The sequence below is a fragment of the Salvia miltiorrhiza genome, chromosome 8 (genome assembly GCF_028751815.1).
Source record: "Salvia miltiorrhiza cultivar Shanhuang (shh) chromosome 8, IMPLAD_Smil_shh, whole genome shotgun sequence".
NCBI lineage: Eukaryota > Viridiplantae > Streptophyta > Magnoliopsida > Lamiales > Lamiaceae > Salvia > Salvia miltiorrhiza.
This window is the reverse complement of record NC_080394.1, coordinates 7,492,936-7,564,281: the sequence shown is the minus strand read 5'-3', so window position 1 is coordinate 7,564,281 and position 71,346 is coordinate 7,492,936. Positions and strand designations below refer to the sequence as shown.

The 71,346-nt window shown below is 33.1% G+C and overlaps 6 protein-coding genes and 1 long non-coding RNA gene across 16 annotated transcripts; all 7 read right to left on the bottom strand.

Moving 5' to 3' along the window:
* Positions 1–257: 257 nt before the first annotated feature.
* On the bottom strand, positions 258–1,662 carry LOC131000635 (uncharacterized). Its single transcript, XR_009093763.1, has 2 exons — positions 1,304–1,662; positions 258–707 (listed from the first exon to the last, which is right to left on the bottom strand). It is a non-coding gene; the product is annotated as an uncharacterized LOC131000635 (long non-coding RNA).
* Positions 1,663–2,222: 560 nt separating this feature from the next.
* LOC131000573 (uncharacterized) lies at positions 2,223–7,874 on the bottom strand. Of its 2 annotated transcripts, XM_057926572.1 has the most exons (15): positions 7,651–7,786; positions 7,213–7,247; positions 6,679–6,935; positions 6,471–6,587; positions 5,755–5,859; positions 5,232–5,315; positions 5,033–5,148; positions 4,596–4,697; positions 4,401–4,514; positions 4,264–4,320; positions 3,976–4,042; positions 3,762–3,815; positions 3,400–3,474; positions 2,845–2,880; positions 2,223–2,580 (listed from the first exon to the last, which is right to left on the bottom strand). In XM_057926572.1, the coding sequence occupies exons 3-15, from the start codon at positions 6,805–6,807 to the stop codon at positions 2,488–2,490; spliced, it is 1,149 nt and encodes a 382-aa protein (XP_057782555.1). In that variant the 5' UTR covers positions 6,808–6,935; positions 7,213–7,247; positions 7,651–7,786; the 3' UTR covers positions 2,223–2,487. The 2 variants fall into 2 exon arrangements, with proteins under 2 accessions (XP_057782555.1, XP_057782554.1); XM_057926571.1 differs by having other exon boundaries at positions 7,213–7,874.
* A 12,869-nt stretch (positions 7,875–20,743) lies between these two features.
* Positions 20,744–25,021, bottom strand: LOC131000527 (uncharacterized). Of its 3 annotated transcripts, none has more exons than XM_057926487.1 (4): positions 24,787–25,021; positions 22,824–23,939; positions 22,057–22,745; positions 20,744–21,977 (listed from the first exon to the last, which is right to left on the bottom strand). In XM_057926487.1, exons 2-4 carry the CDS (start codon positions 23,918–23,920, stop codon positions 20,959–20,961), a joined length of 2,805 nt encoding a protein of 934 aa, XP_057782470.1. In that variant the 5' UTR covers positions 23,921–23,939; positions 24,787–25,021; the 3' UTR covers positions 20,744–20,958. The 3 variants fall into 3 exon arrangements, with proteins under 3 accessions (XP_057782470.1, XP_057782468.1, XP_057782469.1); XM_057926485.1 differs by lacking the exon at positions 24,787–25,021 and adding an exon at positions 24,547–24,778; XM_057926486.1 differs by lacking the exon at positions 24,787–25,021 and having other exon boundaries at positions 22,824–24,274.
* Positions 25,022–33,322: 8,301 nt separating this feature from the next.
* Positions 33,323–36,855, bottom strand: LOC131000544 (protein CNGC15b-like). The gene is made up of 8 exons (XM_057926518.1): positions 36,611–36,855; positions 36,447–36,518; positions 35,885–36,012; positions 35,266–35,797; positions 34,972–35,184; positions 34,603–34,895; positions 34,419–34,530; positions 33,323–34,340 (listed from the first exon to the last, which is right to left on the bottom strand). The coding sequence occupies exons 3-8, from the start codon at positions 35,911–35,913 to the stop codon at positions 33,426–33,428; spliced, it is 2,094 nt and encodes a 697-aa protein (XP_057782501.1). The 5' UTR covers positions 35,914–36,012; positions 36,447–36,518; positions 36,611–36,855; the 3' UTR covers positions 33,323–33,425.
* A 2,553-nt stretch (positions 36,856–39,408) lies between these two features.
* On the bottom strand, positions 39,409–42,861 carry LOC131000603 (exosome complex component RRP41-like). The gene is made up of 7 exons (XM_057926613.1): positions 42,633–42,861; positions 41,662–41,740; positions 40,916–41,018; positions 40,689–40,809; positions 40,318–40,406; positions 39,957–40,106; positions 39,409–39,751 (listed from the first exon to the last, which is right to left on the bottom strand). The coding sequence occupies exons 1-7, from the start codon at positions 42,769–42,771 to the stop codon at positions 39,662–39,664; spliced, it is 771 nt and encodes a 256-aa protein (XP_057782596.1). The 5' UTR covers positions 42,772–42,861; the 3' UTR covers positions 39,409–39,661.
* A 643-nt stretch (positions 42,862–43,504) lies between these two features.
* Positions 43,505–50,368, bottom strand: LOC131000553 (receptor-like serine/threonine-protein kinase NCRK). Of its 5 annotated transcripts, none has more exons than XM_057926533.1 (11): positions 49,898–50,368; positions 47,581–47,682; positions 47,223–47,314; positions 46,890–47,006; positions 46,318–46,434; positions 45,776–46,048; positions 45,393–45,634; positions 45,005–45,301; positions 44,625–44,861; positions 44,293–44,520; positions 43,505–44,202 (listed from the first exon to the last, which is right to left on the bottom strand). In XM_057926533.1, the coding sequence occupies exons 3-11, from the start codon at positions 47,290–47,292 to the stop codon at positions 43,912–43,914; spliced, it is 1,872 nt and encodes a 623-aa protein (XP_057782516.1). In that variant the 5' UTR covers positions 47,293–47,314; positions 47,581–47,682; positions 49,898–50,368; the 3' UTR covers positions 43,505–43,911. The 5 variants fall into 5 exon arrangements, with proteins under 5 accessions (XP_057782516.1, XP_057782517.1, XP_057782519.1 ...); XM_057926534.1 differs by lacking the exon at positions 49,898–50,368 and adding an exon at positions 48,716–48,987; XM_057926536.1 differs by lacking the exon at positions 49,898–50,368 and adding an exon at positions 48,305–48,699.
* Positions 50,369–52,256: 1,888 nt separating this feature from the next.
* On the bottom strand, positions 52,257–57,397 carry LOC131000537 (E3 ubiquitin-protein ligase WAV3-like). Of its 3 annotated transcripts, none has more exons than XM_057926507.1 (2): positions 56,789–57,397; positions 52,257–54,536 (listed from the first exon to the last, which is right to left on the bottom strand). In XM_057926507.1, exons 1-2 carry the CDS (start codon positions 57,029–57,031, stop codon positions 52,599–52,601), a joined length of 2,181 nt encoding a protein of 726 aa, XP_057782490.1. In that variant the 5' UTR covers positions 57,032–57,397; the 3' UTR covers positions 52,257–52,598. The 3 variants fall into 3 exon arrangements, with proteins under 3 accessions (XP_057782490.1, XP_057782492.1, XP_057782491.1); XM_057926509.1 differs by having other exon boundaries at positions 55,729–57,300; XM_057926508.1 differs by having other exon boundaries at positions 52,257–54,533; positions 56,789–57,300.
* Positions 57,398–71,346: the final 13,949 nt, after the last annotated feature.

Below are 71,346 nucleotides of genomic sequence, written 5' to 3'. Positions count from 1 at the left end.
AAGCTACTCCAATATTTTTCCTTGGCACTATTTTTGACATCAATTTTGGGTCAAAACTCATTATAAATATATTGGTATTTGATTGTTTTTGGGTTCAGTTCTCGACAACTACTTAAATGAAGCACAACAAATTATATAAGAGTAAATGGGCTCAATTAGCCTATCCCACATAACAAAAGGAAAAATTGTCCACCAAAAACAAAATATGGAAATAGTAGCCTTTATGACTTTTCTACCCTTATTTAAATTTTCTGGAATTTAGAAAAACTGAAAAGTTTTATTTAATATATTTGAATTAAAATACAAAAATACTTTACATAAAATTACTTCAAATAAAATTACTACACAAAATTTACTACATCTAAATTTCAAAAAACTCAATCCCTAGAATTCAGCCGCCATTTTCACACCTCCGCCACCGGGCCGCCGCCATCACCGTCTCAGACCGAATGCGCCGCTGCCTTCACCCGCGCCGGAAGCCCCCCCGAACATAGATCCAGCCAAGTCAAACCCTAGAATTTTGCCGTTGTCTTCACGCCTCCGCCCCACCGCGCCGCTGCCGCCACCTTCTCTGACCTAGGCGCCGCCGTCACCGCCTCAGACCGCACCGCTGCTTTCACCCGCATCGGAAGCCCATATAGATTTTCAGACGCCGCTGACTTCACCCGCGCCGCTGACTTCACCGCCTCAGACCGCGCCGCTCTCCTCTGCAATTTTCATTATTACACACATTTTTTGGCCGATAATGTGTGTAATAAAGCATTTTGTACTGTTACACACAATTTCAACGATAATGTGTGTAACAATGAAGTTTGAACCATTACACACAATTGTGGTCGATAATGTGTGTAACAGTAAGCAATTTCCATTATTACGCACATTTTTGATCGATAATGTGTATAATAAAGCATTTCGTACTGTTACACACAAATTCGGACGATAATGTGTGTAATGGTTAATTTCTTACTGTTACACACAATTGATGACGATAAAGTGTGTAACAGTGTTACACACATTATTTTCTGAAATTGTGTGTAACCATCGTTTTTGTGTGTAACCATCAGTTTTGTGTGTAACCAAAAACACATTGCGAAAAAATCGAATCAAAAACCAAGAACTTCATAAATATTCACTAATAATATAACAAATCAAACATATCTCGTGGTTTTGAACATCATTACAAAGAGGATTAACACATTTTTCTATTATCAACATTTTCCCAACAAATTTTTCGAAATTCTACTTTTTCAAAAACCTCACAACAAATTCAAAAGATACATGAAATTAGAAGGAAGTAACTTACCGGAAACGAGATGAAGAGGAGTAAGAAGGCCGTGGAGACCGCCTTGCGAAACCGCCGGAATGAGGTCGCCGGAAAAGGTCGTTGGATATGAAGGTGACTTGGGGAAGAAGATGGTAACTCTATTTTTTTTTTACCCAAATATGATTTCACCCAAAATCTAGGTTTTGTTTTTACTATTTCTCTTTTTAATATTTTGATATATTTTCGAAAATTGTAAAATATTAATTAATCAAAATATATTAGTAAGGATAACTTAGTCATTTCAACACTAAAAAGGCTATATTTTCCACATTTTTATCTTCATGGACATTTTTTCCTACAACTAAAAGGTTTTGGCTAGAGTAGGGGTTTCACTCAATTATATAATATCATGCCATACAAGGCTCCCCCTTTTCCTCTTACATTTACTTAATTTAATTGATGCATTTCATTTTCCAAAAATCATGTCTCATACCACATTACTGGATTACGACATTATATATTTCGGATAGTTCCATTAGCCCAGCCACCAACAATGCCAAATAAGATACGCTAGAATACACGTGGGAGCAATCCAACAACAGAAACTGAGATGAATACAATTTTGGAATATAAACGTTTTATAATTTCTACTTCCATGTTGCATTAATAGTTCGTAGGTACCAATTTTAGCGTCTTGAGTTTTCAGTCTTGTGAATGCCACAAGCATGAGATCAGATGCACGTGGACGCACGCGCTGAATGCAACGAAAGCCATGTATTCGAAAAAAAATAGGAAAGGGAGTACAGTTGAATATGTGAGGGTCCAGAATTTGGCTGATTACTTACAAGACAAACGCAAGAACCAGAAATGACAAAGGTATCAATAAACAGAAAATCGCTTTGCTACATTCATTGCATATGTAAGTATAAGATAACAAGAAGCTCTGTAAAACTAAGTATTTACTCAAGGACCAAAAAAACAACTATATAGTGATGTCCTTTAGTGTACACCAAACTGATACAACCTACTTCTACTTCTGCACAAACAATTAAAGTTTTCTTTCTAAGAATCTAATCATGTCAATGCTACTCATTATACAGGATATCCTACACTATAGATGGATGTAACTCGCATGAAACAATCGGGCCACCAAAACCATTCCCAGGGAATGTGAGGACAAACGAAGAAATAAACAAAGCAATTTACATGATATCTGCTCTTAGTCAAGGGCGCTGGGTTTGTGAAAAATATGACTTGTCTGCATTTGCAAGGCGATCCTGAAAGAGCGCCCACTCACTTTTGCATCTATCTCGTACCTAGAGTAAAAGAAAATATCAGCAAAGCCATATCAGGAAACAATACTTTTTAAGCATCTAAAATAAGTGCTTGATACTAATGCATAGCAGAAAGAGTAGATCATAAACAGAATCCTCCATGGCAACTGAAATCCACAAAGTTTCCCAGGTTTGAGTCTGCTGAACAAGGGCTAGCAACAGCTAACGTATTTCAGTCATTTCAAAATACGGAGGATTGACAACTATATATATGGCTATATCAAGGTTGGTTATGGATATACATACCCCCTGCCATGGAGCTTTTCCATTATCAGATTCGCCCTGCATAATCATCATTAAAGATTGAATTTAGAGAACAAGTAGAAATCTGACCCCATGAGAACAAGAAGGAATGTGAATGACAAAGAGGAAGTAAATAGATCATCCACAAAAATGCTTGCTAAATCTTATTCAACAAGAGGTGAAAGCATAGAGAATAGCCATATTTAAGAAGATGAGTTCTTCACCATATCCTCAACCAGCCTTGGTTACCATCAAATAGATATATTTGTGTTATCATTTTGCATGATAAAACAACCATAAATTTTCACACTAAAGACAAAGCCCTTAATAAATTTTCTTCATCCAAAATAAAACAACTGCAAGACAACCATGGAAACTTTTTTATCTTATGGAATAAAGCATGTGTGTCGCCCTACACAGAGCAAATCCGGTTCGTACACGTACCCACACGCACAAAGATCATATCTAAGAAACTGTTTTGACAGTACAGCTAAATGCATGTAACAAAAATATAAGAAAGAGATTATGCCAAAAGTGAGCTAGTTATTGCTGTCTGACCTGACTTCCAAGTGATGGAATCACTTGATGCACAATCCATTGGGAATCGACAACACCAATCTTTTCATGCGCAGGCTGCAGAAGGGCAAGAGAAGTTATTAATGTTAACAAAGGACTCTCATGTCCTCCAAGAAGCCAATGAAACATATGCCAAAAGCTGGGAGGAGGCACCTCCTTTTCCTATGACATCTCCTTTACAATCTCCCCTAAATTTGGGTATTATCGTTTTGCTTACCATTAAGTATTCTTTTTCTGTTTTTTTTTTGTTTTTGGGGGGTGGTGAGGGTGATGATGACGATGCAGATCAGGTGGTTTGTCAGTATCAAAGAGAAGGGGGAGGGAGAAACAAGCAAGTCACTTACATCCACACATCTTCTTAATGCAAAATCCAAACCCCATCCATGAACCAGGTCATTCTGCAAATATGCAATACAATTAGATGCACTGCTATGGAACAGTTGTCTGAAACAGATTAATACTAAAAAAATTAAGTGTGAAAAGTTAGAAAGAGAAACTTTAATTCAAGAAAAGAAAAGTAGGATGGACAGTTTGTATGCACCAAGTTGTGTCAGCTACCTGAATCATATGCCAAACGCATCTCCAAGCTTCACGAGAAAAGACTGGAGCCATAATTTCCACAAAGCTGTACAGAAACAGAATCAGAAACAAAGATCATCATAGCACATCAACAAAATCTACAGAAAATCTGTTGGATATCATTCGATCGGACTAGATTCATTATTTGTTATTACATGTGCCTGTATGTTATAAGTATACGCTAAAAATAAATATGATCTGCTATGTATGAAACAATTTTTAATTTAAATTAATGAAAGAAGTAAAATCTAACATAGGAACACATACGCTGCACACGGAGGTAAATGAGGATCGCTGCACCAGCCAGGTTTCTCCTGGGTATCCCTGTTATCCATTCATCTCTGGATTACAAATGTGGACATAGTGAGGAAAACAGATCGGGGGTTCTAAATTAGTTCACTTACTTGTGGACTTCTTTGTCACCTAGCCTTTTAGTCATTTGCCATGTTAGTCCATTGTTTGGTTCAAGACCAGGTTGGGAAATCTCCAAACCATGTTTCTTTACCAGAGCAATATACCTAGCATGTAGAGGAAGACTGACATCAGTTGAAAAGTAGAAAATTTGAAAGTGTAAAACATCAAGCATTAGGGCAGATTACCTCTCAGCATTAAAGTGTTCAACTCCAAGATCTTCGTCCCAAATGAAAATGTAGTCATAAGCAGCTATGACATCCGGATGGAGAAATCTCTTAGCATACCACCTAAAAAAACAATGGATCAGTACAAGTCATCAATAGATTTTAGTACTAAAAACTAACATTATTGGAACTCATTGTTCAATTTAGACTCCACACCATCCAAATAACGATAACTTTAGAAAAGTTTTTAATTTTTTATTACCAAGCTAGGATATTGACAAGAGTTTCAAATATTACAAAATATATAAAAGTTTGCTTTCAAAATCATTAATTTACATTAATCCAAGTAACAAAAGTTCCCATCCATTTAAAGTACACTTCATAGGCGCTACTCAATTAGATAATGTATTAACTAATCAAGGATCACAAAGAACTGCCAAAGACCAGTAGACTATTACCATTTTGTTTGTTTTCTAGCACTCACATGAATGGCCCGCTGTGACCACTCAAATTGATCCCATTCAGTTGTCTTTCCGTCATAATGGAAAAGCAATATTTGAAAATCATCAGAAAACTGCAACAAAATTAAACATTAGTCTTAGCGCATTTTAAAAGAGAAATCAACCAAATGATTAAAAAATTTCTCAACTGCCTTACCTTCTTCACAGCTTGATTAATAACGTTCCTTTGATTCAAACCAACTGTAAATGTTACCAGGTACTTAGGCTTCTTTTTCAGATCCTGAAATTCCAGATTATAGCACTAAGCATACTCCCAATTCCAATACAATCTTCTCATAATTCATGTCAAGCGCATGAGATGAGGCTAATAGAATATAAGCTGAGTATTCACCTATCCACCTTGTGCCACCTAAGCTAACAAACTGCAGTGACTATTAAAGCAAGCACTACCTCAAGGCAAAACACAATGAATGCAAACAATCCATTCATAACCTAGAACTTTAATGCATTTTACAAGCATAAACAACTACAAAGAACAAGTGCCGGAGATGATATAAATTATACTGATTAGAGTTAACACTAAACATACAGTTTCAAAAAATTGATCTCTCTATATTATCACCAACGGGAGTCAGCATCAACAAAGAAAAGAAAGTTTAAAAGAGACAAGAATAACTTATGGCAGGCACCATGGAAGTAATTACAGATATCAACATTACCTCACTAGGGTCACCCCATAATCTTCTCAGATAAAAATCTGTTTCTGAGACAACAATTCCTGGTGGTAAAGCCTCTGCACCACGAGGGTTCGTAGGAACATATATCTGAAGAGCAAAGATATGACTAAATATTAATTGTTAGCTAACATCAAAACTAAATAGAACAGATGGAGCAAGACACTGAAAGCACAAATATATGTTCATAAAATAACTAAGAGAAATCTACCAAGGGATTAAAAATTTTCTCAACTGCCTTACCTTCTTCACAGCTTGATTAATAACATTCATTTGATTCAAATAAACTGTAAATGTTTTAAACTGAAAGATATCCCATTGACTACAATGGACGTCACATCAAATTAACTTATGATTTCACTGAGGAATTACTTTCTTTCTGTTCTTCAAAGTATTCAAGGAATATGAAAATGACATGAAACCAATAATAAATAACTAAAAAAGAGGGTGAGAAACAAGGCTTAGCAAAATGGCAAAAAAAGAAACAAAGAGTAAACAAAACACTAAATCTAACTGCAGGATAGCCACATTAATTGTACCATAAATAACACCAGTTGACAAACTAAGATGCTTCCTAACTTGATAGGACTTAGACAGATTCCAAGCAAAAATGATGGCTTAAAAAAAATGAGTAACAGCTTCAAAATTTTAATGAGAACAGAATGTAGTACTCAATGAACACGTGTGAGAGAAAGAACTACCTTGGGTGTTACAGGTGTACTACCCGAGCCAAGATTTTCAGGAAAGCTACGAGTAGCACGACGATCGTCATTAAAGGCCATATCAAAGGATGATACTAGACTTGTAGGTAGAGCAATCTGAAAATTATTCCAAGGAGTTAAAAAGAAATGCTGTTATCCAAACGTCTGCTAAACATCCTCATTAAGCATGTGATAATCTGGGTCATACCTTACTCAAAGAAACAGAAGGGAATGAAACACCAATAAAATATCCGAACACCATCCCCATGATGGTTGTTACAATAAGCCGCACATCATTGGACTTCCTAAAAGCCCCACCGCGAAGTGAGGTTCCCATTATGATAGAAAAGCTGGTCGACTTAAAGCCCACGCTAGGATGAATCCAATCTTGTGAGAAACTGCCGAGAAATAAACCGCATATGCCACTTTTACAAATCTTAATTCCACCTCGACAAATTGACAACCCTGTGACATAGATTCAATGGCAAATCAAGTTAATAGCAGGCGGAGGTCCGCTAATCGTTATATGGAGTTCTCATTACTCAAATCAATCATCTTCTGGATTAATTCCTTCGAATTAGCAAAAGCGGTAACTGAAGCATTCTAATGCCAATCGCCTGCCAATTTCAAAATAGTGTAGCCGCGGAAAATGAAACTAAGACTAAATCAATCTAGGGTTCCGCTATTTATCAAATACCAAAAAAAAAAAAAAGAGAGAGAGAAAGAAGACAACAAAACTTACTGTAAACTTTGTTATGCGAGGCACAAGTACAGCTCCTGAAGCACATGCAGATGCAACCAACAGCATTATCAGAAAACATTCAATGATCCATGACTCAATAATAATTAAACCACAATTTGTTTTTTTACTCATCTAAAATTTAAAGTAAATTAGCAACTCAAGTGACAAGTCCAACACTCGGACAAATTACGAAAACCACCAACGCATCTCTTAAAAAAATTGAATGTCAATCTCAATCATATTTTAACCAACAGAATTCCACATATCCGAATCTCGCTTCCTACTATAAGATCCATCGTCCTACTCTCAAGCATAAGACGAAAAACCGAAGACAAACAGTTGAAACGTAGAGTTGAGAAAATCATAGCAACAGATATAATTCAAATGTTAAAATCCATGTAGGGTAGAAAGGTCGAATCCAGGGTTTGAGAGGCTTACGAACTTCGCCTCCGAATAGGTTCTGTGTGTGTGTGAGTGAGAGAGAGAGGAGAGAGAGAGAGGGGAAACCGGGGTGCTTGGTATGACTCAGAGATCGCAGGGTATATTGCGGGCGACACCAAATAACTGAAAATAAGCTTTTTTATTTTCACACCATTTTCTGGATTTACATTTTTACCCTCGTGTGAAAATTAGTACTCCTACTTGCGATCTCAGTTGCATTCAGGTTGGAACGACTAAAATACAAACAAACATTATAGATTGGGATAGTTGTATTAAATCGCCATAATTAATTGTTAGGACCTACTCCCCACTTTACAATCCAATAGGTGTTAAGAAATTTATTCGGTTTTGAAATATCATAGTTTTAATAAAAATATACAAGTCAAGTTTTTAATACGTCAATGTTTATTATTTGAGTAGTGCTATTAGGACAAAATTTGTCCGGACAAAAATAAGGTTAAAATTTTTTAAAAATTAATTTATTTATAAAATTTGATTCAAGTTTAAAATAATTTAGTTAATTTTATTGTTTTCTCCATATTGTAATTTTTTCGTATTTTTTAAATAATTTTTTCTATTTTTGTTATTTTATTTATAGTTTGTGTACTTTAAAAATAATAGTAATTAAAAAAGGTTATTAAAGTTAAATCCTATTTTATTTTGAACCAAAATTTTTAAATAAATTTATTTTATAAAATATTTAACTATATTTTGTCCGGACAAATTTTGTCCAAATAGCATTATTGTTATTATTTAATGTTAAATTAAAATTGAAGTAAGACAAATAATTAATAGAATAATATTAATAAATGAATGAAAAATATTACTCCATCCGTCTCATCATTAGTGAGACAGTTCTTTTGGGCGCGGAATTTAAGTTGTTGTTGTTTTTGGTGTATTAAATATATTAAATTATATGCGTAATTAATGATTTAAAAAAAATAATTTAAAAATTAATTTAAAAAATAAAGGATGAGTATTAATTAGGGTGATTAAGAAAAATAAGAATGTAACTAATTTTATTAATAGAATCTTAAATTTCTTATTTTTTTATCGAAAAAGGAAACGACTTATTTTTGGTGGAATGATTAAAAAAGAATACGATTCATTTTCTGTGAACAGAGGGAATATATTTTATAAAATTAAATTTATATATTTAGGACATTTAGAAAAGGAGAATAGCATATATCCCCGGTTTGAAACTTGAATGATGTTTTTTCTTTTTTTTTGAAAGATCGGTTTGAATGATGTTTTAGTGACCATCTTCTCTCTCCATTTGACCATTGTCGTTTCTTCTTTCTACTTTTTTGTAGAAAAGAAAATTGATTTGCGGTTCAAGAATTGTTAAGTGGTCAATTTAGGATCCCAATGAATGAAATTTAATAAATCTAAATCTAAATAAATTATGTGATTCAATTTATTTATTTGAGTAATGCTAAACAGCCACATTGTGGCTGCCCACAATTTACTTAAGTAGAAAATAATTTAATTTATTTAACTTATTTTTTAAAATAAAAATAAGATTTAGTCATTTTATCATATTCTCTACATTATAGTAATTTTTTTGCAATTTTTTGGTAACTTTTTTATTTTTATTTAAAAATAAATTAAAAATAAAAAATGCAAAAAAAAATTTAAAAAATAAGTACAATATAGAGAATATAATAAAATAATTAAATCCTATTTTTATTTAAAAAAATAAATAAAATAAATCAAGATTCTCCTTATTATATTAGTGTGTGGGCAGCCACATTGTGGCTGCATAGATTTATTGTATTTTTTACTACATTCGATATTATGTATTGTCATTGTTCCTTTTAAGTGTAAAGTGGTCTATTAATAAAAAAAAATATTTGTCCCAATGTCTCGTTTTAGAATTTGAGGTCAAAATAATGATAAAGTTCTTATTTTATTCTTTTCTTTAACACTATTAGACTTTAGAAATAATAAATATAATTATAAATGTAATATTTCATTTTTTTAGTATGTGTATTTTTTTTAATAGAACACTTAATAAACGGAGGAAGTGAAATAGATATTTAATGAGGATGAAGGATCTTTTATTTACAATCATTAACAAAATCAAAACAAGGGTTTTTGAGTCTTAGATGATAGTTTTAATTTTTCGTGTCCTCAGTTTCTAAATAATTTCGATTTTTCAAATTTTAGATCATTAACTAATCCATCTTTTAGAGATTCTCAATTGATATAAGAAAAAGATTATTTATTTTTGATTCTTTTACTCTTAATGCTCATCCAATACGACAAAAGGTTAACTTGCTGAACTCGTATGTAGGCGATATCTAAATATTTGAAGCTGTTGAATAATCATCTACTGTCTTTTAGGGAAGTTGAATAATTATGAATTAAAGATAAAAGGTTAGGTTTTCTTTCAAAAAAAGAAAAAAAATAAAGATAAAAGGATAGCTCTACTTGTTTACCTAATATCCTCGACAGATGGGCTTGAGTGATTTGTAAATGGGTGCACGCATTGTTTTTATTTACTTGTTTGCTTTCAGTCTGTCCTTCAATTATTGATGCGGCTAAAGTTAGAATTCCACGATTCCCATCCCACTAATTCAAAATGCAAATCAATGAAAAGATGATATCTAACTTTAATTTAGAAAAAAATGTATACTACTATTGTTTAAATTCATGATTTTCCCCAAATATAAAATATCAGCTTTTACAAGAGAAAAACATTAACTATATAGTTCATTATAATTGCTTTATAATTGAATATTTGTATTCTCGTTACTAAGATTTTCTCAATCACACTATTTTAATAAGATATCAATCAAGCAAAAATAGTTCAAATCATATAACTTATCAAGAGTTTTGGAACTCCCCAAAGTTTCAACCCATATTAATAACAATGGATTAACTTGTAACTATTTTCATATATAGAGGCTAATCATCAAAATTAAATGATCTTTAAATAGTAGTATTATATTTTTTTTTTGAGATAAATAGTAGTATTATAATAGGTTAGAATAAAACTTTGCTTAATATTTTTTGGGTGAGTGTTTACTTTCTAGGATTAACATCGAGATAAAAATAGTAAAATAAATATAGTACTATTATTTATTAAGATGGATTGAATTTTGAAATATTTCAAGACACTTGATAAGTTATATTTTGAGCTAATTTTGATTGATTTATAATTTATTGAATGGATGAGATTGAAAATATTCGAATAATGAGAATAAAAATATTTAATTATACATATTATCAATCATGAAAATAAACTCTCTTAATTGATAAAACTTTATGGGTTAATGATTCTTTTTACCCATTCTCAAATACAAAAAATAAAAATTACCCACTATAAAAGAAAACTATAAAAACTACTCATTTTAAGTTTGAAAGGACAAAGCTACCCTTACTTAATTCATAAAAAATGCTGAAATCGCGAACTTTGCTCGACGTGTACATGCTCGACTAATACACGTCGAGCATGTCGAGCATCAATGGTAAATACATTAATGCTCGACATGCATTAGTCGAGTATTGCATATGTGTGATAAATATATTAATGCTCGACTTCTGCGAGTCGAGCAATAGTGATAAATACTTCAATGCTCGACATGCTCAAACATTGCGAGTCGAGCAATTGAGCATTCTTAGAAAATGCACTAATGCTCGACTTTTATCGTTTACAAGTCGAGCATCAGTGCAAAATACATTAATGTTCGATATAAGGGCAAAAATGTCCTAAATAGATATATTTATATATTTTATAAAAGATGGATATTTTTTATATTTTATCTTTCAAAATGGGTATATATCATTTTGCCCCAAACTTTATCATATAAATACAAACTTTATCATAGAATATATATTTGGATTCTATCGACTATCATATGAGAATTGAGATAGCATATATGTAATTCTATTGATTTTTGTTGTGTTTGGATTGGGATATCTGTTTGATGGATCTTGATCCATCATGAGGGGACTCGAGATTTCCTCTTATATTGAACAAGTGTGTATTTCATCCATTTTATATTAAAAAAATTAAAATTTTAATTTAAAATTGAGCGATAATTTTAAAGTTTTAATAAAATTGAGGGTTTTATTTATAAACTATGTTTTCATATTCTTTTTATTTATCTTCTTATTTTTTTTATTTTATTTCTTTTTAAATTTGTGAAATTTGACTAATTATAAACTTCTCCTCCGTCCAAGAAAGAATTTCATACTTTTCCTTTTTGAGACATTCACAAAAGAACTTCCTACTTATTTTTTTACTATGTCCCGCCACTTACTTTTCACTTTTCCACCACACTCAATACTAATTACAACACATTTTCACCACTCTCATTAATTACACTCAATAACCTATTCTCCACTCTTAATACATTCAACAACTTTTTTCATAAAACTTGTGTCACTCCCTTATAGGAAGTTCTTTCGTGGACGGAGGGAGTATTTAATATGCATATCAAATTAATGATCACAATGAGAGTTTTAATTTGATATATTTTATATAAATATTTGATTTAAACTGTAAAGACTTGCATTTATTTAAATAATCTCTCATCTTTCATCCTTTTTTGAAAAAAATAATAATATATTTTTCAATTCTTTTTTTATTTTAAATTTTTATCTTAATTTTTTAACGTTTTTTTTCTTTTTCATAATATCAATTTATTATTGTGAATTATTGTTAATTTTTTTTATTTTTTCAATATTTAGCTCAAATATATTCGGTTAAAATTAATTTTTTATTATATTTATAAATATGATAATTGAGTTGATATTAATTTTATACTATAAATATAGAAATCTAAAATATTTTATGTGCATTGCTCGCACGAGGTGTAAATGCTAGTTATTTAATTATGAATGATGAATATATCTACTGTATATTTTATACTACATTTCATTGCTTATTTCTTTTGACTTGTTTTATTGCTTATTTCTAGACCTTACAGAGTAATAAAAATAATTATATGCGGGGTTATATTATGGGTGGTGTAAAAACCATGGATGGCTAATAACCATTTCTAACTCGTGAAATTTATTTATTTTTTGTATAAATTTTGCATTTAAGTTTTGATGGAGCATCCGTAACAATAAAATAAGATACATTCAAAAGGGCATCAATGATATTTACGAATTGATAAATGCTTAAATATTGTGAACTGATAAATATTCAAAATTTAAGTCGAGAGCATATAGGTTAACTATTGGAACTTATTTCAATTTTTTTTAATTAAGAGTGTGTTTACTTTGGTGGTAAGATTTTTATTGAAAAATAATGAATAAAAAAAATAAGAAAATACTATTTTTTCCTTTTTTAATTATATACTGTATTTATTAGAGATGAAAATATGAAAAATGTTAGAAAAATATTTTCACACTCTTACCATGGGATAATATTATTCGATATTAAAGAGAAAATGTGTGAAAATGAGCCGCCCGAAAAATTATTTCATCATGCTCGAAGAAATTTTTTCATCATAATAAATATGTGAAATGGTGAAAAATAATAGTGAAAATATACTTTTCTCTCCTTCCTCATCAAAGTGAACGCACCCCAGGTGAATAGTACTTATTTCAAACTTTATTGTTTGCACATTGTCACTCTCTAAAGGAAAGGGAAGCCACAATGTCTCTTTTCAAAATTTGCAGACTTATATTCTTATCCTAAAAACATAAAAAAAAGTAAAGGCAAAAAGATGTTCTCTTTAGCATACACATACTTTTGTTGTAAATGTCAAAATACGAACAAAAAATGCTATATAGAGTGGGGGAATTGTATTCAAGTCCTCTAAGAATATCATTAAAGTGAAAGTTCTATACCATCTCTTAAAGTTTAAACAAAATTAGCTCTTTATTGGGAATATTTAGCGTAAATGGTATATAAATTACTGAATTTTTAATTAAATTTTCATTTTGTACACCAACTTTCAAATTTGTATTAAAATTATTCAATTATTAATTTTTTTTCTCATTATGAATACTCGCTCATTTTTTAGCATTGTGACATGACATAAATATGATCGCGAGAAAAAATAGAACCAGCGCCGTATATATATTGTATAATTAGATAGAAACGATGACATTTCATGCACAAATTTTGGTCAAAAAATGAGCGAGTATGCAAATGAGAAAAAAAAAACTTAATAATCAAGTATTTTTAACACATATAATTTAAGTTAGTGTGCAAAATTAGAATTTTTAAAAAATTTAGTATAATTTATATGCAATTAATTAATCTTAATATTTGACATCTAACTGGAAACAAACTTGAGCAATACAATTGTCTAATATTTAACATGTAATTAGAAACAAAACTTGAGCAATACAATCTTAAATTCATGGATAATATTTAACATTATTTTACCATAAAAACATTATAGCTTACTCTTGCATGGGTACGTAATACTACAATTCAAGCTTTAATTTAACACGCGTTCTTCCACCACGTCAGTTAATTATGTTCAGGGCTTTATCCACAATTTCTTCTTATTCAAATAAAGGGAAGCATATTGTGATATATTATGTGGGGATATATAGTGTATATCTTCTTCATTTTTTAAATAAGGAAAATTATTATTTATATTAATTAGCGCATAGTAAAATATAATTTTCATATCCATCACATGGTGGCATCAGTATTGACCTGTCCATTTTTATGCAACAAGCTGTCATCCAGAAATTGGCATACTGTGATCTAATTATGCAAATCTTCAATTAAATCAAAATTAATTTTAAAAGGAGATTCTTTGACTGATTAAATAAAAACATATATAACTCGAAGAGGGCATGATGATGATCACATGCTTATTTTCAGCTCACATGCTATTGTTTCTAGCTACTGATGCATGTTCAATCAAGCTCGAAACAATTCTATATCACCTCACATTTTATTTTGTTTTAATAACATAAAAAGTTAGTATATAAACTTTTACACTACAAAAAACTCGCCAAATACCGAGAAAAATTACCGAGGGCCGAACTTGCCCTCATTAATCACCGACGACAAGAAGGGTGGGTCGGATATGCACATTCACTGACGACGTAGACAGTCGGTGATTACCAGCGCCATTAGTGAATATTAGTTTATTATTTAATTATTATTTGAATAATACTACAGACAATATGTGCCGTTGGTAATCTTGGTACGGGTCGGATAATACAAACTGCACATGCCGTCGGTAATTTTAGAGTTCAAAATCGGGCAGAATGTGCAGTTAGGGCACATTACCGCCGCCATCCTCCCTCTTTTGCACATTACCGCTGATCGCCGATCGCTGCCGCCGCCGTCCACAGGTAAGTCTCCCTCCCTTTCGTGTATGAGTGAAAAAATATTCTTTTATATATAAAAATAAGTTTATATTTAAGATGTTCGAAGTAATTAAGATGGAGGAAGTAATACCGATAAGCTAGTAATTTATTACATTTAAAACGCGTTTAACGTAAATATTGATTCATGTAAATGGTATTTTTATTACATAAAAATGATACGCCTCAAATGATTTTTTATATACTTTAGTAGAAATAAATAAAAATGGTATTTTTATTACATTACAAATGACACCTTTATTCATAGAAAATGATACGTTTAACATATGCGAATGTTAATTTTTATAAAATCAAATGATACATTAAAAAATATCAAATAGTATTTTTCTGAATGAGCTGAGAATGTCCACACATACACATACAACCGAATGTACATAAGAGTTTTGTCTTTTTGCAATTAATTCATTTACATACTTGAAAATTTGAAGAGCGATTTTATTATAGTTTTCATTTTATTTTTATAACTAAATATAAGGTAAATTACTAAATATTAATAATAATTATAAAGAGTAAAATTGGAGCTGATCGAAATGCAATAGATGCAAATTTGAGTGGAAGGAACAATTACTTTTGGAGATCGAAATCGAATAATTTTTTTTGAATGCATCGAAATCAAATATCTAAAGTGGAGAATAACTTTACACTCACTTTTTGGAAACACAAAATTAACAAACATCAAAATATACAAAATAATAAATAAATTCTTAAATAAAATTCGTGTAGGTTAACAAGTCGATATTTCTGATGGCCAAGTTCCACTGACAAATACTCCATATAACCTTTCGGTCTCTTTTTAGATGAGCTACGGCTGTCATAGTGTCATGGCACATTCTTCTTTAAAATTATTTTATAAGTACTACTTACTTATACTTTCAAATTAAGGTTCATTTTGTTCGATGCGAATTATTAGCATCGAAAAAATAAACCATAAATATACAGAATTGAATGTGATGAGGGATAAATTTATAATGTAATTTTTAAATTAGCGCTATTTGGATAAAATTTATCCGAACAAAAATAGATTAAATATTTTTAAAAATTGATTGATTTAAAAATTTTGGTTCAAATTTAAAAGGATTTAATTAATTTTATTATTTTTTCCACATTATAATTTTTTTTGTAATTTTTTAACATTTTATAAAATTTTTATTATTTTTTTGTAGTTTTTGTACTTTGAAAATAATAAAAATTAAAAAGATCATTAAAAAAATTACAAAAAACTACAATGTAAAGAAAATAATAAAACTAACTAAATTCTTTTTATTTTGAACCAAAATTTTTAAATATAATTATTTTTCAAAGTATTTAACCTTTTTTTGTCCGGACAAATTTTATCCAAATAACATTATCGTTATTAAATAGGCTTTGAGGTCCTGGATTCGAGTCATCGATTGCGTGATCTTTAATTTTTTTTTTAATTTATTTATGCAATTTTTATATATAAAAAATGAATTATACGAAAATTTAATTATATACTAACATCACCTAGCTAGACAGGCCCAACATCTTAATTTTGAAAGACTTGTGTTACGGCCAACATAAAAATCCAATAGCTAATGATTTATATAAGCAGGTATGTAGACTTTATATAGGAACTCATATAGTATTAACTAATAATTGCACTAAATTCAACACCTCATTCTTAAATATACTAGCTAATAGCTATCAAATCTTGACTTTAAGCATTTAATTGAATCCGTAACAATTTGAAAAAACTACTAGTCAATATATTGCAATGAAATAATCAATAATAGTTTCCTGGTAGTAATTCGAACCCCATGCTCTTAATCCTACTTATAGACGCAGGAATTAATTGTCCTATGATTATTACCTATTGCCTAATAAAACTTACTCTTTCTGTTATTTTTAACTGTCTTATTAAAATATAAATTTTATTCTTATATAAGTGTCTCATTTTAAAATTTTATGGCATAACTTATTATTTTGCCCTTTTATTATTAATAACAATTTTATTTTATTTTTACTTTTTCAAATTTTCATGTAATAATTAGGAGTAAAAAGAGAAAAATGCCCTTTTCCTTTGCGTGCTTTGACGACATGGGACACTTAAGAAAAGTGGAGGGAGGATTAATTGATTTAGGGTGCGTTTATTTTGATTGTAAATTTTTTTATCGAAAAAATTTGGATAAAAAAATAAAAAAATATTATATTTTCTTCATTTTTTATCATATATTTACTACAGATGAAAAGATGATAAAATGTTGAATTTTTTTTACACTACTACTCAAAGATAATATTATCCAATATTGAAGATATGAATAAAAATGAGTTGTCCAAGAAAATATTTTACTATACCCGAAAAAAAAAAAAAAAAACTGTGATAATAAACATGTAAAATTAATGAAAAAATAGTGAAAATATATTATTTCTCTTATTTTTCATCAAAGTCATCGCACCCTTAGTGTTTTGTGTGGTCTTAAGGTTTAGTTACTTTGTATTTATTGGTCAGGTAATCACAATAAATTGATAATCACATTATTTGTGCAGCAAAGAGCAAATACAACATTTGATTGAAGGCTTACGATTAATTAATCTTATATGACTCATATCTGTAAAAAGAGGAAGTCGTTTTAGTTTATCCGAGGTGTTTGGTTTGAGAGATAAGATATAATTCATAAAGTAATTTGCATTAATTAAGTGTTTGGTTTATATGATTGGACTCGTGATTAATAATTCGGCCCGCATATAGTCATCAAATTGAGTGATTATTTATTATTTCAAAATTAGATGGATTATTTAGTCACTGATCATCCAATCCTATCAATTTTATATATCTCACTCACCAAACCAAATGTCTCATAGTGTATTATTTTATTTGTGCGAGGATAAATGTTACTCAATTAATCCATGCTACTTATAATGACACACTTTCGTTTTCACTTTGTCTCATTTATAATGGCAATTTCTAAAAGATAGTATGTGATCATTAGTCTCTACCCACTCTACACACATAAATTAAGTGGTTCATATCTTACACTCTTAACAACTTATTCTTAATATTCATACTCATTTCTATTGTATTATTATAAATGGGGCGAAAAGAGTAGTATTTTGTTTGTGAGTCTAAAGATCCTTGAATTAGCCACAAGCTCATATCTCAGTGGTACTCTTTACCAACTCAGAAAAAAAATATATATATTAATATATAAAAAGATAGTTTTTTATCTGTCTTCTTCCACCATTTCTTTCACTATTTTTCTCTCTTTTTTTAAATTTTTTTTCTAAACATCATCAAATTTGATTCATGAAAAAATATTTAATATATATCTTAAATTTAAGTTCGTGATAAGATCTTTAATATGGTATAAAATCATCAAAAAATAATTTAAACTGAATATAATATTAAAATTTAAAACTTAAAATATTTTATTTTTCTCTCTTTATTAAAATTTTACAAATTTTTATTTATTTTTTGTATTAATGTTCAGCTTCGCCAACCGTCAATTTTGGTGTTTAGTCCCGCCAATTACCAACCTTATAGATAAGCTTCGTCAACCTTGGTGATCACTTAATGACATAAAATATTATAATGAGAGTTGACCCAACTGTTTGATTAATGGGCATTGGTATTAGATTTCATTTGTAAACTATAAATAGGATTTCTTATGTAAAATCAACAAATCTTTCATTATTCTCCAATTAAAAATAAAAATTCTCTATTTTTATCTCTCTACATTCCAAGTTCAATTTCACTTTCAATTTATTAGTTTGGTTTTTATTCATTATTCTCCAATTGAAAATAAAAATTCTCTATTTTTATCTCTCTACAATCCAAGTTCAATTTCACTCTCAATTTATTAGTTTAATTTTCCTCGTTTCTACAAATTTATTATTGATATTCAAACCCTTCATAAATACTAATTTTACTACCCAACCCCCTTTAATACTTACTAATCCCATTCTACTAAGGTTAGATAAATGCGTGTACCAGAGAAAATTTGATCCATTGTCATTCCTAATGTTAATAACTTAATAGAGATGGTTAATTGTGTAAAAAACTAGAAACTTTTGTCAATTTTGTAACTAGGATTATTTAATATAATAAACTATTATCATATTAATAAATTTGAAGATAAAGAGAACAAATAAATATAATAATAAATAAACCTTAAATATTAATGCTTTAAATGACTGAACGAAAATGAGCTCGGCTCAAATATAGTAATGCCCACGGAGCCAAAAGGAGGTTTGACCAAATTATAACTTGGGCCTTGATGGCCCAATATGCTAGCTCATAAATTAGGAGCCCACTCGACTCAGTTAATGCATATATTGGTATATACTCCCTCCGTTTTTTTTAAGTGTCCTATTTTACTATTTTCCATGTTTCTTAATAAGTGTCCCATTTCAAAATTTGAGAGTATGATTATAACATTCTTCCTATTTTATCCTTATTTAATACTTGTATGAATATAATAATTAGTTGTACATATGCATTTATTATGATAGGGAGAGGTTCAAATAAGAACCACTAAATAAAATTAGAACAGAGAACCATTTTAAACCATTCGATCATCAAGATCTACGGTGGATACATCATCTTGGTGGATGAATGCAGATCCTGGGTTCGAATCCTGAAGGGAGCAAAAAATTTATTATTTTCGGATGCATTAAATTTAATAGCGAATGCATTAATTTATATAGTAGATGCATTGATTTTAATGGTTCTTATGTTCTCACGATAAGTGTGATTCTCACTATAACCGCACCCTATATAATTACTAAGGTTACAAATATAAATATCTTATTTGATTGGTATGTGTATTTTGACGGTTGTGGACACTTAATGAAAAACGGAGGGAGTATTTGACAAATAAGAGATACATCACACACACGCCTATATTAACACATAGCCACATATATGGGGAGATGTTCAAATAACAGTCATTTAATCTTTGAGCAATCACAGGGCAAATGGCTAAATTCTACGTAGAATATGTCTGAATTCGTTGTGTATATATTTGAAATTCGGAAATTAAATTTTTTACTCCCTATGAGATTCGAACCTAGTACCTTGAATTCATATAACAAAGTGATGAATCAACCATAGATCTTAATGATATAAGGACTGGAAATGGTTCATATTTTATATTTTAATATGAGTTGAGAAATGAGATTAAATATGGAACACCATAAATTCAAATTTTACGGTTGCGATTAATAATGTGAATTGAGATTAACATACAAGTCACTAAACGCACGGACAACATTCACACATGAGTCCGAATCTTGGACGAGGCGAAATTTTACCACATTAATTTAATACTGTTATTCATGAGTTATAATTGATTTATTCATAGATTGTTATTAATCTTATTCATAGATTTTATTAACTCAATTCGCTACATTGAATTTTTCATAGGTCTTAGATCTAGACCATAGATATAATGATCATATGGTTTATAAATCATCTCATTTATTAGGATAAAATGTATTCTCACTCTATCCACCTTCTATATATATATGGAAAGTTTCACATGATAATTTTTATTTAAAATGAGAACACATAACTATTCTCAGCCATTCGATCTTGAATATTTATAGTGGATGCATATCATCTTGATGATTGAATGCAGAACCTAGGTCTGAAATAATCCTTGAAGAAGCGAAAATTTAACTCTATTTTTTTTCGAGTGCAGTTAATTTCAGGACGGGTGCAGTAACTTTACACGTCGATGCAATGATCTTAATTTTTATTTTAAATTGTAATTTTCACGATAATCAACCCATATATGTGTGTGTATCAAAGTCACAATTTCATGTAGTATATATGTATATTTCTTGTTTTCATCAAATAGGAACCAAAAATCATCTTTCTCCCCACTTCCCAGATTCTTTTTGTACAATTCCACATTTCCCCTGCCAACAACACAATCCCTCTCTCTATTTATAAATCTACAATAACAAACAAATTTGATGAATAAACCAAAATCCCAAAATAATAGAAAAAATAAAAACGAAATCACATCATCAGAATCTTGCACAATGTGAAGGCAAACCAGTTTCATGATTCACCATAACTACTTCAGTTGCAGTGCATTCAAGCACATCCTGCCCCAGCTTAGCCCCCGCAGCTTTCAAACCCTTCAAAGACAATGCTTGGTTGAACAAGTTTAAAGAAGGCAGCTTCGATGCAGGCGGCAATTTTCCATTTGGCAAGAATGTCCTAAAATCCTGCTTCATCAAGGGTACCTCAAAATCCGACTTATCATGCTTCACAACATTGTCCTTAGCGCTGATATGAGCACCAGGTTCCATGTGATTAGTGGAGAAGCTCTGCTGGTTGGGGAAGTTGGGGTAGAGGCTAACATACCCTCTCAAATACATCATGTCGATTAGGAACTTCTTCCACGAGGCTTGCCAACCATTGGTTCTTGATTTAGGGATTTGAACCGGATTCGCCTTTGCATCCTCAGTGAACCTCATGTTCATGTAGACGTAGAATTCTCTCCACTGTTTTGGTAGGAATACTGCACCCCAACTGCATGGTAGCTGGTGGAGGTAAGGCGTATTGGGGTGGATTCGTTTGAAATAGTCTGTAGCATTCCATTTTGGCCTCTCCTTGACCACCTCCACGATGCGTGGCGTGTATAGCGAGATAGAGGAGAGCTCCGGGAGGGAGACTTGGGGATCGTAGTGGTAGGCGAGGAGGGCGTACTTGATCCAGAGGTAGAAATAGGGTGAGACCTCTATGTCATCCTCGAGTAGTAGTCCGAATTCATCGTCTGAGGAGGGGTACCAACTCTCGCTCACGGCACGTATCAGCCCACCCTGGATGATCCTCCTGCGTAGGACTTTCGGGCCGTGTGGCCATGCGAACGCATTCACTAGTTTTAGTGTCGCCTCGTCGACTCTGCTATCCATGTTGAAGGTGATGGCCACCTCATCGCCTAGGAAGTAGGCATTTTTTATGGAATTTAGTAGCCTCGCCAGAGATGTAGGCCGATTTTGTGTGATGATGCTTATTGTTAATCTCATCCTGTTCCAATCTGTTTTAGGTTAAATAATTGGTCAGCATAATGAAAACAAGAACATAGAATTAGCCAAGACAGGTAGACAAGGGCTTACTAGGCAGCGTGGTAGGGCGGAGATCGGCCATCCAGAGCACCTTTGGCACAGAGGCTCTTGGAAGAAGCACCAATGTAGAAATGGAACCATTGGTGCTTATATTAGTGGATTCGGTCGCCATCCTCAACGCCTTCTTCACGTTTGAGTCGATGTCTGAGACCGTGATGACGACGCTAGGGTTGTGGATCTTAATCAGCCCCTTCATGCTAGCGTACACGCCTTGTAGCACGGGAACCTCCGAGTTGGAGAAGCTGCTGGAGATGGCACCAATGCCAAGGTCAAAAATCTTGAACCTCCTCTCCTTGCAAACTGCCTTAGGCCATTTCAAGGCGGCAGCGGCCTCCTCACAGGGGCAGAAATTGCCCCCGGAGACAACAATGTAGGCCTTCTTTCCCACGGTTGACCTAAACTTGTCGAGCAGAGGAGCAAGCGCCTTCACCTCATCGATAGAGTGGGCGTAGAATAGGGCATCGATCTTCTGAGGGTACATAGCCGCCCACTGCGTTACATAGCCATTAGAGAGGGCCTTCCACCATTGATCATCTCGAACTTGAACAATGTCTTTGAAGATCACAGTAGTCTCAGACACATAGGCCAACCTGTGCTCACTATCACCCCACGTATCCTTATCATTCGGATCCACGGGCACCACGAACGAGCCCGCATTCCTATACTTCTGAAGCTGATAGCTGTAATCCATATTCCAAATTTCATTAATCAAACTAATGTACTCACAAGATCATCAAATAGTCCACAAGATCACATACCTCAAGTGGAGATCTTCACCGGTCATGAAAGTTAAGGGTGTCTCGATGAAGAGAGTTTTGATGAGCTCAGCAGAGAGAAACCACGAGCTAGACAGGAAATCAACCTGCACAACTTTGTCAATAGTGATATCATAGGCCGGATCGGGTAGATACAAGCCAGCCTCCTTGGACCGGAACTTTCTATAGCTAGGGAAGGTGAAATCCTTCTGTCTGAAAGGCAAGATCCTCCCAATACTGCCTAGAACAGAATTCTTATATTTATCTGTTCCTGCAACGTGCGACATGATCTGCAACATCTTCTTTCCCGGGATCATGTCATCATCGAGAATGTAGACAAGGTCAGCTTTCGTCTGCAACGCCATCTGGAATCTGCCGTAGTATTTGAAATCATAGCTTGAGCTAATGAAGCTGATTCTTGAATTGTTGTAGCTCTCAACAATTCTTTTAAGTGATTTCTCATTAGGGCTCCCGAAGGAGAGCACCCAAACATGATGGAATGGGAGAGTCTGATGCAGCAGCGATTCGAGCTGAGCGCAGAGCGTCTTGCGCTTGAAGTGGTTCAAGATGACAGTAACCTTGGGGATGTTGGGGCCATGCAAATCCCACTTGGATTTCATCCCCATCAGCTCCGAGAGTGTCTCAGTCCCCATATTCTGTTTTTGGAAGTTCTGCACGTCGCGGTACAGATCCCTCTTGAACTTGATCATCACCTCGTCGTTGGACTTCTTCTGCACGAAGTCTATCTGCTCGTGCTCACACACCTCGGAGGGGCTAGTTCGTGGGGCGACGAGCTGATCAGCTCGCACCAGGGCGTTGGGCTCTTGGTAATGGCTCACCACCATGAACTGCTTCCATTGGTGCGCGATTTTAGTAGCCCACGAGAAGTCCGGCTTGGTCCGGAGATCCACGGAGGGGCTCATGAAGTAGAGGAGGAAGGTGGCGTAGACGGCGAAGGCGAACTGCAAGCATGTTAGCACTGTGACAAGCTTAGATGGGGAGCTCTTCTGCACCTTCAACTTAGCCCCCTTCCCACCCATGTAATCACTCAGCATTCCCTCCAAATAATCACCGCTTCTCACGTTTCTCGACATTCCCATATTACAAAAGCAAAGCTACCTGCAATATGCAAACATCACCTTACACAAAAATCAACAAAGGAAAGGTACAACTAATCTTGTTCGACCTCAAGAATTAATGTAGATCTAGTCAAAATAGAGGAGGCTTGATTAGCGATGGATTGTGTGCAGGTTGGAGAACATATATAGGGGTGGTGAGTAAAGTGTGAAGAACAACACCATGAAAAATGCAGCAAAGTTCACATGGGGTTAGCCCCTAAAATATAACTAATCAATGTGAACGAGTTCAACACACTTCCTTCACATACAAAAATCATTAAGCTACTAACGAGAAAGCCTGCAACCTCGCCGCGAAAGAAGGTCGCACCTTGCAAATTTCCCACTCAAAAAAAAAAAAAAAAAAAAGAATCGATTTTTTATTCAGATCTACGCCTCAAAATTAGAAGACTTTATGGTAATGGAAATGGAATGTATTACGTGAGGCCAACTCAAAGCCTCTTCTTCACATTATCATTTCACAAACTCCAAAACAGAGGAAGCGAATTAAAAATCATATTCATATTTGTCAAACCATCATAAAATAGAATATAATGATTTTAAACAACAAAAAACAAGCCTTGAAAAGTGCAGAGAATCATCGGTGTTACCTTGATGATCGAATCAGAGAATAAAGTAAGTATGAAGAAAATTAAGGAGGAAGGGAGAGACGTGGTTTGAGCCCTTTTCTTCCTCAACAAATTAAAGAAAAGCTCAGAACATGCAGCTAATTATGGAAGTGAGACACGTAATGATGAACAGATTATTTGAATGAATGAATGAAGATTGCTTTCGACGAAACTTATGTAGGCAATGAAAATGGGTGGGCTTGAGGGGTTGACTTTTGGCACCTGTTTTGTTTGTACTAAGATGTTGAGCGTAGATGCATTTTGCAGCAACCTTTGCTATTGCCGTTTGGCCTAAACTTTTTTTTTTTCCTTCTTTTTTTGGAACTGATTTTGCTTGTAATTGTGGATGATTCAATCTTGTGCGGCTCTTTCGAACCGTGTTTAATTCTTCAGCTAATTAATTTTATCATTTTTTAATTTTCTTTTTTGGATTCTGACCAGTTTTCTTTCTGCAGGGTAGGAGGAGAAGAAGATTTTGAAATAAGAATTAGGTGGATTCGAAATAATTTAATTATGATGAAACTGGAATTTTATGTATGTGTTAAATATAATTGGATAGAGTTTCAACTGCAACGTTGAATATATATTTTTTAAAATTGGTTTTTGAGAGATGCTTTTAATGATTTAAGTCAGAATTATTATGTGCATGAAAGGAAAAAGAAATGCGGGGCACATAACTTTCTAGCTAGTTATGGACATAATTAAGTCTGTTTCAAGAATTTGAAAATATGATTAATTAAATCAATTAAGTTCATTTACTTTGCATGATTGATTATATATATGATTGAGTATTTTTATTTTCAAGAGTAGGATATCTGCAATCCCACTCTTTTCATGGGATAATAATCAAGCAAAATTAATTTGAAGGATAAAAATAATCAAGAGCCTTGGGATATCCCAAAGTTGCAATCCGTCAAAGTAAAATAAGAGATTAGCTTTATTATTTTTATCTATATATTAAGCCTAATCCTCCAAAGTAAACACCTCCTAAGGAGATAGTTTAGTTTGAATGTTAAAACATGATTGATAAAATATTTTACCTTAATTCAATATTTGATTTGTACGATTGAATTCGTAATTGATAATTCAACCTGTATTTAATCACTCAAATGAATAATATATTATCTTAAAGTTAAATAAATTATTTAATCACTCATCAAATTCTATCAATTTTATCTATTTCATTCACAAAATCAAACGCCTTGTTAAGAGTTTGTCCATCGAAAAAGTAAAAAGGAGTATATTAAACTTGATCAATTATTCACATAATATATATGCCAGCTTAAAAATACGGAGTATTTTTCAACTTTCGTGAAAGTTCCAAACCTTTTTTACATTTTTATTCAAAATCAAGTTCTTTTTGCTAATCACTCTGAATATCGAATCATAAACTACAATTCATGCACCCTATAAAAGAAAATGAACAGTTAGCAGTTTTCTTTCTGCAGGGGAAGCAGGGGGTTAGGTGAGTTCGAATAATTTAGTTATAATGAAGCATAAATTTTACGTGATTTTATATATGTTTCTAATGGGATAAAGTTTCAACTGCAACGTTGAATATAAAATTTCAAATTGGTTTTTGTGAGATGCTGTGTGCATGGAAGGAAAAAGAACTACGTGTCATTATCTTTCTAGTTATGGAAATACTTAAGTCTAGTTTCCAGAATTTAAAAATAGGATTAAAGTCGAATTAGTTAAGTACATGGAAAAGGTAAATATTTAGAGTGTACTGAAGTCGTTTATTTAATTACGTTGGGTCCCACTTCAAGTCAAATCATCGCTAATAATTACGTATAGAAAGATGATTACAGAAGAGATTAACTCGTTCTATATTTGTGCACTTGGCTCAAAAAAAATTTCCACTATTCAATATTTTTTGAACTTGACAGAAAAATGTTAATTTGGTTTAGTTAATTACTTTTAATTATAATTTTTAAATTTGCAGTTTCTCATATTCACGTGGGAGTTTAATTAGGAGTAAATTCATAAAATTATCAAAACTGAAAAGATACTCTCTTAATTAATAAATTATAATTTAGTGATATATAAATATTTTAAAATTAATAAAACCTATATAGAGAGAGGTTTTCCTCTAGCTGAACGAAATTTCAAGTGGTCATGATTTATTTTCTCGTTTAGAAAGTAAATCTTCGTGCTAAATAACACACACGAACTTAAATAACAAGTTCGATATCCTTCTGTTGACTAAAGAAATCTCATATCATAAATATGAGATGATTTAGATGCACTTGAACACTCAAGTTATCAGGATTCCCAAAAAATATCTCCATTTTCCAAAACAATCAAGATTCTATCTTCCATAACAAATTCTTGATATATTACTAACCCCTACAAGTTTTGCCTTTGAGTAGAATTTTATTGCATAAAATGGGGGCTTCCAGAAACATGTGAATGTGATCAATTAATGAACCTTCTAGACAAGAACAAATTTAATTATAATTAATAATAAGTGAATTAATTCCCTTTCACTTTGGGGTACTGCTTGGGTGGTTTGAGAGTCAAAATACGTAGATAGTTAAAAACAAATTAATCATTAATCAACGAAAATGATTTGGAGGGTGTGTTTAACCGATAAATTAAGTTATATGCAAAACAGTGAGTATTAAATTGGTTTTGGTGTAACTTTTTTTAGGGGGAGTTTTGTTTTGGGATGAGATCCAGTGTCCCAGAATTTTATGTGTGTCATTCTGTCCTATGCTTATATCTATTATTATAAAAATAAAGTTTATTATAATACTATGAATTATATATTATTTTTATTTCAAAAAATCATTTAATATATATACAATGACTTTGAATTTATCAACCTATATTAGGTAATAAAAGTGAAATTAAATGATAAAAAATAATTAAATACCCTAAATTGATAGAATAAATCCTAGTTAATAATCACAAAATTAAACTAAAGTATACAACGTTGAAATTGAAGAAAAAATATATAAGAAAATAAATAAAATTGAAAGTGGAACACGAAGTGGGACATAAAGTGTGGTACACTGAATCTCATTCCGTTTTGGTGTATTTAAAAGCACCTAAACATACTAATTACCGCACGTATACGTAAAAGTGTTAATACTTGGAAAGGAAAAACGCTGAATTTTTTACTTCAAAAGCCTACTAAATTTCCTTTTCTTTTTCATTGTTGCCCATTGACTTGAGTTTGGAGGAATAAGATTTTTTCTTAAGTTGAATAAGAATGAGTTTTTTCATAATTCGAAATTCTACCAGTTCATACTCTATGCACATTTATGAAAAATTACTTTCAAGTTTTTGAAAATATGTGAATAAAACTAGCTCCTACTCCCTCCGTTTTTTTTAAGTGTCCTATTAAGATAAATTTATTGTTCCTTTTTAAGTGTCCTATTTCAAAATTTGAGAATAAAAAATGACAAAGTTCCTACTTTACCCATTTTTAAATGTCCTATATCAAAATTTGAGAATAAATTTATTACACTTTGAAAATAATAAATATGGGCACAAAAGTAATACTCCAACTTCCTTGATATATGTACTTTTTTTCAATGGGACACTTAAAAAAAAACAGAGGGAGTATATCACAAGATTATGAGAGCTAATTGTGACAGTACTACTCAAAAATTAAAATTTATATGTGACACATCTTACAAAATATAATCTACTACTAGCTAGTATTTTTCTTAAATAGTAGGAGTATGTGCTTGTGGAGATTCACGTGCAGGTAATATCATCTTTCCTCCATTCTCTCTTAGGAGGTTTGACTTTCTCATATTCTAAACCATACTCAAAACCATGCACAATTGCACATTGATAACTTTTTTAAAAAAAAATTCTAAAACTATCTTGCACCATTACTCCTTAATCATAACATATTCGAACGTATAATATCACTAATCACTGCCAAGTACCAAGTATTTTTCTTTTCCAGAAAAATTATCTGAAATAAAACAACATTTATGTTCTTCCTAAAATAGTTGGCATTTAATTTTTCGATAGACTTTTAATCAATTAAGTCTGAGAAATTTAGGGAGTAAACGCTCACATGGCATGCAGATTGGATCTCATTCACGTGAATAAACAGCGCAAAAATTCTTATCAAATAATTACGATCGAAATCTAACACTAAATCATCTGACAAATTTATTAATATTTCTCATTGTCAAAAGCTAAAAAAATATTCCTTTTACTTTTATGAAGTCAACGTAGTTCAATTTACGTACACACTTAAAATTAAGGTGCCAAATGCACTCAAATTGCAGAAGCTCTATCGCGACGAGGCAAATTAAACTAGTAATCCAAACTTGACTTGATGACCTAGAATTTGAATATCCTAAATCAAATTTGTAATAGATCAAATTAGTTATCATTGCATTAAATCTTGATGGTCGAGTTTTTCTAACATGTCACGTTGTTAAATACGATCAGAAGAAATACTATAGTGCAACATTTATTTCTGACTACTTTTCATTTCACGGATCTAAAAGGGCTACACATCACCTCGAAAATAAATTTATTAAAAATGTATCTTTTTGAATTAATATTCTTTTTTTATTGTATAATAATTGATTTTATGTTATGCCATAATTTTTATTTACTAGTTGTCTGTTGAACAATTGGTCAGCGCTAAGAAATTGGCCTTTCAAATGGGCAACGGTTTGTTTGAGTAATACCTGGTTCCAAAAAAATTAAAAATGAATATATAACAAAGAACCAAGTGGAGTAATACCTAAATAGACTTTCTCGATCCAGGCATCTTCACATGACTTGGATCTTTCTTTGTGGAAATCAATTCTTTGTCACATTATTAAATTACTAAAAAGTCTATTTAATTGCCAATTCTTTTTGGCAACTACTGAGAATTTTAGGCACAAATTTAGCATAAAGTCCTTAGAAGGTCGATTTTTTGGTGGGCTGAAGAAAAAATTCCCTTTTTTTTTGGTTCGGGAATATTTATGCGACCCAGAAAATTAAGTTTATATAAATAAATTTGGTATATATAATCCAAAATTGACAACCATTAATTATGTTATTCAGAACATTTTTTAGGTCCAATCTTGTCGTATGAATCATATAAACTCCAATTTCATTAGCTTAAATTCGACTTCATCGGTTTAAAGGAACCAAGTGGAAAGAAAATATACAGTATGATAATATCATTAGTTTTATTGTAATACAATTGGTGTTTAAACTATTGATAAATGTAGACATAATGTTATATGCATAATTGTGACAAGAATTGTCCCATATCATCGTTTTCTTTTATTATTTATGCCTAGCTAGGAGAAAAGACAAATGTTGGAAGCGCTCATTGCGTTTAATGCAAATGATTTGAAATAGAAGCTATCAATTATTATGAAAAATAAAAGTCATCTTAGCTAACACAAATCAGTTGTGACCAATGACAACGTTGAAGCAATTGAAATTTTGTTTCCAATACTTCTTTTTTAAGATTTCAATATTATACTCATCATATGATCATAATAAGCGAAGGTTGCAATTTATTATAACTTGCAAAATCTTTACCATAACATTGGTGTATTTTAAACTATGTTAAATTATTCCCATTATACCTCAAAATGGATTGATTTGAAACCTATTTGGAAAAACTATAATGTATATAAATTTCCACCTCATAATTACTGTCAGATCGTCTCAGGAGTCAAGATCTACATATATGACCCGATTTCATTATTATCTTATCTTGTAGATTTTTTTTTTTTTTAATATTGAAAGTTGACTAAAGAATTGATCTATTAAAGCAAAACAGACTGTTATGGGCCAGGCCTATCAACAGTGGAATCTTTGGCCCATGAAGCTCTATAGGCCTTTCGCCTATCGTCTTGGCACCATTTCGTATCCTATTTAATTGCCTATACTTTTTCAAATCATTTTTTTTTCATTTCTTGCAAACATACCATGCATTTTCTTTTTTAATTTAACCATAAAAAAAAAATCGAAATATGTACTACTAACATAACAACAACTTCATCTAATTTTAATTATGCTGTATAATCACGTATCAACTAATCTAAGAACAAGATGTGAAAATATTAAATTCTTGTCGTTCAAAAATTTCAAAGCATGCTCTAAAAATGATTGAATTAAATCTGAATATGCGCATCAAAGATGTATGCAACATATTTGTCCCCACCAAGAATGGAGCTCTATTAAGTCAATGCTTTTTAGAGTATGAAAAGTGAGCTTGTCACAAAGTACACAAACATGTACTGGTCTTGATTTTTCATATATAATGTCAACCTTTAAATATACTGTCATCAGTGGCGGAGTCAGGATTTTTTTTGGGGGGGCTGAACTACCGCCCCCGAAATTTTTTTTTTGGGGCCATTCAATACATTTTAGACATTTTTTACTAAAATACAAACATAATAATAATAATAACAACATTTTCATAGAGAATATAGTTCAAAACATTTACTAAAATTTTTTTTGGGAGCATTCAATACATTTTAGACATTTTTTACTAAAATACAAATATAATAATAATAATAATAACAACATTTTCATAGATAATATAGTTCAAAACATTTACTAAAAATTTTTTTGGGGGCATTCAATACATTTTAGACATTTTTTTACTAAAATACAAATATAATAATAATAATAACAACATTTTCATAGATAATATAGTTCAAAACATTTACTAAAAAATTTTTTGGGGGCATTCAATACATTTTAGACATTTTTTACTAAAATACAAGTATAATAATAATAATAATAATAACAACAACATTTTTAGACATATTATAATTTATTTTTTTTCAAAATTTGAGCCCCTCTGGCTACGCCCCTGACTGTCATGATTAAGTTATGCACAGACAAAAAAGAAACACAATTCACAAGGAAGGATTTTGTACTATTTGAGCGTTTGACCTTTATTGATAGGCTTTTTGAAGACATTGAGTTGTCAAAAATTGAGAAATTAGAGTTGTTGCAGCACTTACTTGCAACTCATTTCAAGTGGATAAGATTGTAAGAAGGAATGTGGAATTTATCTTTTTTGTATGGTACAGAGCTAAAAGTGTTGGATTGGGACAATTTTGATCAGAGTATTGCTAGAGTTTAGCTAGAATTTGACTTTGGGAGATATAAGTTAGAGTTAGTTATAATATATGTTGTATAATAATATGAAACTTTATAACTTAAGGTTAAACATCATTTTTAATCTCAAATTATTTTTATATTGAATTATTGGAATTTTTTTTAATCGTCAACCATCAATTTTATATCAGTTGTACATTGCATGTATTTTCAGCTCCAGAAAATTGACGTGGATTGTCGGACTGTCACGATATATAAAAAAAAACATCATATTATTTTGACATGTATGCCATATCATTAAAAAATATTTAAAAAATAAAAATCCTAAATTTTCCCAATAAACACTCTCTCTCTTTCTCTTGCAGGACGTCCCCGTCACTTTCTCCTTCTCCGAAAGCATGCCCTACCCTGCCGTCATTTTTGGGTACAATTGATATAAAATCGATAGTTAAAGGTTAAAAAAATATTTTTAATGAGATATAATTGATAATTTGATATTAGTTTGAGGTGAAAAATAATACTCCTCTATTTTTAACTTAATTTGTAAAAGCTTTTAAGCTTTTTGATAGGATGTATGTCAAGTTAGAAAAAAAAAATTCAAATTATATATGGAACTGTTTTTCATATATACAAGACATATATCGTTTATATGTAATGGAATCTAATGGATTATACTCTCCTCGTCCTTATAAAAAGTATCCATTTGTAAATGACACGAGTTTTAATAAAATAGTTGAATGTGTTGTGAGTGAAATAAGAATCCCATTTCATTGTGAGTTTAAAATTTACTAAAAATAAACTTGATCATTTTATATGAACGGACAAAAATGGTAAATTGGATACATTTTATAAAGATGGAGGAGTATAAATTACTTACATATTTAGCGTAGCCTATTCTTGTTTGGAATTATCAATTATATACTTCCTCCGTCCCGCGAGTCTTGACACGTTTGAGTTCGGCACGGGAATTAAGGAGTTGTAGATTAGTGTTTTAAGTGTGTAATTAATAAAGTATAAAATTGATAAAGTATGAGAGAGAAGGTAATAAAAGTGATAAAGTAGGAGAGAGAATATAATAAAGGTGATAAAGTAGGAGAGAGAAGATAATAATTATTGCCAAAAAAGGAAACGTGTCAAGATTCATGGGACGGCCCAAAAAGGAAAACGTGTCAAGATTCGTGGGACGGAGGGAGTACAAAAACTTGGGAAATTTTTCAGAAACAACACCAACTCATAGTTAATAATTGTTGGCCCAGATTGCATGAGGCCCAAAATATTAATTTGGGATTTCAAGATCTGCACATTGGGCCCGACCTTTCATGGCTACGCCCATTTTGTAAACGAGTGCTTCTAAGCCTTCTATATTCACAGTCCTTATTTTACCAACAATCCAGAAACCGTCGCTGTCGAATATCAAGACCCGAGAGCTTTTGATTTTGGGCATCGCTCCGCGCTCGACTTACAAAACGCAATTGCTTCAGCGTCTGGAGATTGTGCTCAAAATTCTGGGCAACTCATATTTCATTCATTTTCTTCAAACTTCAATTTTTGGAATGAAAATATAGAAAAAATTCTCAGATATCGAAAGAGCTATAACAAATTATCGACGGTTATTTGTTTATACCGATTCTCGTAAATTCTCATTAGCTCGACAACAAACGGACACCAACTTAACTAAACTAACTACTACTCCAATCCACTCTAACCCAAGACATTATACATATATAAAAAAGAATAAAGTCAAATAATCCACATATCATCGTACAATTTCAACTTTACATTCTACACCTGCATCCATCACTACTCTATTCATCCTCTACGGTCGAAAAGTCCGGTTCCGTCGGCTTCTGCAACGAACCGGCCGTGCTCGAACCGGAATCAGTATGCTTGAGATGCTTCACAGCTCTCCTACTCGCCGCCAATCTCGCCGCATAAACATGCATCTCTTTCTCCACAGCCGGCTGCTCCGATGGCTCGTCGAGACTCTCCAACGCCCGGAGCTCCGCCGCGCTCCTCCGCTTCTTGTAGCGGCGCCACGCGGCCTGAATAAAGCAGGCGGCCCAAGCCCTCCATTGGTGCGAGTAGAATCTAAACTTATGCCGAAGCTGCTTGCTATGCAGCCTCCGAAACTGGGCCGCGACAAACTTGAGATCCTCGGCTCGGAGGGCGAAGGCCTCGACCTCGGAGATGGCATTGACGGTGCGGGTGGAGGAGGGGAGGATGACGCTGGGGCGCGGGTCGAGGGCCCAAGTGAGCAGCTCCTCACCGCAGAAGTCCCCCGGGCCAATGCGGCAGGAGTTGAAGAAGCCCGTGCGGCCGCCGTTGGTGGTGTAGGAGTCGAGGTTGCCCCGTATGATGAAGAGCATCTCATTCACGGGATCGCCCTCACGCACGAGGCACGTGCCCTGCGTGCAGAGCGCCGGCTTGAGGCGCTCGCATATCGCGTCCAGCATCCTCTCGTCCATCTGGTCGAACAGGGGAACCCGTCGAACGAGGTCGTAGCAGAGATGGCGCTTGATGTCGCGCCGCAGGTCCAGAGGGAGGCCCTTGAGCACCAGCTCCTCGTCCACACCTCTCGTCGCCACCCATTTGTACTGATCATACTTGCGCACCGACTGCCTCAGCTCTTGAGGCAGCTGCCGGTGATGCATCCACTGCTCGGTATCTGTTCTTCGTATTCGCCATTCCTCTAATCTAACCGTTGTCGATTGAAGATACGTCTGCAAATCAAATCAAAACAATCACATTATTACTTGAGGATCTTATCAATAGACAATAACCAAAAGTGTTTGTCTTACTTGCATATTTCCGATGAGCAAAGCAAACAGAACCAGACCAAGCGTGGCCATGACGATGGCGAAGCTGATCTCTCCAACATAGGTGCTCGTAGCAAGATTCTGCCCTAGAGAACTGCACAATCCCATACTCTAAATATACTAGTATTTGAGAAAAACAATCAAACTCGAAAGAGTTTGTGTTTACCTAAGGTTCTTCAAGCCCCACCAGAGGCAGTAGAAGTACTTGTTGAAGAAGCTCGCTGATGTGACATCAAAAGTCACAGCATCTCCATAGATTCCGAAAGGGTAACGGCCCTTATCCGGATTGCACTGGTTGGTGACATTGCTGGACAAGAACCACGCGTTTCTTCCCATCTCCATAACCCTGCGACAGTCAAAGTATTTGTACACACACGACGGGCTTTCGAGGTCACAGGCATGCCTCCAGCAAGCTTCTTGCCTCTCAATTGATAGAAGATACCAAGAAGCGCCTAAAACCTGTGCAAATTGTAAAAAACTCATGTAACATTTTGTTTCTTCAAAACAACTTCGTCAACCATATATATTTACTTACATGGCTTGCAAGCATGTATAACATGAGATTGTAAGCAGCTCCAGCCCAAGCTGTTTCTGTGACAACACCAGTAGCCTTGACAATTTGTGAGGAGAGAGGAAACATAAGAAAAAGTCTTGGAATGTATTGGAATATGATAATGAACCTAAGCACATTCTTGGTGTTGGTCATTGTTGATCCTCTTAGGCTAGGAATAATCCCCCAAATCAGCATCTACAGTGTCAATCAGAGTTATAAGGCTTTGCTTCCAACGGGGACAACGAGACGAGGAAGAATGAGTTTCACTCGACAAACCTGAGGGAGAGGAAGGGCGCAGATCGCGTCAAGCCAGAAGTAGCTCCTGAGGTACCTCGAAGCTATCTTCTTCGAGTCTATTACGAGCTCTCCTCTCCCAAATACGCGAGAGGAAGGCGCCACATATGCAGTACGGAACCTGATGTAAATCTGGATAGCATAAAAGGCATCTGCTATTGATCTTATGATTGTTAAGACAACTTCAAGGGTGAATCCTATGTCGATGCAGAGATTCTGCCTCACCACGGGTAGGTAAAAGAATAGGGGGTCGACAAACAAAGATACTAAACAAGCAACTAGCAAAATCTTGTTCCATCTACGGATTGCAGGCCCTCGAGGATCCAAGATCCTTTTCTTAACTCTCTCGTAATCCTCTGAGAAGACACGCGATAGCACCTTGGATTTCAGTGATCTTCCACCCTTATCAGCCTTCTTGGAGCTCGACTCTGCCACCCGCGTTCCATCAATCTTGTAGTGTACCTTAAACAAGTGGTCACTATTGAAATTCCCAAATTCAACATCATCATGAAATCTGCAAGATTAACACCGGACTCAAAACCTCTGCTACTATCAAACTGTTGATGATATACAGAGCAAAAAAAAAATTAATGTAACACACCTCACAGATCTTGAATTAGTATAAGCCATGGCTCTTCGATCACCAAAACACTGCTGTTTGCTATGAATGAATAGTTTGATGTATAGGGCATCCAGCAGCAAGAACTTGGCTGAGTATTGGGGCTAAAGCTGGCAGAAAGAGATGGACTATGAGTTCATATCCACCAGTATTAAAAAGAGCTCACATTCAGAAGAAATCATGTGAAAATATTGAAAGCAATTTTTCCAACTTTGAGCATGGTGTATTAGGCCCTCTTATTTCTTGCCTTTTCAGACATGAAGTCAGGTCAAACATGTGACCAATTGCACTTGAATTTCCAATAATTCATGTCAATTCTAAAACCCTTTACACTACAATGTCAAACTTCTCCAAATTTTAATGCTTAGTTCAATTAGAACCAGTCAAAGCAATTCATATCAACAAATCAGGAAAAAAAGAATAGGCACTCAAATGTCAAGATTTTGATTGACTTGGACAACACAAACAGGGCATCCGAATGAAAGAATTAATCCCAGAAAATAAGAGAATATATTCAAGACATGAAAAAAGAAATGGAACTTACAGGAATTTTGCAAAAAATCGTTCCTTTCATCCCCTCAGATTAGGCATGCTGCTCATCTCTCTGTCGCCTTTGCTTTATTCCATTTAGAAAGACGATAATAAATGAGTAAGAAGAAACAAAAAAAATGACATAAGAAAGGAAAAAAAATTAAGAGGGTTGATTACAAATAGTCTCCATATCTCGTTGTTCTTGCCACCCCAGAAGTTCATCAGTTATTATTTCTTGTGAAGGAGATGACAGCATCAGCATGAATATGGAAAATTGAAATAAATTAATGAATCAAATTTATGGCAATGTATTATACGATGTATGTGTGTGTGTGTGAGAGAGAGAGAGAGAGAGAGAGAGAGAGAAGTCCAGAGTCCAGACTAGAGAAGGTTGAGAATGGGGTGGAGGGCAGGGAGGTTGTGTGTATATTAATGTTCAGTTATAGTGAAAATTTTAAATGAATTTTTTGTGAAGATCCGAGGAGTTGACTGACTTGGACTTCCACCCAATGGCCTATCGCCACGTGTATATTCGTTTTAAGTAAGATTTTCTCCCTCCGTAAAAGAAGGGCCTGGTTTTCACAGCATCAGATTCAGGCCCGTAGAACACAAGTACATCAAACCCGATCTACTAGAAATGATTGATGGAATTGTTTATTTTTAAGAAAAATAAATAGAATTTAGATTAAAAAAATTATGTTTAATAAATAAGTAAATAATACTAACACTTACTAGAATAAGTTCAAAGTCGGCCACTAACTCCACTGAAACTTCGCATGCCATTACGACATTTTTCGTGGTAAGAATAAATTTATGCATATATAGGGTAAGAATCAAATGATGATAATAGCGTAGGAAATATGAATTTATATGAATCCTTTAAATTGATAGACTGATAAGACCTTATTTTATGGTGATTGCTGCATTAAATATATACCTTTTTGTCATTTTTGTTTGAGAAAATTACATTCACACATCTGCACTCTATATGAATTATAGCATAGTACTTATTGTTTAATCAACCTCAACGTTTCAGCTCCAATGTTTTCTTGAGATTTTACAAACTTGTTTCCATATAGATTGTATTAGAAAATCATTGGATTTGCATTGTTATTCATTATATATGATACTAGCTATGTTTCATTATAGATTTGCTTAATTGATTGTGATGTTTCAATTATGATTATTTTCCCCAGGTAATAGAGAGTTGGGATTTCTGTAACATATTCTGACTATTTTGTCCCCCCCTTTTTTTTTATGGCTGAAGCGAGGTTGGTACATACTACCTCCATTTATCCTAATTATTATGAGTACTTCAGATAGTCCTATTAAATAATTTAAATGAGTTCTTATTTATATAAATAATTGTTTTAAAAAAAAATTGGTAGGATTTGAACACATATTTGTAGTTCTAAGGTCATCACTCCACATCCTCCCCTTCAAATTATATTTATGTTGCTGTGTAAAATGAACAAAAATTTATGTAGCTCAATCTAAAAAAATCAATGTAGCACATGTCGTTAGTTAAACTAATCCAAGAGATAAAATATGGGTTACTACATGCGCAATGCATTTTGTCGTTCAAAGCATGGATATATTTATGTTGATTCTATTTTCTCACATTTTGCCTCGGTAACCCTTATATGGGTACTGCATTGAACATCGAAAATCATGTTTGGATATTTAATTTTAGAATTCATATTGCACGTTGTATACTTACTATTTGAAATAAAATTAATATAGTAAATTAGTAGTACGACGTTGAAATTATTCCACAATCATATAGATGGAGTTTACGGCACCATGAATGGGAACATCTCTTCTAGAAATTGGGAGTTTTGTTTCCAAATTTTAACAGGAATTTTTGACAATAAGTCACATAATAGTTGTGAGTTGGTATCGTTGGTGGCTTATGTCATACATATTGCATTTTAGTGATTTGTTAATAATTCTATTATGCATTCTCGCAAAAATAATACTTTCTCAGTTGATGAAAATTGTAATCTTATTACTCATTTTCCAATTATTTATTAAAATTCTATAATTTTTATGGACAAATGGAGTAATTTATTATGATATCTCTAAATTTATAGTCTATTAAATTCCCCTTTCTCTCACTCTTTGAGAAAAACGTTTTTCGTTTCGTGGTAGGAAAAACTGCGTCTAATTTTATTTTAAAATTGTTATTAATCAAAGAAAGAAAAAAATACACTCACACTCTAGTCCTCTAGGTGTTTCGAACCTCCAACCTATTAGTTAGAGGAAAAATATCTTACCAATAGACTGCACTTCATCGTCAAAATGATACTAGTATTTAGAAAAGGAGGACGCCATCTATGTATATAGATGATACGTGTATATTATAATGATGTCTTCTAATAAGATAGTAATAAAAAAAAGAAAATATGACTCAAGATATCTTCCTTTTCACGATGGCGACATCTCAATTACTAGGTTTTATTTGACTTAAAATGAGGAGTTATATTTCTGGGACAAGTAAAGAAGAATATATTTAATTGCAATATGATGTTAGGATTATCCATCGCTGTCAACGACAAATAAATTGCAAACACGAATGAACGGCTAAAACTAAGATTATGTTATGGCATTCAATCAAAGCAAACTGATAATAGACGCGACATTATAAATAAAAGATACGTAGATGATAGGAAAATACGTAAATAGAGATGAAGGTATTAAATTAGTTTGACGGCATTTGAAGAATATATAGAGATAGAAGATATACGGAGGTTTGGTGATAGCTGGGAGTTGGTCCCACACTCAGTGTTACAAGTGACCTCCATTTAAAACCCTTGCTCCCTAACGGACAACACGGAATATGCTCCCACCGTCATCCATTAAATGTTCTCATCTCTCTCTCTCTCTCAATAGCGGAGTATTATACTTCGATCAAGTGGATAACAAAAAAAATATGAAATGCAGAATGAATGAAAGATGTAAATATAATCAAATAATTAACAGAAAAGTTAAGGGCTTCACATAAATTAGTATATTTGGCCTGCAAATTTAGGAAATGGATCATCTATATGCATCAGCAAATCCACCTTTGACAAATTCCATCCGACTTCGTCAAAGGAAAAGGACACAAACATCATCAAAACTCACGGTTTGAACAAAACTATGATGCTGGGCAAACATTTTCTTACCTAAAACAAAAGAGCAGCAAAATTTATGTTGACAATGAAATATTTATATAATTTTCTGTGCCTAATCCTGTGGAGCAGAAGCAGCTTCTTTCAGACATGATCTCATGATCTTCCCCAGCTTGGAGCAAGCATCAAGGCATAACTGCATTGCCTGCAAACAACATCACTTAGCTTCCATCTATGATCACCATAGTTTCTTTCTGTGATTTTGTAATCTCTACTAATATCAAGTTTTTCCTATCCAAGGCTCTAAATGTGATCGTTTCAAACATTGGTTTATGTAGAACTTGAAACTGCAGACAAGCACCAAAAATTTGAAGACCTATAAATCAATTGGACAGCATGTTTCTCTATACCTCGTTTATCTTCGTTGTTGACCACTCTCCGGTGACAGTCATCTGCGTGACCTCATTACGCGATGGCATGCAAGTGATCATAAGACCCCCATCTTGATGGCTTTCTTCTTCTGATACAGGGTCGATGAGAAGATTCTTCCCGATACATGACTGTGCATCGACATGTAAAATGGTAAAATATGATGAATGAAAAGCATATCGTGTAAATTTGACATTTGTATCTGATATATATATTTGAGATTATTTTATCCTATATAACTAGTATGAAGAGAAGAAAGCCACAATCATAATTACATACATTTGAAGGAATTGATCACACAGAAATACAAGGAAATAAAAGGTACAAGTATACGAATCATACCACAGAAACAGAGGCAACCATGTCATACAACATAATGCCTGCATCTGCAAGAGCAAGACTGGCACACGACGTGATTACTGGAAGATCACCTGAGACGGACAATATAGGGTTCTTCTAAGCATTGCAAGCATTATTCCAAAAATGTCTTAACAGTGACTACCATCGGATAGTCTAGAAATCAAGAAACATAATTCAACATTTCAAAAGAGACAGAGAATTAAGATGAAATGTTAATCGAGCATCTTAATTAACTAAAATAATATTGTTTGAGAAGAAGACATCAAAGATATTATTTTGATCTCTGATTCCTTATAGTTCATGAATGAATAACAAAAGAGTTTGGCCAAAAGAAGCTCAAAGCTAATACTTACTTCCTCCAGATTCCAATACCAAAGCAAAGACATCAACAGTCGTCTTAGGGAAAGATTTCAGTATAATGGCACCCTCCAGAGCTTTGTGGAGCATTGACGAAAGATCCTTAGTTTCTGGAGTCTGGATGGCAAGCAGCAAAAGTTTCATATACATAGAGAACTAGTTGAGTACGGAGAGGAAGCGAGTACAAAAAGAACACCATCACAGAAAAAAGAAGATGGTTAACCTGACCACGAACAGGAGAAGCAAAAGTTGTATAACTGACGTTACAATTCAACCGCCCATCATTACTATACATCATAGCTTTCTTACTTTCCCTGGGACCAAAGCTGAATGAAAAAGATAGAAAATTCAACATTTCGTCGTGCTCCATTATAAAAAGATAATATCTTTAAGCAATTTGGTAAAGGAAAGACTAAGACACCTTATCTAGTAATTTCATCCAAAACTAATAGGGGGGGGGGGAGGTATCAAGTACTAGTAATTACCCACAAAACTCTACATCTATCTCAAATGTTTACATTACGCCTATCTGATTCAAACTCCATAGCTAGAATTCAGAGGACAATAAGTTTCTTAGAGAGATCTTAAATCAGGAAGTTGATAAGAAGAAGAGATAAATCAATGGTTCTTCTGCGAAGAGATAAAAACCATTAGAAAAAATTAGGTGAGTGGCCTAAAGACAAGAAGGCAGTATTTCAGAGTTTATCTTAAACTTTCCCAACCTTGGAGCAAAATGAAGAAACCTAATAAACATCAAGCAGATAAATGATATATAAACTTGGAATTCGACACAAAGACAATGTGTTGAAGGCATATTCCAAAACTTTCCCGTTTTTAAGAGCAAACCTTTTATCATCCTTCCAACTGAAAAATACTAGAAAATGTAAAGACTGGTGAATAGCATTGCAAACATAAGGTTCACTCTAATAATTGTTAAAGTGCCGTCTATCAGATTAAGCATGTACTTACACAGATACAATGACCTTGGTGTTTCCGAACTCTGCATAAGCAGACCCCGAGGCAGAATTCACTGCGCCGGTCTTTAAAACTGCAAGATTCCAAGCACAGCGATCGCCAATAAGTCATAACATAAGAGTATTGTGTAAACTATACTCGAGAATATTGGAAGCAAGTTACAAATGGCATAGACAACAAAAGATTAGAAAAGGCCACAGAAGCATAAAGCAACATTGAGATTGTAACAAAGCGAACCATGATTTTGGCAGACTTGGAATTTTTAGTTGCTAGATATAATAATGTTACAGGCATTTAATATGATGAGGCAGTATAAGAATGCCAACTAAATGAGCCAAGCAAACAGTATGAAAGAAATAAGAATGCAAACACAATAATATCTCACATCTCACTACGAAACATGATAGTAGAACAAATAAGGTCACATTAAATCTGCTTCTTAAAGGGGGGAAACTGCTAAGTATAAGCCAAATCACGCAAAATGAAAGGTGAAATTTGTACTGAACTTCTCAAATGCAATTTTCAATTTAGACAGGCTCTACACTTTCCAACAGTCCAGCAAATTATCAGGAATAACTGATCTTATATGAGATTCTGAACCCTCACAACGCCCAAAATATAAACTTGCAGCTGCATTCCTTTCCCATATATATTTTTATTATTGTATCAACCTTGAGTGAAATAAAACCAATTACTAGGAGAATTAGAGCATTACAACAAATAAGAATAAGATAGTAACACATTGATAAGAAAAAATTTCACGTTATGCAGCAGTAACAATTAATCAACGGCAGCAAAAACATAATACCAAAAATGAAGAGCACAATTTCAAAGCAAAATCTATCACCCCAAATTTCTGCATATGTTATTCAGTAATCTCGAAAGGGTACAGAAAGCTTATGCGAAAAAATTGGAACATTGACATAGAAAAGAAAGAAAGGGCTATAGCGAATAAGGATACGTACATGCAGGGCGGCACTGGTGGAGGCCGCGGCCGTCGGGTCGGACCCATTCAGAGTCGTTTTGAATCGAGGGCCTCTTCTTCCGCTGACCGGTCATCGATGGCGAATATGTGGGCGCCGCAGCACCAGGTTTTCCGGCCATTGCAGTTTGTGTGTGCGTTGGTGGGTGTCGCCGTGCCAGGTTTTCTCCCCTTAACCTTTTTTCTTTTCCTTTTCCTTTTCTTTTTTGTATTTTCGCTTACTAACACATTTCTTTCTTTTTTACTTTTTTTTTTCAACTCGTTGCATATGCTAAATATTTTGTTTTGAAGCAATATTTTGGATTTATTTTTTATTTTGTCCGAAATTATTGTTATTATGTTCGTAAATGGAGTATAGTTTTAGTGTATAACTGTATAATAGATTATTTATTTCGTATAGTTTAAAATTTGTATTTCGTTGGGTAAATACTAGCTAGAAAAAAGATTGATAAACTCATCAATTTCTTTTCTTAAGTGTGAATAACCCTAATCTGAACTGCATAGTGGTGCACCAATTCAACATAAAAATCTAAGTGGACTGCAAGATGTCCAACTTATTGATATTGATTAGACGTTGTCATTTAATTTGCCACATAAGCGTCAAACTAGATTTAATTCGAATGAAATTTAAAATTATGAAAAAATTAAATTAAATAAAAAATTAATAATTTTATAGGAAAAATTCAAAAGTCATGTGTAAAATAGTAAAAGGGAAAAGTTATTTCATTAAAAAAAAAAATCAGCTCTCGCATTGGTGCATTGGTATTAAAATTTATAATTGCAATACACATCAAATATAGCCAAAAAAGAAACTGAACAAATGTTTTTGAAGTAATCAGATCATCTGTGTTTAAATTGTACCAAAACAAATTCCATGATTTTAAATTACTAATTTAAATATGGTGGTACAGCAATATACACGAAATAAGTGAAAAATTACTAGAATGAGTGTTGAATATACTACCAACCTAAACCAATAAAAGAGCATTTGATGAGCTCCTGCTTCTGCTTCCACTTCCACCCATCCTTTAACCTCATCGACACTAAACAAACCCAATCCTAGCGCATTTTTTACAACTCAAAATCAAGAATAAAAAAAATACAATGAGAGCCATCATACAAAATGTAATGCTCATTCCATCTTTTGGTTCTTTTCAGATGCAACACTTTACTTTTTTGTCTTTTTAATTTATTTTTTCCTGTTGGCGCTGTAAACGCGCTTTCTAGGCACGTTTGAAGCAGCTGCAAATGTGTATAGAGTTTTATGTACCTGCGTATGAAATCTTGACAACATGGGACTCAAAGTTTGGCAGGCAGAATGACTCCAACCGTGGCTCCGTTAAATCCACCACTTCGTCGTCTTGGAGGCCCCGCGAGCTTCGTCTCTTTGAAGTGAGGAGCATCAGCTTCTCCACGTCGGATGGCGAATCATCTTCCTCCTTCTCATTCTTGATGATCTCAGAAGTGATTTGCTTGATCTCTTCTGTCGAGGAGGAGGAGGCGTCATGAAGATCTCCATCACTCATCTCTGGATTCTCACTCTTCATTCCACACTGACAAATCAAACACAAGATTAGAAGACATGTTCAAGAACAAATTAGGCTACATTGTATAGGTACTATATATGATCATCAGATAGATACCTGGAATGCACGTAGTGGCAGATTATTCCGTTTAGATCTGTCTGGAGCGATAGTCGAAAGAATCTGGACCACTTCACTCATTGTTGGTCGAGAATCAGGATCCAACAGCAGGCACTCCTTTGCTAAGTAGGCCATTACCTGCATCTCTTCTTCTTCAAACTTGCCTTGGAGATGCGGGTCTGGCAATTCTTCTATCACTCTCTTACTGTCATGCAGACGAGCTGTTGCCTGAAACGCAATTATAATAAGTTTCTCTTCTCATTCAAACATACCTATGAGCAGACAAGCTACTGTGTATCATGGCTAAAACATAACAAGTCAACTTTCCATACCCATATCACGAGACTTTCTGCCCCTTTGTTGGATGACTTGTGGATGGGCTTTCGACCAGTGATGAGTTCAAGAAGAACTACGCCAAAGCTGAAAACATCAGACTTCAAAGAAGCTCGTCCAACAATTGCATACTCTGGTGCAAAGTAACCAAAGGTCCCTTGCATTCTATCTGGAGAACTGGAACAGCTGAGAATGCCATCATTCTGAAGGTGTTTAGCCATGCCAAGATCAGTAATCTGCAGGCATAAACATTGAGTAGTCATGTATACCACGCTGAAAAAGAATACATTAGTGTTTTGCAATGATACCTAGTTAACTATAGCTTTTAATCATAACTATCATGTAGTTAATTTTGCTACTGATGAAGGATATTCCCTACCTTGGCTCTCCATCTTTCGTCTAAGAGAATGTTGGTGGATTTGACATCTCTGTGCAATATTCTAGGTGCAGCAGCATCATGGAGATACTCCAAACCTCGTGCAGCTCCAAGAGCTATTGAAACTCGAGTATTCCAACCCAAACATTGGCCTAGTTCCCCATCGAGACATTCCCTGAGATTACCATTGGGAATGTACTCAAATACCAGTAGTCTCTCAGCATTCTTCCCTTGGTGTTGCAAGCAGTATCCAAGCAAAGGAACCACATGACAGTGGTGAAGTCTTGCAATCAGTTGTATCTGAGTGAAAAAAGAGGTGTTGTATTCACATCCTTTTACTTACTAATTATGAAAATTGTTTTGACTGACAAACAATAAATTAGTTTAGTACCTCAGCCAGGAAAACATGTTCTGCGTCCGGGCCACCTTGTCTTTTCATTTTCTTGACTGCAACCGTTCTACCATCTCTGAGATTACCACGGTAGACGTGGCTGCATCCTCCAACTCCGACCAAATTAGTATCAGAAAATTTGTCTGTTGCGTTTTCCAGCTCAGAATATGAAAACTGTATTATCGTTCCATGCAGTGCTTTTGTTCCCCTTCTCAACAGGAATGGATTCTGGGGAATGCACCCTTTAGCCAAGAGAAAACAAAGCGAGAGATGTTAAAAATCAATCATGAGACCTGCTTCAGTTGAATAATTTACTTGTGAAAAAGAAATAGCTAGAATCAGAAAATATAGTCCAAAAAAAATTGGTAGACATGGATATTTACCCATAAAAGGTTTGGCAGAAGAATCTAGATATCCTTTGTATACTGGCATAGGAGAAGAGCCATGGCTCATCAAGTTTACAGCACTACTACAACTTGTTAGTCTATCTGATGAAGATGAAGCCCATTGAACTGGATGCTTGTCCTTCCGATAGACATGCCATAACATTATAGCAGCCAATCCAATGGCTGTCAGGACGAGACAGAGTAAGAGAACTATGAAAACAACTTTGACTGGAATGCGTTTCTTCGAAGGTTCCAACTCGGATAAAGTCCCTGTAAAGACAATATGCCATAGTATGAACACATCACTTTTGCAAGTGAACACTCAAGATTCTCATATATCAAGTAATTGAATAGGCATAGTGTGATTGCCCAAGCTAATTTTTGAATTTTTCCATAAACTGGCAGAAGATATAGCAAAGAAGGCTTCTCAATAAGTTGCTGATACGAAAATCACATTCACGTTCATTGTCAACATTGAAGAGTGATAGACTGATAAAACAAGTTGCTACTAATCATATCATCAAGCTTTGAAGATTTACCAGCATTACAATTGCACGCTGTAAAACAGCTACTGCCATTTTCTTCACCTACTAACCTAGGTAGCCCACCAGCATTGCAAATGCAAGTCCATCTATTTTCATCTGATCCTCCTGCAGCTGCATGTTAAGAAAAAAGCAGGTCAAGGAACTACTGCAAAAGATTATGCTCCATAAACAGAACAGTGGACTTGATAAATAGACGATTATCCAGAGAGAATGTGAGGAGCCTTGAATATGTATCTGTATCTTTACATCAAACATTTTGGTCCTTTGTTTTTGAGTTACACAAATACATTCTCCAATAAATATTAGGAACTCCATGCAGGACGTAGATTTACATTAGTTTATTCAATTTTCAATGTATCTACTTGAAAATATCAACCAACGAATGAACTATTTCTATCATCTTTTGCAGTTAGTTCTCTATATAATATATTCCATTATAGTATGTGGGACTCTCTTTGTCATACACAAGGAACCATCAGAATAAGAGGTAGATATTCAAATATAGGGACTAAGTTACAGTCTAGCCAATAATGGAAGCAGATAAATATCAAGAGAAACTGTGATACCAGGGTTACAATCACAGGAAGAAGAGCAGTTTGCCAGGGCAAAAGTCAAGGTTTGTTCACGCGCAATAGAACAAGTGCATGTCCACTTGTCCGTGTCAGAACTTGTTGCTGGCCCATCTGGTAAATGTCAAAGACTGTCAGTTTGCTGCCATATACTGCCAGTAAGGCACTTTGATGATGTTATAAAAATCAAGAAAATGTGGAAGACGTGTTGTTGATCCTATATAATGCTCCACATATACAACTCATGTTAAATTGGAAGAGTCTGCCTGTGTATAAATAAATGGTAATGTAGATATGCACTCTAGTACATGTGTATTACTTAGTACTTACCAGAAAGAGTCTGCTGAAACCAGACCACGGTAATGAAACAAAGAAGTGTGATTTCTACCCGACGCCCCATGTATTCAGCACCAATAACAAAACTGAAATTGAAGCGTAAATAATAAAAACCAACAAAATATTAACAAATTCCGAATGTAGATTTCCAATCAACTGCATTGTAGGTAAACAAATATATTTGCACAGACAACTTAAACATGAGAGAAAATGAATCCCAGTGTTTGATTGTGAGGGAGATAAGACGAATAACCATGAAGTACTATAAATATTTCTAGCAGTAAATAAATACTCCTGTGTTGCTGTGTATTGTTTAATTGTAATTTAAAAATTGGAAAAAAAATAAACTTACTTGCATTTTGTAAACTCTCAACCAGAGCTAGATTGTGTTTGATGTACATTCATTTGTTCATCTCTTTAAGCCACAAACCTTGAACTTGTTCTTGCTGAACGTCTAAGAATTCACCAGGCAACATTTGTCATAACAACATATGCAGATAGATTAATTGAGTAAGATGATAACTGTCTAAGATAAAACTTCTATGAATAAAACATATGTCCATACTGTAGTAAACTCTTATCAAACCATAGTTCCTTTTCAAGTGACAATCCCCCCATCGATGTTTTTCTCCGAAATCTGAGAACTAAGAGCACTTGACTATTTGGGCATCAATTAGACTTAGTTATCATATTTCTAAGCAGATAAACATCTATGACACTTGATGATCGATAAATGTACTGATGATGTAATGCCCTCGAAAGCAAAAATTGAACAACCAAATCACAAGTGAAAAGTTTGGCGGATATGACCTTTTTTTCTTTTTTTTACACAGTTGGCCAACAAATTTCTTACTTCTTTGGCCCACAATGTGTAAAATTTTCTGTCCTCTTTCAAAATGAACTAAAACACAATATTTTTTTGTCTTATACAATTCAATTATTTTTAGCAGAAATGTGCAAAAACTTCCAGCACAGACAAAGCACATATAACAAAAATCATCCTACCATAATTGCAATAATAATTAAAAAAAAAAAAAAAAACCTCGTTCTATACCATCTCAGATAATAATACAAACCTTATAAGCTTCATTGTAGCTTTGACAAAACAATATGCTATCTTGCCGATAGAGATCTATCAGCTTACTAAGTTTATTTGTGCATGATTGGTTGAGGACTAGTCTGAATTTTTGGCTTCCAAATGCAGTATGTGTAACAAAACCAACTCAAATGTAAATATGTTATGCAACTCTGTAATTTATGAATCGCTTACTCAATTCTGTGTCCAGTTATTGAGAAGAGGGGATGAACCAAAAATAAACATTGTGAAAATGATCTAAACTGATTGACTCAAAATGAAAAGAAAGCTAAAGCCAGGAAGGCGGTGGAAATATTACAATCACATTACTCTTATACATTGTTTACTGTTAATCAAACGATCCAACGTCATTATCGAAAGGTATTTAAAGCAAAAGAAGGGCCATCCTTACCACTTAATATTTCAGACTTCACGCATGATAAGACGAGGTGAAAGCCAAGGGCAGACCAGCGGAGTATTTTATCCAAGATTGTTCATATATAGAAAGACATCTCAACTAACAATTAAATGAAAAAAAAATATGCAAGAAAAAGACATGGATTTGGCTAGAAGAAAATCATGGTTCGAAGAAAAGATATTGTACATGAGTATAATTTGGCTCATCAACCAAACTCGGTGAAAGCAACTACTTCTCGAACTGACAGAGACCCCTCAGCAATCATACTGGACAAAATTAAGGGGGGAAAAAATACAGTGTATTAACATCAGCATCTACACTAATATATCTCATTTGACCCTGGTTTAGATAAGGTAATAATGGATTCTAAATAAAGAAAGAATAAATAACACGTCTATGATTGAAAAAAAAATGCCAATAAATTTACATTCTATGAATGGTCCAAAGCAGATACTATATGCCAACGGTTAGGAAAGACTTTGCTTCCAAGACATATTCAGAAAGGATGTGAGTCCACTAGTTACAGTACACATATTTATTTAGTTTTAATTTTTTGAATGATGAGGCGCATGAAAAAGACATGTAGTATTGTTTTCTCTTGACCACACTTGTCGGTAGAATTTAAAATTTTATTATAACACATCAAAAATTAATAATGTAGAGAAAACAGAGAAATGAAATAATCCGAATCATAACCTCGCCTTATAATCAATGAAGCCAAGTTCCAAGCTGACAATTTTTCTTTTTCATCATTAAAAAAAATCGGGATTTTCAAGAATTTATAGAAGAGCAACTAAATTCCAAATGAGAATTACCCTCACGCGCGAGCGCGTGCCCCTGTTTCTCCTGTTCCATTGCTGATATTCCGAATTTCAAGGCTAGCACTATCTTGTTGTAAATTACGATTGATAGAGCATATATGCAGTAAAATGCAAAAGATTATGATTTGATAATTCTAAAATAACCACATCGAAGAATACTGGTGTCCAGACTGTGCTTCACTAACTGCACATTGCAGCAGATAGATAAAAGCTGCAGAACTAAAATCGATTTCAAATTAAAGCTTTTTTTTAATTGAGATTTACGAACGTAATTGATAAAATACTGGATAGCCACCTCACCATCTACTTGTGAGCTAATCCTAACAACATGTAAACAATTAGGAGCTAAGCATACCTTTAGCAACGGAAATTTGACCAAGAAACTCGTAGTTGCAGGATCAAGTAGAAATGTACAGCTTTCTCTCTCTCCCCACAGCAGCTGCGCCTGCGCATATACGCATGAAGGCAACAAGGGAACTCAATTCCGCTTAAAAAAATCTGATCCCTCGCATTGAGAAGAAAACTCTGCCGCTCCAATCTCATGAAATGCGGAGAATTGGTAGCAAATTAAACACAGCTAGCTAGACACCATGTGTATGCAAGTCGGCTGCACTAATATCTTACATGTATCTCACTGTGTGTCCTATCTCGGTATCTCGAGAGAGAGAGAGAGAGAGAGAGAGAGAGAGAGAGAGAGGGTTGTAACGGTGAAGGGGTTACAGCATGAGTGAGCACAGATGTCTATGCAGGAAGCCCAGCCCAGCTTAAAACCACGTGGCGTTTCAGATTTCTCGAGGCTGAAGACTTCCTGAATTTTTCAAATGCTGGAAGCGCATTGCACCGTTCCTTGATTTTGGATTTTGAATACAAGGAGCGGGGTCGCCAAATCCGATCCACGGTCTTGATCGACTGGATCTGCTCGGGAGGGCCCATAACAAGACACGTGTCTTTCTGTCATTTGATGGAGGTTAGAAAAAGTGTTTCCGACCATGGGCCCCCGCTAGGTGCATTTTTTAGCTCGTCTGTGAAAGTGATGGCGCTTGTGGGCTTTATTCCCTTTTTGTCCTTTTCGGGTTTCCTTCCTCTCTTTTTTTTCTTTAAAATTAATAGTGGATTTTCATTTCCTCTTAATTACTCGAATCCCTACACCTTAATCTCCTCATGTAATAATGGTTGGAAAAAAAATGTATACGTATTATCCAACTATCGTTCTGTTTGTGCCCATTTATATTTCTTTATTTATAATTTATAATTACTAACTTATTTTCATTATAAATGCGATTTATTCTTATAATAGGATTTATATTACGCTAGATCCTTTGCACCTTTTCATCCTATGCAATTTATTGTTTTCATTTGTTCTTATTTTCAAATTTATGTATTCATTAAGAAATCTTTATGGTTATTATTGAGATATGGAGTAATTAAGCATTTTTTATTTTTATTATTACAACATTTCTAATCTTATCATTTTAATAGAATATGAATATACAACATCGTCACCACCCGTTGCACATGGATTTCTTGTTGCTCGGGTGTCATCCTCGACGTATCCATGAATAAAATTATGTTGTCATGGATCTCTCCCTTGAGCCGATTCTTCGTCTCGTACCCCCGATGATTTTTGCGAGATTTGTGCACGTCTCAATTGGTAGTATGGACCAAAAAGATAACCGATCCAATTTAGAGAAAAATAATTGGGGGGAGTTGAGATCCATTGAAGAACAAAGTGAGAGATTGAGAGAAAGTTGAGGGAGAAATAGAGAAAGAATGATTTATGAAGTATAAGGGAGGATAATTTAATGTGAAAATAGTGTAGAAATGGAGAGGTATTTATAGAAGGAAAAAAAAATGTAAAGTATCGTTTAAAGGAAAAGAAAAAAAATTAATAAAGACTGAAATTAGACTGAAAAAAAATTAATAAAGTCGGATGAGTCAAGCTCATCCCATCGAGTCAAGCCTCTAGGCAACGGAGTTGGCATAGGTTGACTTAATGTATCGGCTAACTCGAGTTAGGCTATTGAGTCAGTTGATGTGGCTGCTCTAATGCCCAAGGCCTGAGGTCCTGGGTTCGAGTCTACCATAGCACAATTTTTAAATTTCTGTATTTACTTGTGTAATTTATCAAAAAAATAAGATAGAGGTGTTATTTGCTACTTCTCCCTTGATTAAGTGATTCTTTCCGGCTTTCAGCAATGAATTAACCCTAAATGACTTTGATGTAAAGATTATTTTCTTTCTTATATGCAATAATTACTTCACAAATATTTTTTAGAGCTTATGGTCTTTAAATGACAAATTGATAATGGTTTTCCGATTTATGTTCATCCAAAACGGTCTATATTACTTTGATTTGTTTATGAATCATCTTCAAGAAGTTTGTACGGCAAAGATTTGTTTATCAATAATCTCCACGAATTTTGTAATGTAATATCCCGCCGTTTCACGTGATTGAAAGTTCAAGTCTTCCAACTTCACAGTTTAGTTGGACTAGGCAAAAGTCTAAGAACACTAATTAATAATACTACTTTCAATAAAAATTAATGACAAAATCTCCAGACAAAAAGAAAAGTCAATCGAACACAAATCAAATGCTGAGCTATTTAACAAAATGCGCATTCACATAGAAATAACTGATAAATGTCAACAATATCATCCATTGAGAAGTAAATGCAAGATAGAAAACTCCCACAAAATCACCCCTTCAGTTGATGTACATTATAAATGTAGAAAATATTTTCATTAGCGTGTAAGTCTAAAACGAATAATATCATACTAACTACGAATCCGATGATTACGAAATACTAAATTCCACTCCCCCAAAATCACCTTGCATGTACACTTGAAGTTAATATACCCCAACCCATCAACAACAAACAAACAAAACCACTCACAATCCTCTTTCCCTTTTTACCCCTTTGTCCTTTTTATTACAAGCCCCCCGCCCAAAATTTTCAAGCCAGCAGAGATATCAGAATGTAAGAATGAATAACAAATCTAAGAAGGCATGACATGATAGAATGTGACAGTCTTAGCATACCCAACATAACAAGGCATCAGCTGGGATGCTGCTGCTGCCTTGCAGGGAAAGATCTCGTTGGCCTGATCGTCGGTCGAGGCGACGGGTTACCTAAGATCATGGTCTGGGACAAATTCACCATGTCCACCATGGACGGCGTCTGGTACGCATGAACGACACTCCAGCTGTCCGTGGAGTCGCCTCTCGCAGTTGCCCTCTGCCAAGAATGCGAACTCAGTCCGGACAGGACGTAGGCTCTTCCCGATGTTTCGTAAGTCTGTCTGTTTCCCATCCTTTCTTGCATTTCCCTCAATTCAGCATCCAATGCGGTGCATAATCTGTCTCCGGCTCGTGCTGACGCGGATTCTGAGAGCTGTTTACGGCAGTTTTCTAGGATGGCAACGGCTGAAGTTAGATCACCTTGCTCTGCGGCGCCTCTAGCTTCTGCCATGGCTTCAGCGGATTGGAGCCTGTTGCGCTGCTTGTCTACTTCCATCGACACCACAACTGGTCCGGCTGCAACAGGCCGTTGGATGGTGACATCATTTGCAGAATCTAGTGTGACTAGATTCTTGGAGATCGGATGCTTGTACACACATTTCACTTTGATGAGTGGCATCTCATTGCTGCTGGATTGAGTGATGGGGATATGAGTTGTCACCAGAAAATCCCTTTCTTCTTCAGCATATAGATCTCCAACCTCAATTTTGCCTTTTCTTTTATCAGATGCTAGAATGTTATTGTAGCTTCCGGATTTTATACCGGTGAGTTGCAGGATTGGATCAATGCACTCGACTTCCACTCTTAGTTCCTGCACGACGACGCTTAAGAGACCCCCGATGCACTGTGCAAAGGCATCCTGAATCACGTTCTCCGCCTCTATAAAAGAAAATGTTCCACCAGAAGTTTCAGAGATTGAATGCATCGAGTCTGCATCATGATCTGCACCAAATCCAAATGCATGCACAGGAATATGAAGACCAGAGGCATTATTTCTGTGCATGGAGGCTGGGAGTAACGACTGATGATCGGAGCGGGCGTTTCCACCAGTAGGAGAGGTGGTGGTGTACGTGTCTTGCCCATCAGATAACAGTATGATGCTGCTGACTGGATTTTTACACTTGCGCTCACTCATCACCTTGGCGCCCTTCCTGAGGCCATCAGCAATGTTCGTCCCTCCGTTTGAGCTTAGAGAGTTGACGGATTGTAGTGCTTCGTGCTTTCCATTGTGAGTCATCCTACGGAGTGGAAAGAGACGACGTGCTGTTGAGGAGAAGGCGATTACAGATAGCCTATCCGAAGGACCTAAGTTTTGGATCACAAACCCCATTGCTCGTTTAAGAAGAGCGAGCTTGGTGCCAGCCATGCTGCCACTGACATCAAGCACTGTGACGAGATCAACTGGAGCTCGAGAACCTGCTCCATCAGTTTCAGAATGTTGCATTGCCGTTGCAGTTGGCGCTTTCAGATGAATCAGAACAGAAAAGTTATCGTGGGATTTTGATTTTAGAACAGCAGAAACTTCCGGATACGTTTTAACTTCGACTGCTCCTGTAAAATGATCGTCATCATTGGGCTTACTGGATGATCTATTGGTGATGCCAGTGCCACAGGGTAAGTCACCGCAAATTTCATCATCATCATCGAACACATCAGGTTCGACAACATGAAACAGAGAAGAAACGTTCCGATTGCTATCCATTCGTGGAGAAGGGATTCGTCTCACTAGCCGCATCAAGGACTCATCCTGAGGCCAGGGCACATTGTTTATCCTATCTCCCCCATTAGATTTATCAGCAGAAGGACTCTGGAAAGGGACCTCCTTCCATTTTGCACGGCAAACGGGACAACTTTGTCTTCCATGCTTCACATTGGATGCAATACAATGAAAATGAAACGAGTGCGAACATTCTGCAGTGAAAATCGCATGCCCGTGGCCAGGTTTCATGGTTCCCAAGCATATTGCACAAATCTTCTGCAAAAATGAGGACAAGAAAGGATTAAAATCAAATCATCGGACGAATGCTGACAGAGAGTTTGTACATAAGCAAACTGCATAAATATAATAAATCTTGCTATGGAAATAATCAAGCCGATAGTATGTAAAGCATTTAAGGGCAAGCATATTAGAAGCATCTTCAAACGCAGTGTTGCTACACACCAAAGAGGTTGATGTTGATTTGAAGTTTCTCTCTTTCACAATTGAAGTCAATTTAGCACCTTGCTGTATTTCTTAATGAGTGGACTTATAAAATAGCCATTTTAAGATGGTAAAGATTAAAAAAAAAGCCGCTAACATAAAAACGATAAAAAGAAATAGTCACTTTTACTGTTTTACCTCTTAATTCATGACCAAGTTACTAAGAATAAGTTTGGTCGTGAATTTAATTTTAAATCACCAATTAAGGACAAAACAGTACTTTGTATATATGTTATCTTTATGGCTATTTTTTATCTTTACCATATAAAAATGACTATTTTGATATATTAACTCTTAATAATCATGAAAAAAGAATCTGCCAACATATGCTCCTTGTCACATCTATGCAATAGGTCAAAGTTGCAAATTATGCCAACTCATGGCTTCCACATATTAACTTCCATATTTTTCAAAATTCTCATCAAAGTCAAAAAGGAAATAAACTCAATCAAGTAATAGCATCATATCAAGTTAGCATTCATTTAATATTTAACAATAGTTCCATTAACAAAAATATAGTACTTAGTATAATTTTAGAATTAATTGACATAAGTTTCCATCCAGTATATGCATACATGACATCGTGCACCAGTTGAGATATGAGAGACACTCTTACACTCAAGATGCATATTTAAGATTCTTGGAGATCCAAGATAGGAGAAAAAAAACCAGTTGATGCGTCAATGAAATGCTAAAAGAGATGCTCAGCCAATCAATAAAGTCAAATCATGAATGTCCAAAATAGAGCAATGCAACAAATAGCCGTAAAGTAGACTTAATCAAACCAAAGTCATTAACTTTTATACTATAATAAAGGGAAATATGCAGGCTCCCGGAACTGCTAATGAAGATTTCGAGGCATTAAAAAATTGTAAGAAATGATCTAAAGCAAAACATGTATCAAAAGAAGCAGAAATCATTAGCCACAATAAGATTTGTCATTCACTTTACAAGCCTTTGGCCTTACTTTGATGGAGTTTTGTTGCATGAAAGCTCTCAATCAATGGTCAAGGTGAAGATTAGTATTTTATAAAAAGGGGTGAGAAATGGGCAAATGTGTATTTGTCATGTGCGTGAGTAACAGTTATGTTGCTGACCAAGAAAAGCACTTTCTTTTCCTCCTGTGAGAGAAGGGCAGAATGAAAGGAAAGATTTCACTGTTGCTTCCCTTTTAGGCTTTTTACAATAAGGCCAGAATCAGCTGATTATGGACCTCAAAAAGCACACAGGATCATTCGTCAAAAATAGTATTTCACCAAACCAAAATAATTATAAAGAAGTATTGACATGATAATATTAAAGAAAATGGCACATCATTTGCAATAGAGGAATCAAATGATAAAAAAAAAAATTGTAGCCAAGTACATACACGGGACATGTATTGAAGTAATAGTAATAAGGAAAATAGCGCATTATTTGCAATAGCGGAATCCGACTACGTCTTAAGGGGACCTCCACCCACTTTATCTGCATCTGACTACACAGAAACTGAAAACTACATTACAACAAAGTCCTAATTTTTTTCTGACAGTTCATATGCATAAATTTGTAGAGTTGTTTAGCTACATTATCATTATCATTATCAAACCCTATTTCTCTGCCCCACGTGGTAGGAACACCCTTTAAGCAAATTCAGCCATCACAATAAAACCACTATAATTTGTTCTGTGTTTTTTAAGAAAACTCCTTGAGATAAGGAAAAAAGTTGTTGGAGAATGAAAAGAATATTATACAAAATGCAAAGACGAATCCCATTGAAATAATTGTTCACGAAAATCCCATTGCAACAATCATTTAAAATTCATGTAAATAGTGCAAAAAGCCACACAATTAGTACAAACAAAAAGCTTAATCTTTTCACTAGAAGGTTTAGTAAAATTAAAGAAAAATATAAGAACAAATTCAAGATCCGAATGACAAGCATCAGAAACTGACGAAAACAATTAATGGATGATTATGCATGGATAAAAAACAAAAGAAAAAAGTCCAAGTTTATCAACAAAAAAAATAAAATTTCCGTTTTTAACCTTGGAGGATTTGGAGGATTGCTTAGGCAAGCGGAGGCCGGAAGAAGATGGCGTGGGCGTAGTAGGCATTTGCACCCGGTGATCCGAGTCCCGCGGCGTCGTCGGAGACAATGAGGCGGCTCCGGAAGATCTCGCCGGCGGCGGCGGCGGCGGAGAATCCTCAACCGTTCTCGGCACGTAGAGGCAGGAATTCAACTTCAACCCTAGCGCAATCCTGGCTTTCGTCCATTTGCTCCCGCCCATTTTTTCGCAACCGCCTCAAAACCGATAATTACACATATATGGATACAGAAATTTGAAGAAAGCAGAGGTATATCAAACAAGCATGCACGCATGTATGGATTTCTCCTCTTCCGGAAACAGAAGGAATTGCGAAATGGGTGACGATTTATGCAGAAAAGAGATCTCCATGGGTGGAATTTTGTGTGTGTTTATTTGTGTGTGCGCTTTTCCTCTCCGGTTTTTGGGATGGGCTTTGAACACGGTAACCAATGGCTTTACGTTTCGACAAATCTATATTTATATATTTAGTGTGATGTGTGCATAACTGTATACATTTATGGGGGAGGGGCAAAATCGGAAAAGTGCTTATTTTTTGGGATTGGATGAATTTTGACCTCGGACAATTGGACTTCAAATTTTGGGCTTTTTGGGGATGCTTGTAAGTTTTTTGGTTTTCTGTAGTAACTGTCTTCAATATGATTACAAACTTTATGATTTTTTTTTATGTTATTTTATTTTCGAAATGAATTCATTTGTATTTGGAAAATTAAGTAATTTGATTGACAACAGATTTTTTTTTTAATTACAAAATATATTTATTAAATAATCAAATAAATAAAGGTGGGAAAACTACTCGTATCTATTTTAGTAATTAAATAAGCAACTCGCACTACGATACACAAAGGTAGAAAAACAACATGCACGCAGACGAGACCACTTCCTACGCAGGCGAGATCACTACCTACATAAAAGTGAGAAAACTACCAACACGCCGATGAAATTGAACCCAAGACCGCACTTAGACAAGACCACTACCTACACAAAAATGAGAAAATTACCTACACGCATTGAACCCAAGACCGCACGCAGGCGTGACCACTACCTACGTAAAAGTGGGAAAACTACCCCACACGCATGTGAGATTGAACCCAAGAGCGCAAGCGAAATCACTACCCACATAAAAGTGAGAAAACTATCCATATGCAGGTGGAATTAAAAACAAAACATCTCACAAAAGAGAGTCTTTGATTACTTCAGCTTTGTCACTTAAGCCAATGATTGATAACCGATTTTTATATTATAGTAAATGATAACTGAGTTCAAATACGAGTAACTAATTTACTCGTGCATAAAATTAGTTCCAAATCAAAACAACAATTAGAATAAATAACCCAAGCTAAATTTGATGTGATGAGATTCCTCTTTGGAGTCGTGATTGTAACTTGTTTGAATTGTTGATTTGTCGGTTTTGAGCAGCTCTCAAGTCAAAATCAAACTTTAGTAGTTTTTGTCATTGTTTGCCGCAGTTGAATTGCCTCAAAAGCCTTACCCAACCCAATATTCGTAGATTAGTCATTAGTGGTACAATTAAGCTGCGCGAAGAAAATACTTAATAAAGCAACTGCACATTTAAATTTTAGACTTATGTAAATTATTTTAAGAATCAGTCGACGTCCATGGTCAAATCATTCCATTGATGACAACTTATAGTATCATTTTGGTCAAATATTGGAACACGAAAAAGCGACATATCCAAACTATAACTTCCAAAAAGTAAATTATCCAGGAAAAATCGAATATGTGAAAATGACTTTGGTGAGTTAGGTAAATAGTAACTTGGTTAAAGTATATTTCGATTTAGTTAGATTTGACTTCAATGAAAATCCCACAATGTTAAAAAAATAATAATTAGGTTACCAGATGGAATTCATGTATGTAGCATTCTTACGCCAACTAAATTAGTGGATATTTACAAGGATAAGTAATCGTTTTCATAATTTCTTTTTTTGAGAGGATCGTTTTCATAATTTCTTAATTCGCTTTATTTGTTCATATGTAATGTGGACCATTTTGCACCATTCTTGACATCTTGTACTATAATTGCACTAGTTTTTGGTAACGTTAGCAATTAATGGATAATAACATTATTTTTAATGTAATTTACGATTCCTTTTCAAGAATATTTATGTCATTGTTGAATATTGGCAACAAGTCTATTTGATTAACCGTTTCTGAAATTTAACCAAAAGAATTATTCCAGCCAAACCAAATTGTTAGGTACGAAATAAATGTGGAATATTTGTGAGCAAAAAAACACTCTTTTTGATTGCATTAGATAAGTAGTTGCCGTGCCGCTTTTGGTTATATTATTAGCTGTAAATTCGGTCAGAAAAAAAATCAGATAAACAGAATCAACTTGACATGCTAGATTAATGGCGTATAAAAAATATCGGAAATGCTAAATGGACACCAAGTGTCATGTACACTTGGTCAAAACCGGCCGATTCTCATTAACCCATAATTAGCCGGTTTTAGAGTGATTTGTTTATTTACTAATTTATCCCTTATTAAGTATACTCATATTATTGTTTTGTATTTTTCGTTTTTAAGATATCCGAAATTTATGTTTTCAGTTTTCTTATTTATTGTTTTTTCTTTCCTTATTTTTTGATTTTTGATTTTCGAAAATTATATAAATGATATTAATAGTTTATTTCTGGAATTCTTATGATTATTTGTTTCCTGTTAAAATAATCCTATATTTGTTTCCAGCTTTTTTTTTCGAAATTAATATTATTTATTTTTATTGATGATTAAATTATTTATTTATATTCAAAAATTATGTTTTATTTATTTGTTTCCACTAATTTTATGACTCTCCTAAAAATAATCCTATTTTTGTTTCCACATATTATTTTTTTATTGTTTTGAAAATATTTTTTTCTTCTGAAATTTTTTATTTTTATATTCGAAAATTATGTTAGTTTTTTCTAAAGATTTATTTTTTTATTTTTTTCAAAAATTATGTTATTTTTATTTGTTTCCACTAATTTGGATATTCTTCTAAAAATAATCCTAGATTTGTTTTCACTAATTTAGATATTCTCATTCTACACAAAATAATCCTAGATTTGTTTCCACTAATTTAGAGATTCTCCTAAAATAATACAAGATTTTTTTCCACGCATATTATTTTTTTTTCTGAAAATTCTATTATTTATATTTTTCGATAATGTTTTTATTCATTTGTTTACACATATTTAAGGATTATCCTAAAAATAATTGTAGATTTGATTCCTCACGTATTATTTTTCCTTGGAAATTTTATTTTTATTTTTTCAAAAATTATGATTTTTTTTCCACTAATAAGTAAGTAATATTAATACTTGTAAATAATTAAGTAATCTTTTTTTTTTTACTTAAATTTAAAATTCTTACGTAAGTTTATTAGATTAAAGAGCTTGAATGCACACCAGATGTTGACAATCTTAAGGAACCAAAAAAAAATCATATAGTAAAAGAAGGAAATTAAACAAACCAAAAAACAAATTAAGAGGAGTATAACTTAAGGGAAAAAAGATGCACAATTAAAAATTAAAAAAAAAAAAAATCACCCCTTGAAGGGGCATGGAGGATTCAAACCCACAACCTCCATTACATATGAATGATACTTTGCCACCTTACCCGGTACTAGCAACTACATTAATTCATGGTTGGAAATTAACTTATGTGTTGCTGTCGCGTAATTATTGAAAAAATAAAAAACACCCCCCTCTTTAAGGAGCATGGAGGCTTCGAACCCGCGACCTCCATTACATGTGAATGATACTTTGTCACTTTACCTGACAATGGTAGCCACATTAATTCATGGTTGGAAATTAACTTATGTGTTGTTGTCGTGTAATTATTGAAAAGAAAAAAAAATTCACCCCCCTCCATTAAAAAAATATTATAATATATTTAATTTTGTAGATGTCTTCATTTACTTGGCCAACATATATACTCCTTCATTTTTAATAAAATTTCCTTTATTATATTTATCTTATATAATTCATTTTTTATTACAACTTCACTAATTAATTTCAACTAATTAATTAAACTTTATTTCATCGAGTATAATTATTTCAACTTCGTTACTCACACAATAGTGGTTCATTTTGTTATCATCATATCGATTACAATACTTGATTATAATATATTCTAATAAATTAAAGTATATGTTATATAGTTTTACGAGCAAAATCTCATCGTATGATTCACTTGAATTAATTTTCGTTTTCATTACTCACACTATAGTAGTTCATTTTCTTATTATAATATCGCTTTTAACAAAGTATATGTAGTTTTTCAATCGACGTCCCATCATATGATTCATTTTTTATTACAATTTCACTAATTAATTTCAACTAATTATTTCGACTTCGTTACTCACACAATAGTGGTTCATTTCTTTATTATCATATCGATTACAATACTTGATTATAATATATTCAAATAAAGTATATGTTATATAGTTTTATGACCAAAATCCCTGCGTCTGATTCATTTTTTTTTTCCCATTACTCACACTATAATACTTCATTTTCTTATTGTTATATCCCGTTCAATAAAGTATATGTTATTTTAGTTTTTCGATTGATGTCCCATCATATGATTCATATTTTTTTAAAAAACTTCGCTATTTTAATTCAATTAATTAATTCATTAAGTATAATTATTTCGACTTCATTATTTACACTATAGTAGTTCATTTTCTTATTATCAAAGCGACTTCAATATTATATTATAATACATTGTCTTCAAAATGAAGGAAATTTTATTAAAAATGAAGGAATATATATGTTGGCCAAGTAAATGAAGACATATTCAAAATAATCCTAGATTTGTTTCATTTATATATATATATATATATATATATATATATATATATATATATATATATTTCCAATATTAAAAAAACATTTTGAAGATGATTTTATTTTAAAAAAATGAAATACAAGAAAAAGGTGATTGGGGGAAATAATCCTAGATTTGTTTTCATTTATATATATTTTTTCCAATATTTTTAAAAAAATCGAAGATGATTTGAAAAAAAAAACTAAAATACAAGAAAAAGGTGCTTGGTGGATTTGAACCTGGGAGACCTCAATAATATGTGAGTTATACTTTGCCACCTTGTCCGGTAGTGGCAACCGCATTAGTGAAGCATTAGAAATAAAAATAAAATGAATCATATGATGGGGTATCGATCGAAAAAATAAATAATATATTTGGATTAAAAGTATTATAATAATGCAGTTAACGCGATATAATAGTAATAAATAAAGTTTAATTAATTAAATAAAATAAATTAGTGAAGTTGGAAAAAAAATTGTGAATACGATGGGATATTGCTCGGAAAACTATATAACATATACTTGTAGACAATATTATAATATAGTATTAAACGCGATATAATAATAACAAATAATTATACCCAATGAAATAGAGTTGAATTAATTAATTGAAATATTGTAATCGATATGATGATAACAAAATGAACCACGATCATTTGAGTAACGAAGTCGAAATAGTTATACTGAATGAAAAAAAATTAATTAATTAGTTGATTGTCATATAACAATATAACAATATACTTGAAGACCATATATTATAATATAGTATTGAAGTCAAAATAATTAAACTCAACATTCATCAAGTTTAATTATATAATAGAAATATTATTTAAGTTGGAATAAAAAATAAAGTATAGTCAATCGTACGCAGAGATTTTTATTGGAATCTATATAACATATAGTTGAATACAATGAATTATAATATAGTTTTAAACGAGATTTAATAATATGAAATAATTATAGTAAATGAAATAAAGTTGTATTAATTAATTGAAATAAATTAGTGAATTTGAAAAATAAAAATAAAAATAAAAATGAATCATACGGTGGTATTTTGCTCGGAGAACTATATAACAAATATTTGAAGACAATGAATTATAATATAGTATTAAACGCGATATAATAATAAATTTTTGTATTATTATAAAAATAAATAGTGTGAGTAATGAACTCGTATAACTATACTCAATGTAATAAAGTTGAATAATATAATTGAAATAAATTTGTGAATTTAAAAAAAATTAAAGTATACGCAATGAAATAAAGTTTAAAGAATTAGTGATTTTCAAAGGAAAAAAAACGTAGAGAGGTTGCGCGGAAAACTATATAACATACACTTGAAGTCGAAATAATTAAATTGAACGTTCATAAAGTGTAATTATATAATTGAAATAACTGAATTGAATCGACTTCGTTACATACTATCGCGAGCGAAATATATTCATATGAACCATATGAATCATTTCACCTCATTGTATTATTAACAATAATACATAGTTTTACATTCAAGTCTATGTTAAATAGTCTTGCGAGCAAAATACATTCGTATCAATCATTTTTTTTTTCTCATATTCACTAATTTACTTCAATTAATTAATACTTTATTATAAGAGTTGAAATAATATAATGAATATGTTATTTAAATTATTAACTCAATGTCCAATCGCATGAATCATTTTATTATCAATTCTAACTAAAGACTTATGTTGTTGCCACTATCAGACAAGGTGACAAAGTATCATTCACATTTTATAGAGGTCTCAAGTTCAAATCCCTCAAACATCTTTTTCCTTATTTTGATTTTTTTTTAAAATCTTCAAAATGTTTTTTGCACATGAAAATCAGAAAAAATAAATAATTATCGAAATTAAAATAACTTTACCCTTATTTCGATTTTTTTACAAAAACGGCTTCTAAATATTATTTTGGGCGAAAAATTTTAAAAAAAAAACAATATCGAAAAATAAAATATATGTAGAAACAAATCAAGGATTATTTTTAGGAGAATTATAATCTCTAAATTAGTGGAACAAATCTAAGATTATTTTTAGGAGAATTAGAATCTTTAAAATAATGAAAACAAATCTATGATTATTTTTAGGAGATTTAGAATCTCTAAATTAGTGGAAACAAATCTAGGGTTATTTTTAGGAGAATTAGAATCTCTTCGTAAACATCATCCATATGTTCATCTTCATAGTCCTCAGGAGTCGGCGGGACTTCACCGAAGATTCCAGTCAGAACTTTATTTTTCTCCGCGGCAGACGCCATAAATGAACGTGTGGCTTTTTTTAAAAAATCTGACAGAATGAAAACTTTAGTTTGCAAAATTTGGAAAAAAGTGTGTTCGTTTTTTTTTCCCAATCTGTGTTGGGATGGCCGATTTGTATAGAGAAATTCAAAATCTAAATAAAACCCTAATATGGATAGATTATAAGTGGATTTAGTTTTGATTTTGTAAAGAAATATATTTGAAAAATAACAAACCATAAAAAAACGAATTTGAATATTACAAAATTAAAAAACTTATTAAAAACCTAATATGGATAGATATAGGAGTTGATTTTGTTTTTATTTTGCAAATAAATAACTGGGAAAAAAAATAGGATGACCGATTATAATGGAGAATTCAAAAAATAATTATCTTATAAAAAAAATATAATTTTCGAAAAAATTAAAAAATAATATCCAAAAACAAATCTAGTATTATTTTAAGGAGAAACACAAAATTAGTTGAAACAAATTAATAAAAAACAAATAAACACAAAATTTAGGAGAAATAATTTTTGAAAAAAATAATAATATTAATTTAGAAAAAAAAATAGCTAGAAACAAACCTAGAATTATTATAACAAGAAACACTAAATTATTGGTAACAAATCAATAATTAAATTTAAAAACAAATAAATCAAAAACAAAACCGAACAAACATTAAAAAAAATCGAATTATATAAATTATAAAATTTCCCAAAATAAAAACATAAAAATAAAGAAACAAAGGCTTAAAAAATAAAGGAAACAAACTAATTAACCGAAAACATAGGAAACAAATGGACGAAACATAAAATGGCAAAAAAAGAGAAAGAAAATGGATGGAATAAATCAAGGATAAATCAGTAAATATACTAAATCCATAAAACCGGCCCACACTCTAAGCAGGTAAAAAACCGGTTTTTTACGAGGTGTAACGTACACCTGGTGTTCAAATATCACTACTCAAAAAATATTTATATACGATCTCAAAAAAAAAAAAAAAAAAGTTGTCGGCGCTGTGAAGAATTATATTCTATTTAGGAGAAAATATTATATGTAAAATTTTATGATGAAAAATAAATTACTTGTGAAGACTATGTGAAGGAACAGAAAATAAATTTAGCTATAAAATTACAATTACTATTATGGGGTTGTTTTAGAGGAATTTGTTGTAAGTGTTAGTGCCTTTAGTTCACCTAGATATATATTAGTATGTATTTAGAAATATTGGTATGAGATTTTACTTTTATTTTAAGATAATTGGTATGAGATATTCTGATATGTTTATATATTGCATCTTGTGATTTACTTTTACCTATGCATATTACCTATCTCGAATATCATGTTATTATAAGGTACGTTGATGAAATGAAATATTACACGTAACAATTTAAAAGAAGAATATAACTATATATGAATTTTAATACTATATGTTTTGGTGGGCAAGTTGTGGGTGTTGGTATTACGATATTGCCCATCATTTGGGAATAGTGTGCGTGACCAATCTCTGGCTTATCCTTCCACGCCATTATGGCTAAGATGATGAAACCACCATCACATCACCTCTTAAAAATCAATAATATATATAAAATTAAAGATAGAGAGAAAATAAGGAAATTGAAGAAATCATCCTCAGAAAGCTTAGGTGACTTATCGAGCATATATATATAATCATAATTATTATCTTAAATAAATTATATATATTTGTTTTTCACTGAAAATGACTATTTGAACATTTATAAATATGCATAGTCACGTTTCATCTATTGTGTTTCTTATATTCTAAAATGAAGCCACAGCTGCAATCCGAAGATGCGAAGGCAATATTTTGATTAAGTAAACTGAATTAATTTCATACACACTTTTATTTTTCGAGAACCTAATTTCATAGTATATACACTTGATCGTCTATTAATTTGGTGTTATGAGAGCTAGTTAAAAATTATATCTTGTGTTTATATATCATAAGTAATGTCCATGTCGCGACTATGGTAGGAAGTAGGAACTCATTTGCTAGGCTTGATGGCATATAAAGTTTAATACTCTCTCTATCTCATAAAATTATACAAAGCATCTTTTGACATGAATTTTAATGTAAAATTGTTCAATTATATTGGGATAGTACCCGAAAATAAAAAGATGCATATATTTGAGAAACGTATTAAAAAAAATGCATAATTTTAGGGAACCGATGAAATATGTATGATTAGAGAGAGATGTTTTTTTACCTAAGGTAGTGATATTTTATTTGCTTCATATGTCTAACATCTCTATTTATATTTTACATATATTTTGTTTGGTTGAGACCTGAGAAAATTAAATTTATATTTCCTAAAATTATTTTGGGATTATATATCACGTCGTCGTAAAAGTATACTTGTAACATAATTAATGATGTAAAATAATTAAGAAGTGCAACATGAAATGTAAGAGTGAAATAAAGTTGATTTTGATGGTGATAAAAAAATATAAATGTATGTCGAGCTGTCAATCATGAATGTCGGAAGATAATATTAGAAGGAAAAGGGGCCAAAATCCAAATAATGAATGTCACGGGTAACTCAGGACTTGAATTTATGGATGTGATGAGCCACCCATATTCATTAAATAGTGGTGCTGTGTATTTACCAAATGCCACAAGTTGAGCCACTAGTTTTTTTTTTGGTCGATAAAAGAGAATTTATTAGAAAAAACGAAAACGGGGTACCAGATGTACCAAATTACAAAGAGTCTAGGACAAGCCCCTTAGAGCACCACAAAGAGAAAGGAATGTTAATGTCCACAATGTAAAAAATAGAATTCCAACTCCACATCCTTCCTTTAATCTCCTGTGTAACTTTTTGAACATCCCACACCTTTCCTTGGAACCTGCTCTCATTCCTACATCTCCACAGAATCCAGACCGTACCAATCCACAATCCTTTCAAGAATTTCCGCCATCTCTTATCTTTGCTTGCATGAATGAAAGAAAGAAAGTGTTGAGATAAACCTTTTGGTGTCGCTGTCTTGATGTTGATCCATTGCTGAATATTGTTCCATACTTGTTCAGTTTTTGGGCATTGAAGTAGCACGTGTTCCACCGTCTCTTCCGCCGTCACACATGCGTTGCACCATCTCTCCTCATCTGCAATTTGGATCTTTTTGGAAAAATCAATATATTTCCTCAACTCATTATTAAAAAAATTAACTTATTAAATTTGGCCATATGCTTTCTTAATTTTTATTTTGAGTATTTTGCATTTTGAAATTATCTATTTAACAAAAGTTAAACTCGCGGCGACGATGTTGAACGATTTAAATACGAGAGGGTAAAATAACTATGTACAAGAATTCTTAAGATTTTAAATTATAACTATTGACAAATAAAACAAATTAGTCTCACATTTACTCAATCTGTGTTAGCAGTAACTTGGCTCTTCTTGTACATATACTGAGTGAAAGTGCAAGGAAAAACTATTGTTGAAATTTTGAATTTATTTATTTCAATAAATGAAATATTTAAATTGACTGGTGACGTCGAGTTTGAGCATAACCGAGTATCTTCTTACCCAAAAATGTAGTTTTAAATGATTCTCTTTTGATTACTATGTTTTTTTAGGAAGTAGTAATAAATATCTAAAATAATCGATCGCGCGATTTATTCTATTCAAAACTAAAATAAATTATTTTATTCTACTTTCGTGCCTTAATTTATTCCATATGGTATACCAAATGTAATTAATTAATTATGTAGCATGTATTAATAAAACATTGAACAGCAAACTATACGCAAAAAAGATCCTAAGTAACACGCCAAAATAAATGTCCATTTTTTTTTGTCATTGATTCTGTTCATTAATTAATGAGTAGTCCAACTGACTTTAATTTTCATTAATTTCTTTCATTATCAAGGATTCTGTCAACTTTCGATGGGATTATTATTTTTGCATGAATATGTCATCAGCCATCAAACTATTGTTTGATGGGCGCATATATTTGCACTGCACTATTTATAAAAGCATCTAAATCGAGAAAGATGACACCTATTTATAAAGAATAAATTTTGAATATATTCATAAATAATGCGAGTTTAACTATATTATAATGTTCCTACTATCATCTAGAAATTTGACTTGTCACAATGTCACGTGTCTTCGCCCAGTGCTTACTCACTTAAACTTCCAGAAATTTGCCAAGTCTTAATTATATGAATTTAAGTTTCATCTTTATTAGCTACAATATATTAAAAATGTCTAAAATGGATCCCATAAATCGCCATTTCTTTTTATTGAATTTGAACGTTTGGCTATAACCACATACAAAAATCATAAAAAGTCTATGCACATTATATTTGCAATTTGATATGCAATAATAAATGTGACAAACCCATGATCAAAAGATAATTATAAGTCCAATCTATATAGGTATTTAAAAGAGGAGTTTTTTCCGTCCAACTTTTTCCTCCATTTTTCTCTATCTTCTTTCATTAATTTTTTCACTAATTTTCTCTTCATTTTTTTTCTTTAATTTTTTTTAAACATCATCAAATTTAATTCATGAAAAAAATCTTAAATTTATTTATACAAAGTTGAAACTATACATTTTAAATTCAAGATTTTATTGAGTAATTGATGTGGATTATTTTATTTTATTTCATTATTAAAATATATTTTTTATTTATTTATATTTTAATTTTATTGAATATATTTTATTATTTAAACATGTCATTTAATTGCAATGTTCGTCGTGGATTGCTCGAATAGACGTTCTAGTTCTCCTATATATAGCACTCTGTAAATTTAGTCCGTCGTTATCGGAATTAAGTAAAATGATACTCCCTCCGTCCCACCATTTTAGTCCCTTATTTCATTTTGAGATGTCCCAAAAAGATAGTTCACTTTTCTAATTAATACTATATAAAAATATTATTTTTACTAAATTAACCTTATTTAATGCTTCACTTAAATGTGAAAAGGATGTGTGAAAATAATAAAAAATGATATAAAAGATAACAATATAAAAATTAAATGCATTTTCTTAATATGTGTGAAAAATGGGAGGGGACTAAAATGGTGGGAGGGAGAGAGTAATAACTGAAAGTTAATTGGAAGAATTAATTAAAGCACGTGGTGGGTTAGTTGGTGGGACAGTGGGACTGAATAATTAATTAGTTGGATTAATTAAGGGTACAAAAAGTATAGTGGGGGTGTGCGTTTTTAGCTATAGCATAGTGATATTTAATGTGCGTTAGCTGTGAAATATCTTTTTTTTTTTTTTTTTTTGAGAAAAAGCTAGTATTATGAAATATCTTGAAAATTGAGAAATGGATTGTTTCAATGTTCCAACACCTAACACATCCGCAATTGTAGTTGAAGCTTTCAATTTTATCAAACCTATCATAGTGCCCTAAATCATTCTACAAACTAAAAGTCAACATGCTATATACCTATGCATGCACTTATTTCTCTTCTCAATATTGATTCATTTTCCAAAATGCAAACAATATGTGCTGCTGCTGCCATACGGAATTTAATTTTACAACTCATCTCATTATTAATCTTTTTTAGCTGGAAGTGGAACTATAACTACGAGGGACATTTTGTTATTTCACCAGCAAATTTAACATTTTTAGATTGGTGAGTTAAGAAAAAGTGTAGTTCCAAACATGATACAAAATTGTCAATTTAATCTTCTTGCTCTAAGATGTTATAATGCGATGTCTATTAATAAAATAAAATAAAGGGTTAAGGTGCAGATAGGCCCCTCAAGTGAAGGCCCTTAGAGCATTTCAGTCCTCTTACTAACTGTGTGTGCAGATTGGCCCTCGAACTCAAAAAAATGGTGCAGATCGCCCCCTCTGACTTAACACCGTTATGGGCCGTTAGTCAGAGGGGGCAATCTGCACCGTTTTTTTGGAGTTCAGGGGCTAATCTGCACATTTTTCCTTTTTGGAGTTCGGGGGCTAATCTGCACACTGTTCATTAAAAAAAATCACATCTCATCTTCTCCGACCAACTTTTTTGGCGTTAATCGCCGTCAGATGAGGAAAATCACGAAATCAAGTTCCCAAGCCTCAAATCGGGAATTCCAAATCGGCGTCATTGCTCCCGAAAATCACATAATCGAAATGAAAACTCGAATTCTCCCTCGAACGTCACCGCCCCCAATTGTAGAATCACCCCCAACGAATCGAACTTTGCCTCGCCGTAGGCGGTGATCGTGACCCCAATCGAGATCGAGATCATGTTGGCCATGGTCTCTGATTTGAAGGCGTCCTTCTTCAACAGCACGCCGATAGTGTAGATGGCGACGGGCATCGTCGGCCTTTATCACCGAATTTCGCCGGATTTGAGAGAAAGAGGCAACTCCTTATCGAGAAAAGCTAGGCGACTCCTCATCGAGAAAAGCCAGGCGGCGGGTTCACCGGATATTGCAGCGGCGATTTCCGACGAAATGGGAGAATTAGGGCTCGTCCTTGACGCTACGCGTGTGCAGTCGAGCGAGCTCCGAGGTTTAGGGCCCAAGAGAGAAAGAAAGGGGCGGCGCTCTCCGTCGGCCTCGCCGGAGCTTGAATCAGCGACAACGACGATCAAATTTTGAGCGAGAGAGATGAATTAATTAAAAAGTTAAAAGGTGCAGATTAGCCCCTGAACTCCGAAAAAACGGTGGAGATCGCCCCCTTGACTAACGGCCCATAACGGTGTTAAGTCAGAGGGGCTGATCTGCACCGTTTTTTTGAGTTCGGGGGCCAATTTACACACACAGTTAGTAAGGGGACTGAAACGCTCTAAGGGCCTCCACTTGAGGGGCCTATCTGCACCTTAACCCTAAAATAAAATATGAAAATAGGTGAGAAATATCAAAAATGATGTGGGGCAGCTAAAGAAAGTCATCATATAATGAAGGAAGTGTGACTAATCGAGTAGATGCTTGTAGGTTTGGAGTTGTTGAGTGGAACTTACGATTTTGTTTTTGGTGCATAGTCTTATATTTTTGCTTGTGTTAGAAGACTAATTTAGACCCTTTTTTTTTCAAAAAAAAAAATACTATAATGGCGAGAGATACTTGGTTTTGTATTGTTATAACTATATTTCATCTTGAATTCATTATAGTAATATGTATGTACTACATGAATAATAGCATGATCAAAAAGTGTTTTACAATTCAGAGTACTATAACCTAAATAATTGGAGTTCACCGTCACACCGCCTCTAAATTATTTATTTATTCAACCGAAAAGAAAAGAATAAATATGAATATATTAGTAAATTGATATATGAAAGCAGTGTTAATTATTGAAACATAACCATGTTTGGGACAGAGTATTTTATGATTCAAATCTCCATGACTAAATAGTAAAACAAATTTATAAATGATTATATACAATAATATTAAATATAAAAGGTAAAAATAGATTGTTCAATAACA

Coding starts and splice junctions, on each gene's coding strand:
- LOC131000573 (XM_057926571.1), bottom strand. CDS start 7,291: ATGTTTTCTGATAATGCTGTTGGTTGCATCTGCATGTGCTTCAGGAGC. Junction 6,936..7,212: donor CTCGCATAACAAAGTTTACA/GTAAGTTTTGTT, acceptor TCTATGTCACAG/GGTTGTCAATTTGTCGAGGT. Junction 5,316..5,754: donor TATGGGGTGACCCTAGTGAG/GTAATGTTGATA, acceptor CTGGAATTTCAG/GATCTGAAAAAGAAGCCTAA.
- LOC131000527 (XM_057926487.1), bottom strand. CDS start 23,920: ATGGGAATGTCGAGAAACGTGAGAAGCGGTGATTATTTGGAGGGAATG. Junction 22,746..22,823: donor GGTGAAGATCTCCACTTGAG/GTATGTGATCTT, acceptor TATGGATTACAG/CTATCAGCTTCAGAAGTATA. Junction 21,978..22,056: donor CCGCCCTACCACGCTGCCTA/GTAAGCCCTTGT, acceptor AACCTAAAACAG/ATTGGAACAGGATGAGATTA.
- LOC131000544 (XM_057926518.1), bottom strand. CDS start 35,913: ATGGCTTATACTAATTCAAGATCTGTGAG. Junction 35,798..35,884: donor ACTAATTCAAGATCTGTGAG/GTGTGTTACATT, acceptor TTAATCTTGCAG/ATTTCATGATGATGTTGAAT. Junction 34,341..34,418: donor TGCTCATCGGAAATATGCAA/GTAAGACAAACA, acceptor TTTGATTTGCAG/ACGTATCTTCAATCGACAAC.
- LOC131000603 (XM_057926613.1), bottom strand. CDS start 42,771: ATGGCCGGAAAACCTGGTGCTGCGGCGCCCACATATTCGCCATCGATG. Junction 41,019..41,661: donor ACCAAGGTCATTGTATCTGT/GTAAGTACATGC, acceptor TTTTTCATTCAG/CTTTGGTCCCAGGGAAAGTA. Junction 40,107..40,317: donor TGGTTGCCTCTGTTTCTGTG/GTATGATTCGTA, acceptor GTCGATGCACAG/TCATGTATCGGGAAGAATCT.
- LOC131000553 (XM_057926533.1), bottom strand. CDS start 47,292: ATGGGGCGTCGGGTAGAAATCACACTTCTTTGTTTCATTACCGTGGTC. Junction 44,521..44,624: donor CAGAAAGTCTCGTGATATGG/GTATGGAAAGTT, acceptor ATTGCGTTTCAG/GCAACAGCTCGTCTGCATGA. Junction 44,203..44,292: donor TGCCACTACGTGCATTCCAG/GTATCTATCTGA, acceptor TTGATTTGTCAG/TGTGGAATGAAGAGTGAGAA.
- LOC131000537 (XM_057926507.1), bottom strand. CDS start 57,031: ATGGGCGGGAGCAAATGGACGAAAGCCAGGATTGCGCTAGGGTTGAAG. Junction 54,537..56,788: donor AATCCTCCAAATCCTCCAAG/GTTAAAAACGGA, acceptor TCATTTTTGCAG/AAGATTTGTGCAATATGCTT.